This window comes from Mixophyes fleayi, chromosome 4 (assembly GCF_038048845.1).
Source record: "Mixophyes fleayi isolate aMixFle1 chromosome 4, aMixFle1.hap1, whole genome shotgun sequence".
Classification (NCBI taxonomy): domain Eukaryota; kingdom Metazoa; phylum Chordata; class Amphibia; order Anura; family Limnodynastidae; genus Mixophyes; species Mixophyes fleayi.
This window is the reverse complement of record NC_134405.1, coordinates 292,351,807-292,423,895: the sequence shown is the minus strand read 5'-3', so window position 1 is coordinate 292,423,895 and position 72,089 is coordinate 292,351,807. Positions and strand designations below refer to the sequence as shown.

Here is a 72,089-nt window from a genome sequence, read left to right as displayed (position 1 = left end):
GCTACTTTGTGATGTCATGGTGTCTGTTGTAATCTTGTGAAACTTTTTTTAAATGATAGCTTGTCTTAGTATAACTACCAACTGGTCTTTAATATAGATTGCCTTAGTATAATTTTAATACAGATTGATCGATTTGTTTATTTAAAAATATCTAAGTGTTGCATTCATAAACATTTAATAAATAATCTGTATTGATAATGAAGAACTATTCACTTTACTTTTACCCTGAATTTCGTGTGGTGCATCCAGTAACATACATGAGATAAAGCAATTTAAATCTATAGCACATATCATAGGCAGTGAGGCAGTGACTATAGATTTACAAATACTCCCAATCAAATGAGATTAGACTGTCAATGAAATCTGAATAAAAACTAGGTTAATGACTGAAAAATGTATTTTTTTTAAATGAACAATTGAATTTATCTAACAGCTATTGTACTAATTGGTAATGAATATTAAAAATAATATTTACTGAATCAAGTATGAATACATTTTTGGCCAACCCCTGAAACACTGAAAAAATTAACACAGGATTGGGAGTCTTCGTATATCTACAGTCACTGTTACAACTGTCATAAAACAAGATACTAACGCAAGAAAAGGAGGCTCCGAGCCCTATAGTAGTCCTTGGCCTTTTCCTCCCCCATGACAATTTTTGTTCCTACGCCCCTGTCCAAGGGGCAGGAAAGTGCATCGCCAGGCTCCTTAGAAAAATTTGGGTAGGGGGGCCCAGGAATAGTGCTCTAGCCTCCCAAGCCCTTTGCTCTGTTCTCAAATGAGCTTAAAGCACATTATTCCCTGTTGTACTGACTAGTATTGTATATATCACATCTGTAGTAATCCACCCATTATCAGACTTAGAGAGTGCACACATGTTTACTTGACTCAAGAGCTGACACTCATTCACTTTGAGGGCTTTCTCTTCCCACTTGACTTCTCACTTGCACTGTATCTTTAAATGTACTTGGTTACCCTAAATTGTGCAGATTGAAGCAGAATGGAATTAACTATGCCCTTACATTACCTGCACAGTATTGTACTAATGCATTCTCCTATTCTGACTCACTCTTAACTTGTGCTCAGCTGTAACTATCAAGCAGGTGATCATAGCTTCTGGCTCACATGGATACTTGTCTTAACATACACTGGCTCTGTCATTATTCTATTTTATCTCTCGCTGGGCTTTTACCTTGGTCTCGAAAGCTTCTCTCATTCCAATCTCTTTTTCTCAGCACTGCTATGATCTTATCACTGCTTCTCAGCTTATCTTGACCCAGAACTTGAGTCTCTTTCAGAGGTTAGAACATATCATCCACATCGTGCATCACACACTCTTATCTCTCCGGGAGTGTTACACAATTTTTGTGTGCAGGCACAAAATTAGATGCATCAATGTGAGCTTTCAATATGCAAATAGGGACACTGACACATTATCCACCCAGCTCCTCCCATTAAATAAATATACGTGCTTCACACAGTTGCCACCATCTTGACAAGGTAGCTCATTTGCAGTCTTGTATATATGGACATAATCTCCCAAAAACATTACATAAGAAAATAAAAAATAACAACTGTACTGTTGGCTTGTATTTTTGCATTTTCGCCAATTAATTAATATGAAGAAAAATCCAACAAAGCTTTATTTGTGTCATGTGATGCCATGCTTGAGGTCAAGAAGAATGCACAGTGTGCTGAAGGAGGGGGCACAGTGTGCTGAAGGAGGGGGCACAGTGTGCTGAAGGAGGGGGCACAGTGTGCTGAAGGAGGGGGCACAGTGTGCTGAAGGAGGGGGCACAGTGTGCTGAAGGAGGGGGCACAGTGTGCTGAAGGAGGGGGCACAGTGTGCTGAAGGAGGGAGCACAGTGTGCTGAAGGAGGGAGCACAGTGTGCTGAAGGAGGGAGCACAGTGTGCTGAAGGAGGGAGCACAGTGATGAGGGGGCAACGGTGTGCTGAAGGAGGGGGCACAGTGTGCTGATGGCAGGGCAAATGTGTGAATTCTCTAGTGAGAAGGAATAATAGGAGCAGGAACAGGAATAGATAGAGAGGATTAAGGAGTAAGGGAGGAGCGAGAGAAGCAGGATGTGAAGCACATGGGACAGCAGGTACGGAATAAGAGAGTGGGATACCTGTAATGAAGATAAGGGCACATAGGAAATTAAACCAATAAAAGAAAGATGAAATGGAAAAAAATGGAAAATGGAAGATTTAAGGGAGACATGAGAGAGAGGTAGAGGGACACAGAGGAAAGGTAATTGGACACAGGAGAGGTGGGGATACAGGGTGGATAGCCTGGCATCATTTAATATGTTTTATACATTATGAAATAGTGTTAAAATGTATCTAAAATGAATTCCACTCTATCAAAACCCCTAAATTTCCGGGGGCCTAGGCGGACCCTGGGCGTTTATTACAAAATAAAAGCTCCATACCACTTCTAAATTTCCACTTCGACTACTGGTGTGAAGCCATCAATTCACACAGTTCATTTCTGCAGAATCTGCCTATAAGTCTGTCACTCATACAATCAAAAATAACAGAAAAATACAGTGCTGACCACTGAGACAAACACACCCACTACTTGATCCGTGATAATAAAAACAATTTATTGATAGAAACATATATCATAGCATAAAGCAAACACTGGCCAGTGTGTTAAAACAATGATTATGATCATACAATTTCACATCAAAATGCTGCAACACATTGATGGCACCTTAAGAGAACTACTAAATTAATGCGTGATCATAAAAAGAGCCCAAAAAAATATATATTGAAAAAAAGTTCAATGTCCCAATACTGTGGACAATAATCTCCAATATCCCAAGGGAACAATAGGAATAGTTGAATGGAACGGTGTGTCCACACCAACGTGAGCAAATATAAAGCGAATAAGGAATTCCCTCGCTATTCAGTATAAAGTCCCCTTCAATGAGTAAAACGTGTAGGCATAGAAAATGTACTGACCGTCAAATCCATACCATAAGATATTGCGAAAACATCACTTCTCTCACTGCTGATGCAGTTAACAAAAACAGACCTGGTCCGATGAGCTGTCCCTATTTAACTATCATTTTTCTGTGCGCCAGGTTTGGTGTTGTGTCACTCATACAATGCTGGGTCCGATAGAGAAGTACCTCACTCCTAACATGCCAACCAGCTGTAAAAGTGTTCAAGAGAACATGATGAATGGATTTAGTAATATTTCACTCAGTTCAGTGCTACATATTCTTTGATATATTTATATAAATTGTGACTTTGCTTTTTAAGAACACTGATTACCAATCTTATGTAAAAGAACCAGGATTGGTAATCATACTATTCTACAATGTGTCATAAAAGTGACTGAATTCAGAACAAACTAGCGGCTACCAACAAAAGGTAAGTGAAACACGCTATGGTAAAAGAGGCTACGATGAGGGGGAGGGAATCTATTATGAGACCTAAGGTGGGGGGGCAGTAAGACTACAATGAGACCTATAGAGGGCTGCAATGTGACATATTAGGAAGAGTCGACAATGTGACCTATGGGGGAGGCTACAATGAGACCGATGGGGGAGGCTACAATGAGACATATGGAAGGGAGGCTACAATGAGACCTATAAGGGGAACTGCCATGAGACCTATTTGGGGGGGCTGCCATGAGACCTATTTGGGGGGCTGCCATGAGACCTATAAGGGGGGAGTGCTGCAAAGAGACCTGCAATGAGAACATTAGAAATACAATACTGTTTCAAATAGAAATTTGCACTGCATGATCATTTCAACTGTAAAGCGCTTTATCTATATATTTTTTTTTTATCTTTAAGACATACTTTAAAAATTGTTATTTATCAAAAACAAGATTGTCAAGAAACACAGATTTGTCCGAATATGAAATGACATTGATATTTAATAGTTAATGGCATTTCTAACTGTCTGATAGCACAGAGAGGGAGTAAAACATGTGCTGTGTAAAGAGTATTAATAGAGTGTTGTGCAATTCTAAACAGTGAATAGAAACTGCAAGATGTTGCCAAACAGAAGTTAATGTAATAGGCAATGTAAAAAGTCAGTGCAAATGACAAAATTTCTATAACAAGCCAAAGTCAGTGAGGAAAGCAGGCAGCAATGACTAACAATCTGAGTGCAGGTGCAAACTTACCAACCAGAGTACCTATAACAATCTGAAGTTAGTGCAAATGGCAAACCAGAGTAACTGAGACCAACTGAATTCAGGACGGGAGACAAACCAGAATATCCTATAACAAGCAGAGGTCAGTGCAGGCGACATCCAAGAGTAAACATTAAACAAGCAGAGGTTGGTACAGATGGCAGAGTAATTGTAAACATTATTGAAGCATGAAGAGGATAGGAAGAATTGTGTATTGGAAGGCACTCAGCGATCTACTTGTTAAAAATAAAAAACTTGTACTTTATTAATATACTTAAAATAGACCTCCTAATTGAATAGCGAAATATTAAAGTGACTAAAGTGAATTAAAATAGCAAATTAAATTGCTATGCCCTGCTACTTGTTATCAATATATATAAAGCTAATCTATATATAATAGTCACTCCTCTTCTAATTATATATGACTACCTAAGATACCATTGCAACTGAAAATGTATGCTGTGTGTACTGAGGTTATCTTTATTGGAACCAATGGTCATATGATTATAGTTGACACAATTTATAAGGTAATGAGCTTATATATTGACTCAAACCTCTGGTGATGTAAGGAACATTTTATTATATAAGTATATTCTCATGTTTATATAAGCTCACACCAAGTTGAGTATTGATATATGTTATTATTAAGTAGTATTTCTGGGGCTAAAAGGAACTCTGACTAATGTTGATTAGTTTGTATAATCTAGTAATCCTTTGTCCCTGTAATATACTACTGAACTGCTAACAAACAGGCGCTTGATATGTCTGTAGTTCTCCTGCTAATATTGATAGTGCCGTTTGTGCAGTCCTGCATACACACACCAGTGGACTGCTACCAATCAAGCACCTGATATATCTGTTAGTTCACCTCCTAAATAGCGGTAGTGCCGTTTGGCAATCATACACACACACATACATTTAGATTAATAAATGACCCATACAAGGGTGAGTGATAGTTAGGTTAATACAGGTAGCAAGGAGTGAATATTTGCAGCAGCAGGGTAAACGCCAACGCGCGTTTCGCTACATGCTTTTTCAAGGCATGTAGGCAACCTTGCCTTGAAAAAGCATGTAGCGAAACGCGCGTTGGCGTTTACCCTGCTGCTGCAAATATTCACTCCTTGCTACCTGTATTAACCTAACTATCACTCACCCTTGTATGGGTCATTTATTAATCTAAATGTATGTGTGTGTGTATGATTGCTAGAGATGGGCGGGTCCGGTTCTCCGAGAACCGAACCCACCCGAACTTTGGGTATCCGAGTACCGAGCTGAGCAGCTCGGTACTCTCCCGCCCATTCCGAATCCAAATCGAGGCCGAACGTCATTGTGACGTCGTCGGATCTCGGGACTCGGTTCTCGCGATACTTCAACTTTATAAATACACGCCTCCACAGCAATCCATCGCCATTTGACAGAGGGAGAGAGCAGGGTGTAGTCATAGGCTAATTAGAGCAGGGACAGAGAATACCATATTGTTCTTGCAATTGCTCTAACCAAAATCGCTAGTGCAGAGAGGAGGATAGAGGTTTATTATTTTTTCTTCATATTTGGCACTCCCCAGCGCTTTTGGGGTGTCCCCCATAATTGTGCATTAATATTTCTGGCTGTCAAAAGTCATATCTGTCAGCAGTATCTACTCAATAATTTTTAGCACTCCTCAGTGTTTTTGGGGTGTCCTCCCTAATTGTGCATTAATATTTCTGGCTGTCAAAAGTCATATCTGTCAGCAGTATCTACTCAATAATTTGTAGCACTCCTCAGTGTTTTTGGGGTGTCCTCCCTAATTGTGCATTAATATTTCTGGCTGTCAAAAGTCATATCTGTCAGCAGTATCTACTCAATAATTTTTAGCACTCCTCAGTGTTTTTGGGGTGTCCTCCCTAATTGTGCATTAATATTTCTGGCTGTCAAAAGTCATATCTGTCAGCAGTATCTACTCAATAATTTGTAGCACTCCTCAGTGTTTTTGGGGTGTCCTCCCTAATTGTGCATTAATATTTCTGGCTGTCAAAAGTCATATCTGTCAGCAGTATCTACTCAATAATTTTTAGCACTCCTCAGTGTTTTTGGGGTGTCCTCCCTAATTGTGCATTAATATTTCTGGCTGTCAAAAGTCATATCTGTCAGCAGTATCTACTCAATAATTTGTAGCACTCCTCAGTGTTTTTGGGGTGTCCTCCCTAATTGTGCATTAATATTTCTGGCTGTCAAAAGTCATATCTGTCAGCAGTATCTACTCAATAATTTGTAGCACTCCTCAGTGTTTTTGGGGTGTCCTCCCTAATTGTGCATTAATATTTCTGGCTGTCAAAAGTCATATCTGTCAGCAGTATCTACTCAATAATTTGTAGCACTCCTCAGTGTTTTTGGGGTGTCCTCCCTAATTGTGCATTAATATTTCTGGCTGTCAAAAGTCATATCTGTCAGCAGTATCTACTCAATAATTTGTAGCACTCCTCAGTGTTTTTGGGGTGTCCTCCCTAATTGTGCATTAATATTTCTGGCTGTCAAAAGTCATATCTGTCAGCAGTATCTACTCAATAATTTGTAGCACTCCTCAGTGTTTTTGGGGTGTCCTCCCTAATTGTGCATTAATATTTCTGGCTGTCAAAAGTCATATCTGTCAGCAGTATCTACTCAATAATTTGTAGCACTCCTCAGTGTTTTTGGGGTGTCCTCCCTAATTGTGCATTAATATTTCTGGCTGTCAAAAGTCATATCTGTCAGCAGTATCTACTCAATAATTTGTAGCACTCCTCAGTGTTTTTGGGGTGTCCTCCCTAATTGTGCATTAATATTTCTGGCTGTCAAAAGTCATATCTGTCAGCAGTATCTACTCAATAATTTGTAGCACTCCTCAGTGTTTTTGGGGTGTCCTCCCTAATTGTGCATTAATATTTCTGGCTGTCAAAAGTCATATCTGTCAGCAGTATCTACTCAATAATTTGTAGCACTCCTCAGTGTTTTTGGGGTGTCCTCCCTAATTGTGCATTAATATTTCTGGCTGTCAAAAGTCATATCTGTCAGCAGTATCTACTCAATAATTTTTAGCACTCCTCAGTGGTTTGCGCTCAGAATGGATTCAAAGCAGTCCACATATGATCTAAATGAGCAACCAGGTTCTGTCACCAGTCCTGATGTTAGTGTTCCCAGTACGTCATCTGGCCAAGGCGATGTCAAACAACAGAGTGTTTTCAAATTAGTGCAAAAAACAAAAACCAAAAAAAAATTTACTGTATTGAAGCGAAAAAGAAGTGTAACTGAGCAAAAGTTAAGTGACGATAAAAATAAAATTGCAAGCATGCCATTCTACACACGCAGTGGCAAAGAGAGAATGAGGCCTTCACCTTTGGCTATTAGTGGCAGATCCCAAAAAGTTACCCAGGCTACAATTGGTGCACAACTACTGTTACGCGTCAAAGCTGAGCTGCAAGATACCAGTGAGGCATTACAGGAGAATATTTGCTCTGATTCACAAATGACAACAATCCCTGTGGAGAGTCCATCCAACAGTGGGATGTCTAATCGTGAGCATTCTGCTGATGTGTGCCTTAATAGCCCGAGTGTAGCCGGTGATACCCAAATTGAGGATGCCACTTTGGAATTAGAAGAGGATGAGGGGGAGATTTGTGTAGGCGACGAGGGCGCTAATGAGGATGTTGATGAGGATGAGGTTGTTTGTGTAAGTCCTGCACCAGTGGCAGCAGTTCTGGCACGTGACAAGAAAAAGGCCATTGTCATGCCTGGGCATAAAACAAAAAAATCCACTTCTTATGTGTGGAATTATTTCTACCCAAATCCAGACAACAATTGTATAGCCATTTGTAGTGTATGTGAAGCCACAGTCAGTCGAGGGAGGGACCTTAACCATCTTGGAACCTCGTCTATGTTACGCCATTTAACGAGAGTTCATGGCAAAGTGTTGGGAAAAGCTGAAAGTTCTTCCCAAAAGAATACAAGCACTCCCTCATCAGCTAAGACCCTCCGCTCACCGACATACCGACGGCTACAAAATACACCCACCACACCATCCTCATCAATATCCTCAGTAGCGCTCGGAGTTAGCCCGGCATCCCACTTAAGGCTGGATGACTCCGGCACTATTATTGATTCCTCTGAAGAAAGCGTTAGTCCTGCTGCTGCTGTTGCTGCTGCTGGGGGTGAATCGTCATCCCAGAGGCAGGTGAATAAAATGAGCAGTCCTACATTTCAGCAATTAACTGTGAAACAATCATTTGCGAGGGGAAGCAAATATGACAGCAGTCACCCAGTCGCCAAGCGAATCACAGACGCCATGGCTGCAATGTTAGTGTTAGATCTGCGTCCAATCTCCACAATAAACGCAGCTGGTTTTTCACAGTTAATTGAGGTTTTGTGTCCGCGTTACAGAATTCCATCGCGACACCATTTCTCCCGTAAAGCTATTCCACAACTATACCAAAAAGTGTGTAAAAATGTAGAGATTGCGCTGAAAAATGCCATTCTGCCCACTGTTCACTTAACCACAGATATGTGGACAAGTGGAAGTGGCCAAACCAAAGACTATATGACTGTGACAGCCCACTGGGTTGGTCATTCACCTTCACCAGCAGGAACAGCAGCAGCATGTACACCACTACGTAACATTTGTCACAGGCAGGCCACTCTTTGTATCACCGGCTTCACTAACAGGCATACGGCTGACAATTTGTTACGCAAACTGAGAGATGTGATTGATGCATGGCTTATACCACTCGGACTCTCCCCAGGGTATGTCATTTCAGATAACGCCAACAATATAGTGCGAGCATTACAGCTGGGTGATTTCCAACATATTCCCTGTTTTGCTCACACCATCAACTTGGTGGTGCAGAGCTTCCTACGAAATAACCGTGAGGTGCAGGAGATGCTTTCGGTGGCCCGTAAAATTTCAGGCCATTTCAGGCATTCAGCCACAGCATGTAGGAGATTACAGCAGCTCCAAGAGCAGTTTAACTTGCCCTGCCACCAACTTAAGCAAGAGGTGGTAACTCGGTGGAATTCCACCCTGTACATGCTTCAGAGGATGGAGGAACAGCGCAAAGCCATCCAAGCATATTGCACAAGTCATGACATTGGGAAAGGAGGGGGGATGTATTTCACTCTTGCACAGTGGGGAATCCTTTCAGTGCTGTGCAAGGTGCTGAAACCATTTGAAGTTGTGACATGTGAGGTCAGTGCAGACTCTGCTAGTTTGAGCCAAGTCATTCCTTTAATTAGACTATTGGAAAAGCAGCTTGAGAAAATGAAGGAGGAGCTGAAAGCAAGCAATTCAGCAAAGTATGTTGGCCTTGTCGATCAAGTACTTAATTCGCTTCACAATGATCCTCGAGTTATTAAGATCTTGAACTCGGATCAGTACGTTTTGGCCACTGTGCTTGATCCAAGGTTTAAAACCTACATTGAGTCTTTACTTGTAAATGAGCGAGATGTGAACTTTTGCAAGGAGCTATTGCTCAGCAAGTTGGCCGCTGAACTGGGCCTCGGCTTGACGACGTGTCCTCCTTCACTTTCTCAAGCTGTTGCTCGTAAAAAATTAAATTTCCAAAAAAGAAGCAGGGAAGACACAGGGGGCAGACGAGAACAATTTAACATCTGGGCTGGTTTGAAGGATTTTTCAAAAAAAAGTGTCACTTTGCCCATAAGTCCATCCAATATGAGTATAAACATGCAAAGGATGGTGGAGGATTACTTTCAAGAGGTAGTTGATATGGAAATGTCAGACAGTCCCTTTCCTTACTGGGAAGAAAAGCAAGCCATTTGGAAACCCATGTACAAACTTGCTTTGCAATACCTAAGCTGCCCACCCTCCAGTGTGTACTCTGAACGAGTGTTCAGCACAGCAGGGAACTTAGTCAGTGATCGCCGTAGAAGGTTACTTCCCAAAAATGTGGAGAAAATGATGTTTATAAAAATGAACTACATCTTCCACGAGGAAGGCCTTCACCATCCAAGACATCCAAGCACTGACTGTTCTCTAATGGCGGATTCAAGCGGCGATGAATTGATAGTCTGTGATGATGACGTACACACTGATGAGGGTGAGGATGAAGCTGAAGATGATGCCGATAACATCTTTTTAAAACTTTCTATGTAAGTGTAGGGTGCAATCTACCCCCAAAGAGGAAAGGGACTTGTGGCATTTCCATATCACATACCATCTTGAAAGGCTGCTGTTAGGGCAATTTATCCTTAAGGGTAGGGTGTCATAGACAGAGTGACCCTAAACTGGCTTTGTCCATTTTTCATAATATTGTACAGTCTATAATGGCTGAATTTTTTAGTATTTTATACAAGTGGAGGGGGGCCTAGAGAGACAGAAACCAAACTGGCTTTCTCCATGTCAATTAATATTGTACAGTCTATAATGGCTGAATTTTTTGGTATTTTATACAAGTGGAGGGGGGCCTAGAGAGACAGAGTGACCCCAAACTGTCTTTCTCCATGTCAATTAATATTGTACAGTCTATAATGGCTGAATTTTTTAGTATTTTATACAAGTGGAGGGGGGCCTAGAGAGACAGAAACCAAACTGGCTTTCTCCATGTCAATTAATATTGTACAGTCTATAATGGCTGAATTTTTTGCTATTTTATACAAGTGGAGGGGGGCCTTGAGAGACAGAAAGCAAACTGGCTTTTTCCATTTCTTTACATATTTAACTATAAGTGTAGGGTGTAATATACATTCAAAGACGATGGCTGCATTGCCAATATGCATAGATGGAGAGGAAGACAATCTGTTTTGTGTGTAGAATAGGCCTACCAACGAAGAATTAAACAGTTTTTTTGGATGATTTATTACCTCAACAATTAGATTACTTGTCTCTAAAACAGTTGGAGCACTAAATTGGGTTAATTTAGGCCCAAAAACATGGATTTTCCCAAAAAATAGCAAAACAAAACCAAACAAAACCAAAACCAAAACCAAAACACGCAATGGCGGTTTTGCAAAACCAAAACCAAAACCAAAACACGACGGTAATCCAGATCCAAAACCGAATCCAAAACCAAAACACGGGGGTCAGTGACCATCTCTAATGATTGCCAAACGGCACTACCGCTATTTAGGAGGTGAACTAACAGATATATCAGGTGCTTGATTGGTAGCAGTCCACTGGTGTGTGTATGCAGGACTGCACAAACGGCACTATCAATATTAGCAGGAGAACTACAGACATATCAAGCGCCTGTTTGTTAGCAGTTCAGTAGTATATTACAGGGACAAAGGATTACTAGATTATACAAACTAATCAACATTAGTCAGAGTTCCTTTTAGCCCCAGAAATACTACTTAATAATAACATATATCAATACTCAACTTGGTGTGAGCTTATATAAACATGAGAATATACTTATATAATAAAATGTTCCTTACATCACCAGAGGTTTGAGTCAATATATAAGCTCATTACCTTATAAATTGTGTCAACTATAATCATATGACCATTGGTTCCAATAAAGATAACCTCAGTACACACAGCATACATTTTCAGTTGCAATGGTATCTTAGGTAGTCATATATAATTAGAAGAGGAGTGACTATTATATATAGATTAGCTTTATATATATTGATAACAAGTAGCAGGGCATAGCAATTTAATTTGCTATTTTAATTCACTTTAGTCACTTTAATATTTCGCTATTCAATTAGGAGGTCTATTTTAAGTATATTAATAAAGTACAAGTTTTTTATTTTTAACAAGTAGATCGCTGAGTGCCTTCCAATACACAATTCTTCCTATCCTCTTCATGCTTCAATAATAGCTATTTGTGTAATAGTGCACCACCCAGTAAACTATTCTAACATTTGTAATTATATTTTGATACTGGAATAGCGATACCTAGTGCAGTGGTACCCTCCTTGTAGTAATTGTAAACATTGCAGGGTCAAAACACAAGAAGACTAGTGTAATACACAGCACAAATACTAGGGTAGCAAACACTATAAATGGCAATGAGTGAATGGCACTGAGAGCCTAATAAACCCACCAGAACCAATACAAAAAGCCAATTAGTCCAGTTCTCACAATGCTAACGAATCTCCAGCACCTGGGTCAGAGTGTTTGAAGGAAGCCATATGCACAGTCTAAGCATACTGGGATGCAGTGAACCTCCTGTATCTATCACTGTTTCTGTATCGGCTTCTGTCCACAATCCTGACAGACGCACATTAAACCATGCAAAAAAATGCTTCACAAATGAAAACGTGACACATATTAAAAAATTAATATATATTATCCAATCTTACAAGCTGGTTTGCCTATGCTCTTTTAACCACAAGGGGTAATACTACCTTTTTATATTTATGGTTGTTATATTTGCAATTTTGTCAACTCTACTGGATTACTCAGATTCACCACATTACAGTACACGACACTAAATTACACCACACTACAGTTTATTTTTATCAGTATAGGTAATTAACCTGAGTGAATTATGATCAGAGCCAGTGCTACTATTAGGCGAACCTAGTAGGTTCTGGAGTTCCGATGTTTATGGGCCGCCTAAAACACTAGGGGCCAGATTTACTAAGCTGCGGGTTTGAAAAAGTGGGGATGTTGCCTATAGCAACCAATCAGATTCTAGCTATCATTTTGTAGAAGGTACTAAATAAATGAAAGCTAGAATCTGATTGGTTGCTATAGGCAACATCCCCACAGCTTAGTAAATCTAGCCCTAGGAGCCTGATTCATCAAGGCAAGCATCTGCCACTTTTCGTATGCAAAACCGCTCTGCTCTTGCCCAGAACGCAGCCCTTTCTGCTGCGTACGCAAAGAAAACATATGACTCCTACGATTTTGGGGCGTGAACGGGGTGTGAAAGGGGCGTTTTGCCATCATCAATGTACAGTAGGGGGCATGCCAAACTCAAGCACACACAGCCATGTCCGGATCCAGTTCTGAGCGTCTCAAAGTTACTTGTATTTCAACCATATCTCTTGCTTCAGCTAAAGGGCTAGTGCAAGATCTGATCAGTAGTGATGACAGTCTAGTATGCATGATATAACATGTGTTTGCAATCCCCAGCAACTGTAAAAATGTATTTTAGGCTCGGTAGACATTAAAAACATCCTATTATATGTATTTCATAGGGGTAAAAACTTTTTTAAAAAAAAAAAAAAACTGTTTTATCATTAATGCCTATATTGATAACAGGTAACATTAATTCAATATTTATTTTATTTTCCTGTGTGTTCTTTTGCTAATTAATGATCTACATAGGTATTGAATGTATCCTGCAGCGTCTTGTGTAGTAAAGCACAGCAGACCTGCATCCAATTCCAACAGCGCACGTATCTTGAGATCCGTGCCATGATGAATTCACAAGTATGAAAAGACTAAATATGCGTGTTTAATACTAAACACAGGTTGCGCTCAGAATGCTTGCCTTGATGAAAAGGCCCTAAGGGTCTATTTATTAAAGTCCCTAAGCCCTGTTTTTAAATCTAAATGGGCCTATTTTAGCCTATTGTAGCAGACAGCGCGGAAGCAGGGGTGCTCGTACCATGTGGACAATATAGAGGGGGGGGGAGGCAGGTCAGGTAGAGAATATTTTTTTTTTTACATATAAGTGTTTGGTGTACTTATTAACAGAGCAGTAAATAAAAACGAAATAACATAATAAAATATTGGTCTGTCCCTATTTAGTGCATTGCTCATTTGTGACCCTTTACCTGGTACATGTAGTGTTATATTTTTGTCTCTACTGAGGCATTCCCTAACTGTAGTTATAGAATTGTTCACAGATGCATGTTAATATAATATAAAGATATTAATACCAACAAATTTTTATTGGTCTCTTTAATTTTCTGTTTAACCAAAACTCCAATTATTGAGCAAACCATTGTTAAAGGAGATGAACCATCCAATATTTAAGTTTAAAAAAGGTAATAAAGAATCATTTGTAATTCCTAACATTAAATTTGTATTATTAAAAATACTGTATAGAACATGAATATAGCAACATATCTTGTTCAGTAACATAATACACTATTTCTCTTCTCCTGTTTTAGAGCTTGGCTCTTCTGTGAATTCAACACTGACATCTTCCTCTGCCACCCCTGGTGCATACACTGCTTCTTGATGGGGTAATAGTACCAGAAGTGGATTGCATGGTGGCTATACTGCTTTAATTTGGAGACAATCAGCAAGTGTGCAGCAAATCTTGGTGTATTTGGAAGCTGCATTTTGGACATTTGAGTTGAGCTCCGACTGATGCTCTGAAAGCATTTAATGCCATGGTCATCTGTGTTAAATTCTTATCTATGCTCTCCAATTCATTTGTCAGTCTTGTGTGAACAGTGGTGTTTGGTATTTTACTACCATTTTCAATTGTTGATTAATTTGGGTCAACTGCTGACTTTTGTCTGCATTGTGTTTGTGTGTTTCAAAAGAGCAGCTGCCATGTCAATTAAAGGGTAATGTGGAGGAGGAGGATTGAACACATTGGCAGGCTGCTTACATGGCTGGCTTTCTGCAGGCACAGGTGGGGCAGTGTCAATGTCCACAAAATTCATTGATCAAGGTGTCTTCCTCTATCTCTGCATTTGCATTCACACATTTTTCTGCAGGTTCCTGCTTTACAGCATGATTTTCAAGAGGTGGGATGGCCCTGTAAAATGAAAACATAGATGTAAGTCTGAACAATTTAAGCACAACAAATATCAGCATTTTCAATTTATAAAAGGGATGTGCACCGGCGACTTTTGGTGTCTCGTGTTTTGTGTTTTGGATTTGGATTTTCGTGATGTTTTGGGTTTGGATTTGTTTTGCAAAACACCTGCCGAAAGGTGTTGGTTCGGATTTAAGGTTTTGGATTCGGATTTTTTTTGAAAAAAGCATAAAAAGTTAAAAAATCAAGTTTTTGGGCTTATTTTCACTCCTACACTATTATTAACCTCAATAACAATCAATAACAATCATTTCCACTAATTTACAGTGTATTCTGAACACCTCACAATATTGTTATTAGTCCAAAACGTTGCAACGAGGTATCTTTTTGGACTGCGTAGTGGAGTGGTCCCCACAATATAATAAGAAAACCATCAACTGGTCTTAATCGCACCAAAAAATGTACCTGGACTGCGTAGAGGAGTGGTCACCACAATATAAATTAAAAACCCTGAACTTGTATGATTCGCACCAATAAATGTATCTGGACTGCGTAGAGGAGTGGTCACCACAATATAATAAGAAAACCATCAACTGGTCTTAATCGCACCAAAAAATGTACCTGTACTGCGTAGAGAAGTGGTCACCACAATATAAATTAAAAACCCTGAACTTTTATGATTCGCACCAATAAATGTACCTGGACTGCGTAGAGGAGTGGGTCACCACAATATAATTTAAAAACCCTGAACTTGTATGATTCGCACCAATAAATGTATCTGGACTGCGTAGAGGAGTGGTCACCACAATATAATTAATATAAAACTCTCCACAGCTCTGAATTCACCCAAAAAAAATTCTGGACTGCATAGTGGGGTGGCCCCGGTACTAAATTTGATACCGGGGCCACAATATAATAAATACACCCTCAACTGGTCAGAATTCCACCAAACAAGTGTCTGGACTGCGTAATGGGGTGGCCCCGGTACTAAATTTGATACCGGGGCCACAATATAATAAATACACCCTCAACTGGTCAGAATTCCACCAAACAAGTATCTGGACTGCGTAGTGGGGTGGCCCCGGTACTAAATTTGATACCGGGGCCACAATACCTCCTCCAAGTTCCAAGTGTAGTGTTTATAACATATTAACACTACACTAATTCTAGCACGTCAATACCTCTTGTTTTAAATAATGACAGGGCATTTAACTTTTGATTACATTTTTTGAATTTGTTGACATTTTCTTTTACTTTTTGAACATGGCAAACGACTGTTGAATGGTCACATAATGCCAAAAAAAAGTTGCAAGATGGAATTGTCCTTGGGTCCTCCCACCCACCCTTATGTTGTTGAAATAGGACATGCACACTTTAACAAACCAATCATTTCAGCGACAGGGCCTACCAAACAACTGTGGCTGAAATGATTGGTTTGTTTGGGCCCCCACACCAAAAAAACAATTCATCTCTCCCTGTACAAACTAAACAGGCTCTACTGAGGAAAGATGTCGTCCTCATCCTCAACCTCTGATTCCTCTCCCCCTACAGTGTGTACTTCCTCCTCCTCACACATTATCAATTCGTCCCCGCTGGACTCCACAACCACAGGTCCCTCTGTACTATCTGGAGGGCAGTGCTGTACTTCATTGAGGAATTGATTATTCATTTTTATAAACATCATTTTTTCAACGTTGTGAGGAAGCAACCTCCTTCGCCGCTCACTGACCAGGTTCCCCGCTGCACTAAAAACTCTTTCCGAGTACACACTGGAGGGGGGACAACTCAGGTAAAATAGAGCCAGTTTGTACAGGGGCTTCCAAACTGCCTTTTTTTCCTGCCAGTTACATTATGAACTGTCTGACATGTCTATTTGGATGGTGTCAGCAAAATAATCCTCCACCATTTTTTCAATTGTGACAGCATCCAATGCAGCGACAGTAGACATGTCTGCAATGGTTGGCAGGTCCTTCAGTCCGGACCAGATGTTATCAGCATCCCCGCCAGCGGCTCTTTTAGGAAAACTGAGCTTTTTCCTCGCAGCCATAGATGTGGAAGAAAATGAGGGTGGAGCTGTTGGCATGTCACGGTCCTCTTCAGAGGACAATCTCCTGACCAGAAGGTCTTTGCACCGCTGTAGACTTGTGTCCGCCGGAAACAGAGACACAACATATGCTTTAAACCGAGGATCGAGCACGGTGGCCAGAATGTATTCCTCTGACTTTAAAAAAGTGATCATCCTCTGATCCTGGCAAAGCGTACGAAGGGCTACATCCACAAGAGCTACATGCTTGGTGTAATCGCAATGGTTTACCAGCTCCTCCCTCACTTTCTCCAGCTGCTTCTGCAACAGCCTGATCAGGGGAATGACCTGACTCAAGCTGGCAGTGTCGGAACTGACTTCTCGTGTGGCAAGTTCAAACGGCTGGAGAACCTTGGACAACACGGAAATCAGTCTCCACTGCGCTTGACTCAGGCGCATCCCCACTCCTTTGCCTATGTCGTAGGTGGCTGTGTAGGCCTGAATGGCCTTTTGCTGCTCCTCCATCCTCTGCAGCATATAGAGGGTGGAGTTCCAGCGCGTCACAACCTCTTGTTTGAGGTGATGGCAGGGCAGGTTCATGCTTTTTTGATGTGCCTCTAGTCTACGGTAGGCACTGGCTGAATGCCGAAAGTGTCCAGCAATTTTGCGCGCCACCGCAAGCATCTCCTGCACACCCCTGTCACTCTTGAGGTAATGCTGCACCACCAAATTAATGGTGTGGGCAAAACATGGGACGTGCTGGAAATTGCCCATATTTAATGCCCGCACAATATTACTGGCATTGTCTGACACCACAAATCCCCATGAGAGTCTAAGTGGGGTAAGTCACTGGGAGATAATTTCCCTCAGTTTCTCTAATATGTTGTCAGCGTTGTGCCTCTTATTAAAGCCTGTAATACACAATGTTGCCTGCCTTTGCACGAGCAGCCATTTTGTAGATGCTGCTACTGATGCAGCTGTTGCTGTTGCTGTGGAAGGGGATGCATCTACCCAGTGGGCTGTCACAGTCATATAGTCCTTCGTTTGCCCAGAACCACTTGTCCACATGTCCGTGGTTAAGTGGACAGTGGGTACAACCGCATTTTTTAGAGCACTGAGGACACTTGATCATACTTCTCTGTACATTTTTGGTATCGCCTGCCTAGTGAAGTGGAATCTCGACAGGATTTGGTACCGGGGACACAATACCTCCATCAACCCTCTAAATCCCACTCCACTGATGGCGGACACCGGGGGCACGTCTAACACCAACATTGCAGTTACAGCCGCAGTTATACGCTTTGCAATAGGGTGACTACTATCGTATTTTGTGGTCATGGCAAACGACTGTTGGACGGTCAATTGTTTTGTGAAAGACTTAGCGGTCTTACGACTTCCCCTCTGGGAAGATGACCGACTAACAGCAGCAACGGCAGCAGTGGCAGTAGTAGGCGTACCGCTGCAGGATTCCTCGGATGAATCCCGTATTGGAGAGGACTCAGTCTGGCTGCTGACTTGGGCTGCAGGACTGAATCTGATGGAGATCGTGGAGGAAGTTGACGAGGAGGGTGTTGCTGGTGTGTATCCAACTGGACCACGGGATTTAGGTGTCCCTGTACCGATGACGGTCCTAGCCCCAGTTCCTGAACTAACCACTGAACTATGAAGATTATTCAGGTGACGTATAAGGGAGGATGTCCCTAGGTGTGCAAGATCCTTACCCCTGCTTATTTGAGCTTTACATAAGCTACATATGGCCATACATTGGTTGTCCGGATTTGGATAAAAATAACTCCAGACCGAAGAGGTGCATTTTTTGGTCTTATGACCAGGCATGACGATGGGCTTTTTCATCCCATGGACATCAGCTGTTTCCCCCCCTGTTGCCTCATTTTCAATAACCACATCACCATCCTCATCATCAAGTTCCTCCACAGCGCCAGCTACATCATCAATAGCCTCCTCCCGAGCCACCTCTTCCCGTACAGTGATGGGAAGGTCAGGCTTGACAACCACCAACACCCTTGGACTCGCCTTGGGGATTTGTGATAAATTCTCTTTAGAAGGCAGAGTTGTTTGCTGTTTTGTTGCTGACAGCATAACTCTCTTCAATTTTTTGTAGGGGGGGGAGGAGGAAGAGGGCTAAGATCCTTGGGTGAAGATGGACCACTAGTCATGAACACGGGCCAGGGCCTAAGCCGTTCCTTGCCACTACGTGTTGAGAACTTGGGCTTTTTGGATTTTACATGCCCTGTACTAGGAGATTGGGCATCGGGCTTGGAAGACGACGTTGATGGCATTTCATCGTCTATGTCATGACTAGTGGCAGCAGCTTCAGCATTAGGAGGAAGTGGGTCTTGATCTTTCCCTACTTTATCCTCCAAATTTTTTCTCTCCATTATATGTAGCACAAGATACTGCAGAATGTGTGAACTTGGTAATATTGCAGTACCAATGGGCTTATACTGCAGGATTGGTTTTGCAAATTTTGTTGTAATTAAAAAAATTTATAATTATTTTTTTGTATTTTTTTTTATAACTTTTTTCTAATTTTTTAAACACTTGGGAATATTGGGGAAATAACTATGCCCTTAGAAGCACAGAGCACAGGACACAGGACCACTGGACTGAACAGGACACAGCACACAGGACCCAACAGCACCACTGAACTCAAAATTGACAGAGCACAGCACACAGCACCACTGAACTGATACTGCAGAACACAGCACAGCACAGCACAGCACAGCACGAGATCTACCAGGACAGAGGACCACCTAACACACCCTCCCTCTACCCTGATCAATGCCCGAGTGAAGATGGCGACGACTAGCGGGGAATTTATAGGATCCGAGTATCGCAAGATCCGACAGCTGGATTATGTCTCAGAGCCTCGGTTTCAGGTTTTCATTTGGCGTCAATACCCGGATCTGTCTCGGATTCGTCTCGGATCGGCAACGTTCGGGTGGGCTCGGATTCAGGAAATCCGAGTGCGCTCATCTCTAATTTATAATAACAATATTATTCATTTATATAGCGCTTTTCTCCCAATATGATGAGGAGCTGTGACAAATTCTGGCATGTGAGATCATAGAGGGTATTGATGTACTATGACCTACTACCGGCACACCAACAGACTGGTGAGTATACCTATGCATAGAAAACAAATTGTAATGGCCTATTGTGATTTCATGTAATGGCCTATTTTGCAGTAGACCGCAAGCCATAGAGAAGCACACCACCAGTATTACTAAGGCAACGGCACCTGATTTTCAATAGTTAAAAGATACATTCTATCATACCCCTAGTGGTTATATGTGCTTCATTACATTTGAGCTGGTCAAAATTCTGTGGATGCAACAAATGTCAAATGTATGAATTGTTTTAGGTGGTGTCATTGGGCACCCCCCTGCCTCACTGGAGCTTACAGTCTAAATTCCCTACTATGCATAGACAGTGGGCCTGATTCAAATTAGAGCACGGAACATGAGCGTAATTCCGACCATATTCAAATCCAAGCTGATCTCAAGATGCATTTCGAATTGAGTCTCGGTGTAACTACGCTCTGCCTAAACGGTACTTCCTGTATATTAACTGACTGAACAGAATGCAGAATAATATACAAACATATGTGCATTATAAGGTTACATAAGAACGCATTAAAAACATTATATTATAAAATAAATTAACAACTCTAAACAAAAATTAATAAACTCCAAACATATAGGGGCCATGGTGGGAATTGAGACCTTTACCCAGTGCTGCAAGGTAGCATTGCTAGCTACTGAGAAAATCAGGTTTGAACAGAATTGAGATTGTTTTGTTTTAGGTGAATTCACCTGTTACCACCTCATTGAAGTGTTGCTGTGCTAAGGGTGGGGGCCCCTGTCTGAAGAACCTGTTGATTAAACCATGGGATAATTTATTTATGAGTGAAGATAATTAGCTATGTTTATTGTGTGAAGTAAACATGTCAGGCACTTGGTATATTTCACTGCTTACGTTTGTCAGTCTGTTTGCATTGGATTGGACACATTGAGCATGCCCTGTTATTGCATTTAAAATAAATAATTAAAACACATTAATGCCTTTTATGATGTGACATGGCAGGATATGTCTCGGCTCCGCCTCATATGTGGTGCATTGCATCAGCAGGGGAGATCCGCCTCCTGTGGCTGCAGCAGCCCTTTATTCCCCGCCCATTTTCTTTTTGATGTGTAAGAACTTTGCCCTGCAGTGTGACGACACAGTCTTCTTTAAGGGCCCCATTCAATGTCTGAAGGGCCCTCAGGGGAATACAATGATAGAGGCCCACCAAAGTGGTCAGCCACTAGAGAGGCATAACCAAACCACTAGAGGGGGTGTGGCAAGCCCACGAAGGACAGCTAGCACCATAATGTAGTATAGAAAGAATGCAGTGTGTATATAAAGAGTGCACAGTTTTGACATGCTGCTTAGATTAGGCAGAACAGTCAGCAAAAATCAGGATTGTCCCACTAGAATCAGAACATTTGACAGACTATCCTGCTCTCTCCTACCTGTTCTTGTCACTTTCACCACCTGTGGCTGTTGGTTTCGTTAGTTGTGGCTTGTCTGGATGCTGGAATGTTGTGGGCCCTATTTGGAAAAAAATGGGTACATTTAGAAAATTTCAACCAGCCCCAGCTTTAATCAATAGGATCCACAATTAATACTTAAGCTATCCTCCAGCCCCAACATTAAAATAATAGTATTCCCATTTGATAAATAAACCTATTTCCCTCCCTCCAAACAGTGTGATGAAGCGGGGAGCAAAAGCAGCATGGAGGGAGCAGTTTGATCATAAGAGGGCACAACATGGTGATGAAGGGGCACAGTAATGTGTGAGTGATGGCACAGGGAGCTTGTGGCAATGTAGTATGTGTGTGTGACAGTACAGGGGCCTTGTGACAATGTAATGTGTGTGTGATGGCAAAGGGGACTTGTGGCAATGTAATGTGTGTGTGATGGCAAAGGGGACTTGTGGCAATGTAGTATGTGTGTGTGTGATGGCAAAGGGGACTTGTGGCAATGTAGTATATGTGTGTGTGTGTGATGGCACCAATGAAACCAGCAATAAATTAATAGCATTGACGTATAATAAATATACCTATTTCCCGCGACAGTCACTGCCATTGAATAATTCATATTCACATTTAATAATTAGACCTCGTGCTGCTCAAACTCAGCCCCACATTCAATTAATAGCCCCCAAACATCCCATCTTAAATTAATTGTCCCACCATCATCCCACAAACAAAATAGCACTCATTAATTAGCCACCACATACCTCACACACTATATTACCACAAGCCCCCTGTACCATCACACACACACTACATTGCCACAATCCCCCTGTGCCATCACACACACACACACTACATTGCCACAATCCCCCTGTGCCATCACACACACACACACACACACTACATTGCCACAGGCCCCCTGTGACATCACACACACTACATTTCCACAAGCTCCCTGTGACACCACACGCACACACTACATTGCCACAAGCCCCCTTTGCCATCACACACATACTACATTGCCACAAGGCCCCTGTGCCATCACACACACATACTACATTGCCACAAGCCCCCTGTGCCATCACACAAACATTACTGTGCCCCTTTATCACTATGTTGTGCCCCCTTATGATCACACTGCTCCCTCCATGCTGCTTTTGCTCCCCGCTTCATCACACTGTGCCATGCTGCTTTTGCTCCCCACTTCTCCTGTCCCTCCTTCATCACCCTGTGCCATGTTGCTTTTGCTCCCCCTTCATCACACTGTGTCATCCTGCTTCCCCCATCACACTGTGCTATCCTGATTCCCCCCTTCATCACTCTGTGCCATCCTGCCCCCCCTTCATCACCCTGTGCCATGTTGCTTTTGCTCCCCCTTCATCACACTGTGCCATCCTGCTCCCCCCTATCACACTGTGCTATCCTGCTCCCCCCTTCATCACTCTGTGCCATTTTGCTTCCCCCCTTCATCACTCTGTCCCATCCTGCCCCCCCCCCTTCATCACTCAGTGCCATCTACTCCCCCCCCCCCTCCCTTCATCACTATGTGCCATCTTGCTGTGCTGCTCCTCACTGAATGTTGGGCATGGTGTGATGACGCTCCCCAACATCTGCTCATAACAGTTTACAAGTACTCAGTTTACATCATTTGAAAAGTCTATATTTCTCCCTTGACAACTCTCAATAAGCATAAATTTCAAATGTACTCTCATCCCTCTCCTTTTACCTAGCTGTTCAGACTCCTATCAAAGTTCATGTTAAAATCTTGCGGGTTTCAAAGCCGAAATGGCAATAATTAGTTTTTCAAACAGTGTTGCTTTCGCACCAAACCAACAACGGTTTTGGAGTTTGAAACAGCCGCCCAGGTTTTAGAAACAACCCCCAGGTGATTTCATCAGACGTGCAAGTCAGGTTTTCACATGTACAAATTATTTATAGACTTGTCAAACCAATCACATTTCATGCCATTCATTAACTCCATAAGATTATTATTCTATCAATCTATTAATTGAATTAATATATTTTGTCGAAGTCGTATAATTGGATGAACGAAAGTATATTGGTTAATATTGTTTTGTTGTTACACCTGGCATACTGCGATCGCACGGTAAAATACGCACACACTCGCGCTACAACATTTAGTTATTTATATATTTCATATATAAAATGATTCCGATCCACAGTGATTTATGAGCAGATAGTATTTAGTTTATTATTAGTTTATATATTATGATTATATGTACACTTTAGTGTTATTTAAGGTTCAGGTTATAGGAAATGTGTCATGTCTGATATCATTTTATTCCCCTATTCATCAGCAGTTGTCCAGTTCTTTCGCCGTAAAGATCGCATATTGCATACTCTAGTTATTGATGTTAGAGAATAAATAGTCAGAGTGATATCAAACTGTAAAATGCTAATGGACTAGTTGTAACTGATTTCTGGGCGGGAGAATGATCTGGAATGTTGAGGGGGTTGTTTGAACTAGCCTATGACCTGTTTACCCTGGACCCCACTGAAGTCTGGACCTATAGAAACAAGCCACATCATCTACATTGTTCTCTCTGTAACACTGAATGTATATAATCATAGCTGTGCTCCCACTAGCTTGTCTTCTCTGACCACAGTATTCAAGGGTGAACTACTGTCCACCGGTACCCGTGGGAGCGCAGCGAAGCGCATGCAAGCGCAGCGGTATGTATGTATCTTTTGGTATTGGTTGTGCTGTACTGTATTATATTATAATCATGTATTGAACTGTTAAAACTTTGCATCTGCTAAAATAAATTACTTTGTGCATTGGAAACACAATACAATCGCCTATGCAATGCTTATTTGAAAAAACGATAGAATTACTTTAATAATTTATAATTAGAAATAAACTATGATGATAATGATACATTATACCTGTTTACTTTATAAAAATTATTTCAGGGAGATTGTGGAAGTAACACCTAGGTGGCTGAAGGGAGCATGTCCTGCTCAGCACCACCACGTGGAACTTATAGTAATGTATGTTTATGTATGGTGGCACGCCACTAGAGTCAGAAACACAATCTACAATGATGCCTATTATACAAAACCCATTCTTTACTGTGTCACAAAACTTCTAATCGTGTAATTTTTTTTATTATTGTTGCATATAAAAAAGTGATCCATTTTCTGAACAGCTAAAAAGTTAACAATGCCGCTGTTGTAGCAAATCTAAAAGTGAGAAGACCCAGAGAAAAAAGATAAAACACAGTTTGCATTTTTATGAGAGTACAGGGAAATGTGGCTGGTGCAGTGTGTCTGCAAACTGACTGCAAAAATGCCTTTAATTAATGTAGCTTAGCGCTTTCCAATTGAGGGCAAACACGGTAATAAACAGTACTGGGTAAAACAGACAAAGAGGTAAGAGCAGGGCCTGATTAAGGGTTCTGGCCGCCCTAGGCTAATACGGCCGCAGCGCCCCCCCCCCCCCTCCTCCGAATATATAGGTGTATAGGAACACTCCTGAATATGAATGTTCAGGTGTATTCTCCAGCATTCAAATTTAGACAGATTGTGCCATTGTCTCTTACCTGTTCTTGCTCTTCTCTCTTGCAACTTTGTTATCCTCTCGCTGGCTTCTGGAAAGTTGGCGTCCTGTTTTGAAAATGCAAAAATGTATTATGATGCAAACCCTGAATGATTAGGCCCTTTAGTTAAAACAAAACACTCCATTATGGCCAGCTAAAAGTACCCCATTGGACCGGCATATATAAGCAATATCTGAATATTTGTTGTCAATCAAATACAAACCTCTACCAGCCCCATCTCACTAATATTTAGTATTCTAGTGATTGCTGAGATCACCCATGTGACCACCACACAATCATGAGATTCTGCCCCCAAAAGCTGCTGTATTTTTTAAATACCCCCTGCAGCCATTTTCCTTAACCACAACCCCCCCACAGCCATTTTCCTTAACCCCTGCTGCAGCCATTTTCCTTACCTCCACTCTGCTAGCTAGCTATCACCCCCCGTCACATCAAAACTCCCCCAGTCACATATATCAGCCCCCCTCCTCTGCCCTCCTTCATACATATCAACCTCTCTCCCTCCCTATAGATTTTCATGGCAGCCCCCCCTCCCACCCTATAGATTTGTATGACAGTCCCCCTCTCCCTCCCTATACATATGCATGACAGTCCCCCCTCTCCCTCCCTATAGATATGCAGGGTAGTCCCCCCCCTCCCTATAGATATGCAGGGTAGTTCCCCCCCTCTCTATAGATATGCAGTGTAGTTCCCCCCCTCCCTATAGATATGCAGGGTAGTTCCCCCCCTCCCTATAGATATGCAGGGTAGTTCCCCCCCTTCCTATAGATATGCAGGGCAGTTACCCCTCCCTATAGATATGCAGGGCAGTTCCCCCCCTCCTTATAGATATGCAGGGCAGTTCCCCCCTCCCTATAGATATGCAGGGCAGTTCCCCCCCTCCTTATAAATATGCAGGGCAGTTCCCCCCCTCCCTATAGATATGCAGGGCAGTTCCCTCCCTCCCTATAGATATGCAGGGCAGTTCCCCCCCTCCCTATAGATATGCAGGGCAGTTCCCCCCCCCTCCCTATAGATATGCAGGGCAGTTCCCCCCCCCTCCCTATAGATATGCAGGGCAGTTCCCCCCCCCCTCCCTATAGATATGCAGGGCAGTTCCCCCCCCTCCCTATAGATATGCAGGGCAGTTCCCCCCCTATAGATATGCAGGGCAGTTCCCCCCCTCCCTATAGATATGCAGGGCAGTTCCCCCCCCTCCCTATAGATATGCAGGGCAGTTCCCCCCCTCCCTATAGATATGCAGGGCAGTTCCCCCCCCTCCCTATAGATGTGCAGGGCAGTTCCCCCCCCCCCTCCCTTTAGATATGCAGGGCAGTTCCCCCCCCCCTCCCTATAGATATGCAGGGCAGTTCCCCCCCCTCCCTATAGATATGCAGGGCAGTTCCCCCCCCTCCCTATAGATATGCAGGGCAGTTCCCCCCCCCTCCCTATAGATATGCAGGGCAGTTCCCCCCCCTCCCTATAGATATGCAGGGCAGTTCCCCCCCCTTCCTATAGATATGCAGGGCAGTTTCCCCCCCTTCCTATAGATATGCAGGGCAGTTCCCCCCCTCCCTATAGATATGCAGGGTAGTTCCCCCCCTCCCTATAGATATGCAGGGCAGTTCCCCCCCCTCCCTATAGATATGCAGGGCAGTTCCCCCCTTCAATTACCTGTAGTTGTGCCAGCGTCGCTCCTCTCCTCAGATCAGCAGATAGGAAGTGAAGACGTCCTGCTTCCTGTCTGCTGCACAGCAACAGGCAGCCTGGCGATTGGCTGTGTGTTGCTAACCACTGACCACCATTGCTTTTGATTGTCGAGCCCTCCACCCCCCCCCTCCCCCACCCTGAAAAAAACCCACAGGGCAGCGCCCCCCGGGACCCAGCACCCCAGGCTGCAGCCTGGTCAGCCTAGTGGTTGATCAGGCCCTGGGTAAGAGGGCCCTGCTCGCAAGTTTACAATCTATAGGTCAATGGGAGTCGGATAGATGAGGTCAAATCTACATTCTGCATATTGGTCCAGCCAGATTGCAAAGGTAAAAAGTGATTCATATGTTATGCGATTCAGTCACACAGCAATGTTAGTCTGGAGTCAGAGGGTTGATGTTTTGGAAGAACTGTGTAAAGGGTGGTAATAAGATAACCTAGTGAGGTTAAGAGGCTGGTTGAGGAATAATATAAGCTTGCCTGAAGAGGTGGGTTTTCTGAGAATGCTTGAAGGTTTGTAGTCCAGAGGAAAGTCTTATTGTGTGAGGAAAGGAATTCCACAGAGTGAGTGCAGCTCGAAAAAAAAGTCCTGTAAGTGGGAGTGGGAGGATGTAATGAGAGTAGGCGAGAGACACAGACCTTATGCAGAATGGAGTTGCTGAGTTGGGAATTATTTTGAGACAAGCGAGGAGATGTATATTGGTGCAGTTTTGTTGATGGCCTTGTTTGTTAGTTGAAGAATTTTATATTGAATTCTATCAAAAACAGGCAACCAATGTAGAGACTGACAAAGTAGCTTAGCAGAGGGAAAACGATTTGCAAGGAAAATCAGTGTAGCCAATATGTGATAAATAGATCATAGGATTTTAAGTATGTTTAGGAGAAGACCAGTAAGGAGAGAATTACAATTGTCAATGCAGGAGATGATGAGTGCATAAATTTAATTTTCTGCAGTGTCTTATATAAGATATGTGCATATTCTGGAAATGTTTTTTAGAGGTATATAACCTGATCTAGATATAAAGTCGATGTTAGGAACAAAGGATAGTTGCGAGTCAAGGATCACACCTAGGCAGCGAGCTTGCAGGCTGGGATTTATGGTCATGTTATCAACAGAGATAGAAATGTCAGATAGGTAACTTCTGTTGGTGGGTGGGAATATTATTAATTCTGTTTTTGAAAGATTGAGTTTGAGCTGGGGAGAGGATATCCAAGATGAAATGGCAGAAAGACAGTCAGGAATGCGGGCAACATAGATGGCGAGAGATCATAAGAGGATAGATAAATTTGTGTATCATCCGCATAGAGATAATACTGAAATCCAAAGGAGCCTACTAGTTTTCCAAGAGAAGTGGTATAGAGAGAACAGCAGAGGACCTATCACTGAGCCTTGTGGCACTTGAACTGATAAAGGAAGGAGCAGAGCTGAATCCAGAGAAATGAACACTGAAAGAGCGATTAGAAAGGTAGGATGAGAACCAGAATAGGACAGTATCTTGAAGACCTAGGGATTGTAACGTTTGCATGAGAAGAGAGTGGTGAACAGTGTTGAATGCAGCAGAGAGATCCAGGAGACTTAGAAGCAAGTAATGGCCTTTGTTTTTAGCAGTGATCATATCACTGACAACCGTAATTAAAGCAGTCTCTGTGGAGTGTTGAGAGTGAAAGCCTAACTGAAAAGGATTCAATAGGTTGTTTGCAGAAAGAAAGTGTGTGAGGCGAGTGTAGTCAAATCTCTCTAGAAACTTGAAGTGGCATGGGAGCTGAAAGATGGGACGGCAATTTGAGAGAGATTTGGTTCAGAATTTTTTTTTTTCAGAATAGGAGTAATCACTGCATGCTTGTATAATGATGAGGAGATATCAGTAGTGAGAGAGAGATTACAGATTTTAGTCTACTAATTTATGATGGTATAGGATCAAGATGACAGGAGGTAGAGTACGAAGATAAGAAGAAAGTGGATATTTCATCTTCATTTGTTAGATCAAATAAAGAGAGGGTATCAGAGGATGATGGGTATCAGAGGAGCTGATTGCCTTTGGAGGGAGATGATACCATTTAAAGTTGGATCGTATCAATCTTGTCCTTGAAATAGGAAGCAAGATCTTGGGCATTGATAGTAGTCTGAGGGTTTGGGGTGGGAGGGTTGAAAAGAGATTTTACTGTGTTAAACATGCTTTTACGGATTGAAGCCTGAGCATAGATGAGAGATTAGTAGTATGTTTGTTTTGCAGTGTCCAGAGCATTTCAATAGGAGTGGTAGAAGCATATATGAAGAAATAATTAGAGGTCCGAGATTTACATCAGTGACGTTCTGCTTTACGGGAAAGTTTTTGAAGGTTTCGTGTTACCTGAGTTTGCCACCGTTGACATCGAATTCAACGTGAAGTATGAATATTCGCTGGAGCCACTTGAACAAGGGCTGTTGCTAGGTTATGATGAAAATGAGCTATGCCATATCGGGGGAGGAGAATGTAGATATTGGGGAGAGAAGAAGGAGTTGGAGAGAGGTGGATTATTGTTGAAGATTAATAGATTTAAGATTTCTGCAGGTATGAGAAGGCTTGGTAGAGTTTGACAACAGAGAAGTTAAAGTACTGGGGGCGAGCGTGTAGCTGATAAGGTGATGACCCGAAAGGGTGAAAAGTGTGTTAAGGAAATCAGAAACTGAGCATAGTCCAGAGAAACAAGATCAAGGCAAAGGCTATGATGAGCAGAGGATTTAATCCACTGGGAGAGGTCGAGCGAGAAGGTCAGAGAGAGTAGTTTGGAAGCAACATTGGAAAGTGGATTATGAATGCCGAAACCACCCATGATGATGGTGGATATGTCAGAAGATAAGTGAGGGAGCCATGCAGAGGAATCATCAAAAAAAGTTGGTGCGGCCCAATGGGGTGATAGATCACAGCAATACACATAGAAAATGCGTTAAAAATCTGAACAGCATGTACTTCAAAAGATGTAAACGTAAGTGGGGCATTAGGTAGAACTGTGAATGTGCACTATGGGGAGAGAAGGACTCCAATCCCACCTCCTTGTCTGCCTCTAGGTTTGGGTGAAATGGAGGCCACCATGTGAAACGGCTGCAGAGCAGGCAGTGTCTGATTGTGCAAACTATGTTTCAGCTATTGCCAGAATTTCAGTTTGTTTGAGAAGAAGAGATCGTGCATGGAGGTAAGTTTATTACAAACAGAATGTGTATTCCAAAGGGCACATTTAATGGACTTTGGAATAGAAGGATGACAGGTGATGCATATCAGGTTTACATGATTTTGGTAGTGTTCTGATATATGTGTATTGGAGGAGTGTAAGGGACCTGGATTAGGTGATATATCTCCAACTAATAGAAGCAGAGAGGGAGAAAGATAGGTAAGAGGATTGTAAAGTGTGTGACCTTTCATTTTCTGGTGAGAGGTAGGAGGCAGTTCCAGTTAGGGAAATTAAATAGGACAAAAGTTCATGAGTGTTAACTTAGGTGTGTGGAGTAATGAAGGGGCAATGTAGACTAATGTTTGTGCTGCAGTAAGAGTGAAGGATGATACAGTCCTGAAGATAATGCCATAAAAGGAAAGTTGTAAAATAAATTTGTTAAACATTGTGATTTAAGAGTAAAAGCCACAAAGTTAAGGGAGTTTAAAGAAATACCTATTTGCAGTGGTCTGTGTAGACAGCGAAGGAATGCAGAGATAGGCTGCAGCAGGTGCAGTTTATTCCTGGAGGTATTAGATTTCTTGCCTTTCTTGACATAAAATGAGTACACGCAAACCAGCAGTCCGAGAATCATAGCCAGTCCACCAATTCATATATATATATATATATATATATATATATACACAAGTTAACCCGTGCATGATACTCATGCATTCTAGTCAAATCAAGCTACTTAAGGTGTTAAAAAGGTTCTTGTCATGCATTTGGGCCATAGCCCAGGCTTCAACCACCAACCACTCCCCACTGTCACCCCCGGCAACCACCAACCACTCCCAACTGTCACTTCTCCTTTAAGAAATATATATATATATTTTTTAAATCTTTATAAACACTTTTAACAATTAACAAATTAAATTAACAAATTAAGAACATCTTAGTATACCAAATTTCAGCCCTTTCTGAATTTTTTTTTCCACACACACTAAGAATTTAGTAGGTCAGTGTATAACTCCGCCCAGCAGGTGGCGCTGCAGCTTGGTTTTATATTTTCCACACACACACACAGACAGACTAACACACGCCACTAGACATTTATATTATAGACAAGTTAACCCGTGCATGATACTCATGCATTCTAGTCAAATCAAGCTACTTAAGGTCTTAAAAAGGTTCTTGTCATGCATTTGGACCTAGCCCAGGCCTCCTCAGGGGAAGAGCGTTACTTCCCGACGCAAGCGGCCTTTTTAATGTGTGTTCATGAGGTAAAATTACCTCACGAAAATGAGTTTGACCCCTCAACTCGTAAATTTAGCCTTTACTACCCCTCCCACGGGGAGAAGGGGGGATGATGGAAGTTAACTGACTTGACTATTCTAATTTTTTTGTCAAATAATGTCAGTATACCAAATTTCAGGTCAATTGGATGAGCCCTTTCTGAGAAAATATTTTTTCCACACACACACACACACACACACACTAACGCACGCCTCTACACATGTGTGTTCATGAGGTAAAATTTCCTCACGAAAATGAGTTTGAGCCCTACCAAATTTCAGCCCTTTTTGAATTTTTTTCCCCACACACACTAAGAATTTAGTAGGTCAGTGTATAACTCTGCCCAGCAGGTGGCGCTGCAACTTGGTTGTTTTTTTTTTTACACACACACACACACACAGACAGACAGACGCCACTAAGCATTTATATATTATATATATACACAACAAAGGGATGGGGTGCCACAATAATGCAGTATAGTTAAGGACACCGTCTTAAACAGCTATGTTATACGTACCAATAAAAGGATGTTTTCACACATTTCAAGCATTCCTTTCAGCTTATTTCAAATCCTCATAACCAGTCCAAAGATGTGGTAACCAAAAATAGTGTGGACTGATGTCACTTAAAACGGTGACACTCGCATTGATAGTATTAAGGTGGCAATTAGAGATGTTTACTGACCCCCCTGTGCCATGGTTTTGGTTTTGGATCTGGATTAACTTCATGTTTTGGTTTTGGTTTTGACTAAACCGCTCTCATGTGTTTTGGTTTTGGACCCCTATTTTTTTTCTTAAATCCCTATTTCTTTTGCTAAAATCACATAATGTGGTTCTTTTTTTGTTCCTACATTATTATTAACCTCAATAATATTAATTTCCAGTCAATTTTTGTTAAGTGACAAGAACACTGCTACCCCTACTGTTTCTGTATGAGCAATGGCACTGGAGCCTGGAGAGTCACAAGAACACTGCTACCCCTGTTTCTGTATGAGCAATGGCACAACCATTCTGCTTTTCTAAGCATATGAAGGGGCGTACACACAGGGGCAGTGCTTTCAGTTCAAGTCTGATAATTTGTAAGAATTAGCATAATTATCACAGTGTAAGTGAAGTCCTAAAGCTACATAATGTTTATTAGATTTGAGTACTCTGTATGTACAAATCATTTAAATAAAAGATCATTTGTGAAAAGATCTTTTGATTACAATTCATAGAAAGGTTATAATTGCTACTATTTTAACAAGATCTCAAATACCAGATGCAACCATGTATTATAAAGTATTTATTGTATACTATTATACATAGTAATATATTCCTGTACTAAATGTTAATAAGTGTCAATAATATTTGCATTGTATGTGCTAAAAATAACAAAATCAAGATGTATTCTATCAATTAAGCATTCTTATAAAAATGGAAACTTTTGTTTTAAATATATAGAAAACAAGTGTCATGAAAGTAATGCAAAGTAACAAAGCTCCCACACGTCACACTGCAGTTTGATAGTTATTTGAATGCCCCGCCCCCTCACAAAAGCGGAGTTCCAACAGCTGCTGATTCGGATTGTCTCTTTCTCTTAGTAGTTGTTTAGATCAGGTTATATTATTTGCTGTTTATTGCTTAACTGAGCAAGAAACAGTCAATGTTTAATAGGAATAATACAGATTAAGAAGTAAACACAGCCTGTATGCAAAGGGCAGCTGGTGGTTCCTTCCTCCCCCCTCTCTCGCCCCCTCCCATCTGATTACTGCTGAAAGACAAAGAGAAGTATAGATATGCAGCTTCCTTAACCTCCACACTAATTTAATAATACAACGTCTCAAAATGCCTGAAGTGCTGATGGAAATAGACGAGGTAAGATGCAGACTCCAGTGTTGCTATTTGCAATTGTTTACAGTTTACCTTTTAGTTTCAGACAAATAGATTAACTTAGTTAAATTCATCTATGAGTATCCTTATATTAGATTTTGTTTGACATAGATTTATCCCCAAGATTGCTGTGTGATGTTTAAAGTAAGGGTGAGTTAACAATGCTTCAGAATAAAATTTTAAAATATGCAGTGACAACAAGAAATCTAAGTGCATACATTAAACAAGTGCAATATAAAGTGTGTGTACATAGAATATTAGTATGTTATGTTTGTTGCACCATAAAAAAAAACATTAGAAAAGATGTGATTGGATGAATACGATTCCATTACTAGCTATTTATCTATCATGACCTTCAAGAATCTTCTTGTGGGGATTTTATGACATATGTATGTGTTTATATTTTGAGGTTTCCTGTAACTTTTTAAATTTAAATGACCTTTGTGTTAAATTGTGAAATGCTGTATTTATAGTTCTAAACGTTTTATGTGAAACCGCATTCATTATATATATTTTTGCTTTTGTTTTCATTATGGTCCATTTGTCAGTGGAAGAGATTTTGTTTTGTTATTAGACTTCCACTGTATAGTTGTCAAATGAGTTGATGTGAGAAAACTAACATGTCAAAAATGTTTATAGTATTAACTACACCCTACCAGGCTTGGCTAACCTGTGGCACTCCAGGGGTTGTGAAACTACAAGTCCCAAAATCCTTCCAGGAATAAGCTGCTATATGTTGGCAAAGCATACTGGGGCTTGTAGTTTCCCAACACCTGGAGTGCCACAGGTTAGCCAAGCCTGCTTTTAAACCAAGTTTGGGTTCATTAAGTATAATTATATATTTACTTCCTGCTTTCACTATTTTGATATTTATAAACAAAAAGTCCCACATTGTGCTGAAGACATATAGGTACAGTAGATTGTGTAAACAGAGGAGTTTGTTTTTTAAATTGCATGTGATAACATTAGTTCATTTAAGTAGTTTTCTACAAGATATCAAACATATAGGGTGCGATTCAGTTGGCCGTGGAACTCCGTAGTGTGTGGTGTAAGTAATCTATAATTTCTAACTATATTAGCAGGGCCTGATTATCCAATATGCTGACGAGGCTGCAGCCTAAGGTGCAACATTTTTGAGGGTGGAAATTTATGACAGGGAAAGGTATAAACTGAAATTCATTTTACATTACAAGAAAATAGTTGTTTTCCAAACTAAAAAGAAAATATGGAAGAAAAATGTAAGGTTTTAATCTTGATGTATTCCCTTGGTGAAGGCTAAAGAAATGAGTTATCCTTGGATGGGCGTTTGAGAATTATTGAGTCGAATGGATGGCGACAGGAACTGGGGAGGTGGGTGAGATGAAGGAAGCCAGATTTTAAATTAAGTACGAGTTCGTCCCTACCTACTGGGTATTAGCTTGGTATGGAAGGTGAGGGGGCACTGTGAGCGTATTAGTCTAGGGTGGTCTGAACCCTTAAACAGGCTCTGACTATTAGGGCTCATTTAGATGAGTCTTTTATCAGCAGTGACTTAGAATTTGCCCTAGTGGTTTCCAAACAGAAAGAGACTTGTGCAAACTGCTTTGAGTATTGCGCAGGTATGGATTTAATTGATGCCGTTACTTGCACCTCTCTGCTGTTCAGTTGACCAGCAATAGAAACCGATCTGGCCCAAACTAAAGAAAGTCAAGGATGCTCAATTTTTGGGCATTTGGGATTCATATCAAGTTTACAATACTGATTATTTGGGGTTACAGATACTGGGATCAATGATCCTGATGCTCAAGGTAACTGTTTGATTGCATTTTCCACTGTTCTGATAGACATCTGACAGTCCATGATCAGATATTGCTTGGGATCGCCTGTCCTTTTGAGAGCGCACACAGCGTTTTGTGAATAACCTAACTGCCAGTCCAGAAGATTGCGTGCGATGAAGGGGCCACAAAGGCATTCATTAGTATATGACAAGTTGTTGCCTGACCCAAACATGATTCATACAAGCATTTATCAATGACTTTAGCTTGAAGGAAATCTTTTATAATCATGGTATATATATTAGGATGGGTCAGTTCCGGCTAAAAGATCTATGGTTGGATTTTCCACCATATTTGTCATATTTTCAAATGGTATCGGATGCATTAATGAAAAGAGCTGATTTATACATGGCTATAGAAAACCACACCCTAGGTAGAATAGGGTCTTCTACATTCAAGCTTTTGCATCCTTCCCATAAACGCTAGGGACAATCAGTGATGTGAAGGTAACAGTAAATAGTTCCAGCGAAGAGAACCCAATTAGTTGCTACTTAGGCGCCTGGGTATCACTCAGGGCCTGATCAACCATTAGGCTGATCTAGCTGCAGCCTGAGGCGCTGGGTCCCTAGTGGGGTGCAGCGTCAACACAATAAACAAGGATTTTAAAAAAATGTCCTACCTAAACTGTTGGCGCTGCCTTCTCTGTGATCAGCCATCCCTGGTCTCAAGGGGGTGGTCCCGGCTGTCAGTGTAGCTAATTACAATGTAGTAGGCAGCTAACAGCAAATCTAAAGCTGTTAGCTGCCTTGTCAGTGCAGCTGCGGTGCTAAACTTAGTGTGGTCATGTGAGATGACCACACTTGCTGCACTGACTAGGCAGCTAACAGCATTGGATGTGCTGCCTGTCAAGAAGACAGAAGTGCTGGAGAGAAGAGGAGCAGAATACTTCAAGGTAGGTTCTATTTGTTAAATATCAAGGGGGGTGATTTACTGGAAACTGCTTGATGGTTGTGGGGAGGGGGGGGGTTAAGGAAGTAGCTAGGGGGGGTTAAGGAAGTGACTGAGGGGGGGTGGGGGGTAAACCGGTATATTAGCCTAGGGCGGCTGTGACCCTTTAGCAGGCCCTCGTAGCACTAGATAGGCAGCTGTCTTAAAGTGAACATACCCTTGAAAGCTGTTGTTCTAACTCCCAATACTAACCTCAATAGTTGCATTCAACAGTAATCGGCCCAAGAGGAAATATTAAATTCTGGGCTATAGAAAGAGGCATATGAATGGGGCTAGTAAATCTTGAAATGAAAACTGCAGTTTGCTTATATGTCCTAACAATTAATCATTTAGGATCTGTTTTTTTTCTGAAAACAAAAACCATGTAAATTTCATAAAATTTGATACACTTATCTTATTTTTAGCTGATTGCAGAATGTGATGATTATCCTGTGCTGACATATGTGAGATGGCAGGGAACAAAATCTGCATATTTTATATATATGATTCAATAATTATGGAGTTAAAATTCTACAATGTTTTTGGGTGACTCACTTTGTCAGTAAAGCAAATGTAATAGGATAAATGGGTAGTTCAGCGCTCCCTAGAGTAAAGTGTAGATAGTAGCAGCCTCTTGGGATCAGGGAAATGGGGAAGGGAGAGGCAATGGGGGTGGGATGGGGGGAGGGCGGTAGGATGAAAGGGTAGCTCAGCCCTTGATTGAGTATACAGAAGTATTAGTAAATCCCTGGGCACATGTAAGACAGCATAAAAATAAACATTTATTGAAGTACATAAAGGTACAGAGAGTTGCAACTCAGTGAAGTAACTTGCATAGTTACAATATAGCAGATAATTCCCAACCTCTGCTTTTCAATAGTGCAGTCTATCAATTGATGTAATAGCGCTGAGGTGTTATTGTCCAGGATGTAAATGTCCACAGTTAAACAGTCCTGTGAACGAATAACATAGAAAACGATTCCTCAAATAGTCACTGTTTCCAGGGCTGTAAAGAATCAGTCCACTAGTGTGCTGGTAAACAGTAGTAAATCTCGTAGCGGATCCTTAATCAAGAGATAAGGCAGATATAACCATCGGATAAAGCCAGAAGTGGAGTCTGGTATTCGGACTTACCCTTTAGTAGAACAGGGCTACAGCAAAGCTGCCAACATCATCCGTTTGCCTGGTCGCTCCCGTCTGTAGAGGCTAGTTGCCGTGGGGACGCTTCAGCGTCCTGCTGCCGGGGCGGAAGTCTCTGTCTTCCAAGAGTGATAGTGCGCATGCGCTTGACGTGTTGCCGCTGGTCAAGCGGTTTTAAAGTGGAGATCCCTGAGGAAGCCGCCAGGGCGAAACGCGTTGGTTTGTGGTTCAAACCCACTGCACACTCTTACTGGACTATTGCAACATCTATATATCCTTACACTGTGGACTTTAAAACCGCTTGACCAGCGGCAACACGTCAAGCGCATGCGCACTATCACTCTTGGAAGACCGAGACTTCCGCCCGGCAGCAGGACGCTGAAGCGTCCCCACGGCAACTAGCCTCTACAGACGGGAGCGACCAGGCAAACGGATAATGTTGGCAGCTTTGCTGTAGCCCTGTTCTACTAAAGGGTAAGTCCGAATATCAGACTCCACTTCTGGCTTTATCCGATGGTTATATCTGCCTTATCTCTTGATTAAGGATCCGCTACGAGATTTACTACTGTTTACCAGCACACTAGTGGACTGATTCTTTACAGCCCTGGAAACAGTGACTATTTGAGGAATCGTTTTCTATGTTATTCGTTCACAGGACTGTTTAACTGTGGACATTTACATCCTGGACAATAACACCTCAGCGCTATTACATCAATTGATGGACTGCACTTTTGAATAGCAGAGGTTGGGAATTATCTGCTATATTGTAACTGTATGCAAGTCACTTCACTGAGTTGCAACTCTCTGTACCTTTATGTACTTCAATAAATGTTTATTTTTATGCTGTCTTACATGCGCCCAGGGATCTACTAATACTTCTGTATAAAGAAAATGTAATACCTGTCTTGAAATAAAATTAAAAAAAATATAATGATTGCACTTGATCACAATTGTGCTTATTCTTCTGGTGTTTAAATCAAATTGTATGCTTTTATTCACTTATACTTTGTTTGGCCAGTGACCAGTTTGGGTGTTTTAGATCAAATTGGCATGACATTGCTGTGTATGTGGGCACACAATAATCACCTCTGCCAAATGTGTGTATATTATTATTAATAGAGATGCTCAGGCTTAGTTCCCAGAGAACCAAACACACCCAAAATTGGCAGATCGCTCAGCTCGGTACTTTCGCGCGCCCTTGGAATTGAAAATGAGGCAAAACGTCATTGTTACGTCGCTGGATCTCACGAGCTTTGGATTCTATAAGTACTTCCCTCCACAGCAATCCAGCACCATTATACAGAGGGACACAGAAGGGGTAGCACAGTTCTTGGCAGTCTCTAGTGCAGTTGGGTAGTGTCATAGGTAGAAAAGAAAGAGGAGGGGTAGCAGTGTTCTTCAAAGTCTCCAGTGACATTCAGGAGAGCTCCATTGCAAATTGTCATTGCTGAACTACAAATAATAGGTCTGGCAGGCTTGTTCTTCTAAATCTGCAGTCTTTGTTTAAAAGTGTATGAAAATAATATTGTGACCTGTGAGGTGGTCAATATTGACTGCAAATGATTTGAAATTAGTTTTATTGAGGTTAATAATAATGTAGGGGGAAAAAAGCAAAAATATCTGATTTTAGAGAAAAAAATCGTGAATTTAGAAAAAAAATCGGGATCCAAACCCAAAACACGCAAGGGCGGTTTTACCAAAACACGATGTTAATCCAGATCCAAAACCAGAACATGGGAGTCAGTGAACATCTCTCATTATTAATGAAATCTGAAAATCAGGTCAGCCAATTACCTCATTATCATGTCTGTGTTGTAAACTGCAAACCATTTTTCATTGAGCATTTGTGATCAGATTATTTGTCAGAGTGGCTAAACAACCGTATCTACCTATGATCTAAGACTAAATGTCATATTGTATATGTTTAATATACAGGAGCATAGTTATAGTTTTGTCCATTTTGGCTCAATTTAACAGCTCCCGAAGCAGGATATACACGGCGGTTTAAGCTACAATGAATCCTCCACTGTATTTCAGTGGTAGCGTCACACTTCGCACCTGCAAGCGGATCCCTGCACACTTACCTGCTCTGCGCCGGCATCCTCTTTGGCACCGAGCGCTGTGTCTCCCTGGTGCGTCTTGGTTTCAGGTCTGCACATGTGCAGACCCGATTCCTGCTTTATTACCTGTCACTCTGCCCTGATTGGCTTATTCACTTCCACAGTGTATTTTAGGCACCTGACACGGCAGTCAGGTGCCTGTTCTTTGTGTTCATTCCTCTATGGTGCAAGACGTGGCTCCTGTGCTCCTCTCAACTCATTTTTCCAGTGATTCTACACATGTGCTGTTTAGTGTCACCTCCTCGTGCTCAGTCTGTTGTCCAGCGATACCCTCTCTACAGTCAGGGTCATCTTAACAACATTATGGGCCCCAGGCAAAGCAGTGCACCGGGGCCCCTAGATATAAATATAGATATAGATATATAGATGTATACAGATATAGATATAGATATAGATATATAGAGATAGATAGATAGATGTACTTGCTCAGTGACCCTTGAAGGTTTTTTTTGCAGGTTTTTTTCTTTGGCAGGATTATCTATTCTCATTAAGAGCCATGCCTATGGGGCCCCATTGCCCGTGGGGCCCCCGGGCACCTGCCCATCATGCCCAATGGAAAAGATGGCCCTGTCTACAGTACATTCTTACTATTGGCTCTACTTGCTACTACAGTGACTCATACCTTTGCTGTTTGCTGTGTTCTTACGCTGCCTGTCACCTGCGTTTAAGTCTCTTAGCGGACCTTGTTTAGTACTCACCTAGAGGGCCGCGAACTGCGGGCCAGTGGCCGCAAAATCCTTACCTCCTTGTAGGGGTCCCTGGCAAAGACAACCTGCCTCGTTAGATTCCGCACCTTTAGGTAACAATAGTGTCAATCTAGACAGGTCTGGGGGATCCAAAGTTCTCTGCCGTACTTTGTGACATGTAGTGGGTTTAGATAAATACAAACAGTAAATTTTATATGTTGTGCGACAAGTATTCATTTATGCTGTTCATATAGTTTAGACGTGCTCCATCTCCAAAAAGTCTGTAGAAAGATTAGCTGTAAACTGGTTTTGCACGCTGCGGCAAGATTGATTTTTCTTGCAAATCGTTATTCCTCTGTTGAATCACTCTGTATGTCTCTACACTGGTTGCCTGTTTTCTACCGAATCCAATATAAAATACTTTTACTAACCTACAAGGCTTATCAACAAAGCTGCACCAACATACATCTCCTCTCTTGTCACAAAATATCTCCCAAATCGGCAACTCCGTTCTGCACAAGATCTGCGTCTCTCATCCACACTCATTACATCCTCCCATTCCCGGTTACAGGACTTTTTTCGGGCTGTACCCACTCTATGGAATTCTCTCCCTTGCACAATAAAACTCTTCTCTGGTCTACAAACTTTCAAGCGTTCTCTGAAAACCCACCTCTTCAGACAAGCTTATAATATTCCTCAACCACCCTCTTAACCTCACTACATTACCCTATTACCACCCGTTAAACAATTTCACACAAGACAACTACCCCTTGACCAACATTGTTGTGTAACAGGATCATTTAGCTTATGAGTCACTTTTACCTTTGCAGTCTGGCTGGGCCAAAATGCAAAATGTAGACTTAACATGTGTCAAACTCCCATTGTCCCATAGATTGTAAGCTTGCGAGCAGGGCCTTCCCACCTCTTTGTCTGTTTTACCCAGTTTGTTTATTAGTTTACTATGTTTATCCCCAATTGTAAAGCGCTACGGAATATGTTAGCGCTATATAAATAAATGATGATGATGAAACTGGCTGTATAGTAACAGTCACAGATAGCTATAGCTAATGACTTAAGGAGTCTATTTAATACCCTTAACAGTATGGTGCGAAATAGTCTAACAATGTTACACTGCAATCTGGCTGTCCATCTTCATGCCTGAAATGTGTGTTCAAATTTCAGATCACTGTATGTATGAGCAGCTTTATTCAAATGATTAGTGGTGGAACAAGTCCTGAGAAGACCCAAGTCGTGTGGTACAATATGGGCCATATTAAATGAAGCAGTACGTTGGCAAGAGGCTTTCTGCAGAAATACATTGTAGTTCTGGCGATATGTACTTTCTGTATCTGGGAAATAGAACATGAATTTAGATGTTTTTCTGAAATATTACAATGACTATAAAATACCAATTGAAAATTAAACTTTAACCTATTTTAAGCAGGGTGTGTTTTCTATTGTATTTTGAAGTTGATCGTTTTTCAGAATATTAGTCCTTTGAAATGTAATTCTATTTCAGACAGTGTTTTCATTTATCTGTTGGCAATCCTGTTTTCTAACTTATGTATTGTCACAACCACTCTGTTCTTGAGCTAAACATTTGATGAGATTATCAATTTGTTTACAGAATATTCCTCCAGGGAAACCTCAGAGCTTCTTCCTTTATCTTAATACTCCTTGGTGCCCATCTCGGATAATAGGAGATGAGCCGCTTTATCTGTAGGACAAGTCATTCTTTCAGCTAATGGAAATAGAATTGTGCAATTTCCTTAATATAGGCTGCACAATAGCTTGCACCAACCAACAAGAGGGCATAATGTAATTGTATTTGCTCTCTTCTATATAATTCAACGACTTTCATGCTGTCCCAGATGACTGGCTATTTTTCCTTAGCGAAAGGGTTGTGCTGACTGAAATGGTGATGATATGCGGTATATGCCTTCAAATCCACAGCACAGAGGTATGTCATGTTTGTCTATGTGGTTCTGCATGTAGCTAAAATTAATTTAAATTGGTTATTAAAATATTCAGCTGTTCCTTGAATTTGTAGACAAATCCCCAGTGATTTAAGTAATAGGCATAACCTATATAATGCTTTCACTTCTATACTATTACATGATTTACAACAGCTTTATTTTGTTAGAAGTCGTTTTCTTTGTGGAAAAACTTTGAAAATAAATGACCATAGATAGGTAACATGCTAAATCTCAGGGGCCTATTTACCAAATACATTTTCCATTAAAATCCCATGAAAACTGCTGTTTTCGGCTGATAGACGCATTTTTAAGTATCCTCTTAATTTATGACTAGTGCATCGCAGCAGATATCTCCGGTATCTGCTGCTGTCCCTGTCACTTCAAATGCAAAAGAAGTCCAAATAGAAACCATTTAGCAAGTTGCCTGATGACTAACGTCGACTTTAACCTATGGGGAGAGCACTGCAGTAGAGTCACTTTCAGATCCCTCACTGCACCTTACCTTCTCTCCCCTCCGTTCACTATTGCAAAAGTGGCCACTTTGCAATAGTGACCATGAAGGACATAGCACAGGTCTTCGCAGAAACAGCAGTTTTTTTTACTGCTGTTTCTAGTGACGAATTTTAATAGTCAAGATACTTCAATCCTTATCTTAGCGATAAGGATTTAAATTGTGTTTAAATGCGGTTGATAATAAATATATCCCTCAGTCTCTTATGTATTGAGTTGCTTAATTTATGATGGTCTTTATGTTCTATGCCCATTGTTGGGCTTGCTGTTCATTACCACTAGGGTTGATTTTAATTAGAGATGCTCAGGCTCGGTTTTCTGAAAACCGAGCCCACCCGAACATAGTGGATCCGAGTAGGATCACGAGCCGGCTAGTTGATTTTGCGCTTCCTCAGATCTGAATCGAGGCAGAACCTCATTATTGCGTTGTCGGATCTCGCTGGTTTTGGATTTCATAAGTACCTCTCTCCCCAGGAGATCCAGTGCCATTGCTCACATAGAAACAGGAGGGGTAGCAGCGTTCTTGTCACTTGACAAAAATTGACTGGAAATGATTGGAAATTAATGTTATTGAGGTATGGATAAAAAAAGAGCCAAATTATGTAATTTTAGCAAAAATAAATAAATAGGGATTTTAGAAAAAAAATCAGTTTACAAAACACAAGTGGAGTTTTGCCAAAACACAAAGTTAATCCAGATCCAAAAGACGGGGCTCAGTGAACATCTCTGATTGTAATACACAGTAGACTAGCAGGTGCATCATTGCATAATGAACAGACATTTCCTGTATGTTTAACTCAAGCATAAGCTATTATCTTTTAAACGGTTCCATACGCAAATTTATCTTTCAAAAATTGATAACTAAAGTAAACATAGAAAATGGCTTGGCAAAATAAAGCTATGTTATAGAAAAATAAAATAGAAGTTGTAAATAAATAAAATTTGTAAATCAGATGGGAAAGAATAAATCTAAAAATAAATCAACACATAATAAACATTCTAAAAAATAACAGCGCGGTTCTGGACCAGGACGTCCTGTCATATAGAGGAATCATAGGCTCTGGTTGTGGTTTATGCTCGCTGTAAAAGCCTATTGCACGTTACATACATGCGGAATTGCGGACGCCTACGTCACGTGTGAGTAATTTTGGTGCTAATAAAGTTTATTGAACAAAGTGATGTCACACTTGTTTACTGGGCTCCGCAGACAGACTGCAGGATAACGTTATAGCCACTTCACACATTCTATATGGGCGGTCATGGAGTTCGAAGGATACCAACACAGAGGCTTAGGTGACCTCGTGTTATCTCGTCTCCGATTGGTCAATACCGACCGTTCTGTTCGCCCCGCACCAATCGGATGATTCACCCCGCCCAGCCGCAGCACGACCAGTGCTGGCTGTCAAGGCAAGTTAGTGTACACTGCAGGGCGGAGAGAAGCGGTAGCTGTGTGCAGAGATGGAGGGGAGACGACCCGAGTATAAGATTCGATTCCGGCCGGGCTGGGTGGAAGTGGTGCAGGTGAGGACCGGACAGAGGCTGCAGTGAGCGGGGCTTTTTAGCTTCTGGTCCAGGCCTCTGTTCTTCCTGTGCTTTAGTCATACACTCTGCAGTGATGTTATGAGTTTCCTCCACGTATGCAGTGGATGGTTAGTCACAAATAAGTTTGTCATTCAGCGCTGAAGAAAAGGTTTGTGCAGTATTTTGCTGAATTGCATATGTCGCTATCGTTGTGCTTGAAAACAAAGATTGTGGCATGTTTGTGTTGTACAGACTGGGGTGTCCCTAAAGTCGTGTGCATGTGTGTATATTATATATATATATATATATATATATATATACATACATTTATTTTTTTATTTGGGTGTCACTAAAGCACTGTGTGTGTGTGTATTGCAGTGTTGTGTTGCAGGTGAACATGCTCCAGTATCTTGTCTGCAAATCAAGCTAGAGCTTCAGATTTTGTATGAAAAATGAATGAGGCCCGTTTTTATAATAAAATTTTTTTTATACACTCTTTATATTATATTTTTTACACATTAATATTTATTTTGTTCGGTTTCATAATATAATTATTAAAAATATACCAAAAGAGTGTCTGGGTCAATGGGGGAGTATGTAGTGTTGCAAGTATGCATGTAGATTGAATGCTGGTGGTATTAAATAAAGAAGAAAAATAGGTAATGCCATAAAATGGCTTACCCAGATTTCTTTAATGGTCCAAGCAGGCTCGCCTTGCTTCTGCTGCTTTCACGGTTTAAACAGGTAGCAGTGTTGTCAATGCCTGTGGTCCTTGAACTTCCAATATATGTGAATAAGAAGTTTAAGGAGGTGGGATATTTGACAACACACAGAAGAAAAAGCCATGTCTCAGAACAGTGAGCAGAGTGTCACTTATAATTAGACATCAGGGAAGCAGCTGAATTAGGAAAAACACAGGACTCCAGGTAAGTTGTATTCAGTATTATTGTTTAAAAATATGGTGGCACACTGGTTACCATTGCTTTATCATAGCGCTGGGGCAATGGGCTTGATGCTGATCAGGGCACTACTTGTGTGTATGTTCTCTCCATGCTCTGGTATTGGTAGGTTACTTGGCTTCTGATAAAATGGTCCCTAGCACATGCCTGTGTGTGTTTCTGTGGAAGTGAACTCAGACTGCAAGTTCAAATCTTGTAGGGATTAATGTAAATTATTCAATATTCTTTTGAAGTGCTGGGTACTATGGTGGCACTATACAAATAAACAATAATGATAAATATAAATAAAAAAATGCATGTATCGCCTTCATGACCAGACTAAATTTCACATTTTTCAGTGCCCTTAAATTAGGTATAACATAATTTTTTTTTTCCTTCGACCACAAGTGAATCTTATATTTTTCCTGGACAGTGGACTTTATTAAGGTATATTTATTTTTTATTGGCATTCATATAGGAGAAACTTTGTGTGATAATCACACATCTTAGCGTGACTGCATGACGCTCAAAATGCACAAGTGTCACACACAATGTGTGACATGGTCTAGGTATGAAAGTGGAAGGTGATTTGATGAATAAAAAATATTTTTCAAAGTGTTTTTATTTTATATTTAGAATACATTTAAAAAACTTTCTTTTTAACTCAACACTTTGAGGAGATTCTACACTGTTTCACTAACTATCCATGTTATTTGATTTTAATAGCAGCTTGCTGAAAATATGTATGTTGATATTATATCCAGGTTAGAGTAGATATAATATTAGTGGCAGGGAGAGACTGTTATGAAACACTACACTGCTGTTGGGATACCTGGTGAAGTCATCGTGATGTCACCAGGTTACTTGGCATTTGCCCATTTCTGAATGTGGAAGTGTGTACAGTTTCACTTTGATAAGCTTCCTGCCCCTTCAGGGTCTACTTAGACTGCCACTTACTGCTGTGGTCTAGCACTACCTATGTAATTTGCTTAGCCAGTTGTATGACAGTTGCTAAATTTCACCCAAAATGTACTTTTTAAAAGACAATAATTTACATATCAAACTTTCTTATTTTCAGGCTTATAGGGTAAGTTCTGGTGGTAGTAAACGGACAGATCAATGTATAATATGCACGACTACTCCTGTGCCTCTGTTGAGGCCCTGTCATTATAGTTGTGTTGCGTTTCCAGATACACGCCAGACACAAATGTGTATATGTGTTGGGCTCTACAGGCTCATGCTGGGCACAAGTAGGTAGCTAAAAGGAGGAAGTGTCAAAGACTAGCTTTAAGGGTGCCAAGTACAAGAACACAACAGTTATAACTATAAGCCAGGCCGCTCCCTTGAGATGATATCTAACCTTCAAATATAATACATAGACAAGAAGAGGCGATTCTAAGGGTTATATAGGAATAAAGGGGGGCAAAATTCTGATATAAATTGCCTGATATAAATTATAACAAAAATCATTTATTTAAATTTCAAAAATACTAGTCATATAATAAAAGTAATTTATATAAACACAACAGTGTGCACACCAATAGGAGGAATCTACTTTTTGGTTAATAAATATATCTAGCAGGCACAAAACACCAGTGTAGAAGCATACTTAAGATATATAAATAACTATAAAGAGACTCTTACATTATGAGAGAGATTCATATATGAGGAAATAGAGACCCATAGATAATGCACCATAGGCTCCAATTTATTCAATAGTTAAGCATGTTGTGGTTACATAAATTCCTGGCAGCTTCTACAGCACATACTCATAGGTGTCAGATTCACAAATATTTATTGCAGAACAACATTCAGCATTCTGTCGTTTCCCAGCGCAGGTTACTTAGAGACTTCCCCAGCAAGAGTGTAGTCTGAATGCACTTGTAAGATATTGGGTAGGCAGATTCACAGTGTAATTGGTCTCAGACATGTAAACTTTAGACTGTCTCTCTTAGTACTATTAAGAGTACAGTAGCTGACACAGCAGATTTTGTAAACAAACTGAGGTTTCTAAAAATTCTTTGAAAGGCTCATTGTGCAGCCACTCTTATTTTTTTGATGATTCATGCTCCTGAATCAATCACAGATATATTGGCGTTGTCACATGTAGTGGGTAGGCCTGGCACAGATCTCTGAGGTATACTCAAACATGTTCAGCTGCATGTAAATCAGTTACACAGAATGAGCTCAAACATGCACAGATATGGCAGTCAACAGGCAGACTTGTGTCAAGCTGCTGTGCAGAGCCAGAAAGCTTCAAAGAGTCTTCTAAGGATACAGAATTAAAACAAATTAGCTGATAAGATGTGAGATATGGGGGGGGGGGTGAATACTTGTTTAAGTTATTGTATAACATACTGTGTATTATTGATCTAATTGTGTATCTGAAAAAACATATACACTTTGTGAAAGCAGATATTGTTAAACAGCTGTGTTGGAGCACAGTGCCTTTTCTTCCATTCGTCTGGGGTTCTTCAGAATTCTGAATGATTGGCTTGCAGTGTTCTAGTTACATATGCTCTGCAAAGCATATAAGTTTATTCCTGAATAGGGGCTTGGCTAGTGAGCACCCACATCTTAAATGCCTTTGTTTTGTTATTTTGAGCTCTTTATCAAACCTGCAGTGTATTGTTAAATATGCTATAAACATACATATTAAAAAAATAACTCCACCCAAATATGGTAATACATTTCTAGTGGAGTTCAAGCATTTATAATACATTTTAAAAAATCTGTTTCTAAGCAAGTTTAAAAAAACCATTTAGTTACCTTGACATGCCGGGCACCAAGATCCACCGGTATCCTACATACCACGCTTGTCATGTAAATGGGAAGTTGAGGGGGGAGGAGCATAAACAATCATATCACAGCGACAAAGTAGAATGATGATGGTCCATTACAGCCTTTGTGGACCCTGGTGGGTCCAGAGAATGGTGCATCTATGTTAAGAAGGATTTATTTTTTTCTCTTGCCTGTAGCTCGTGTAGCTGCATGCAAAAGCATTTGTTTAGTTTTGTATACAGTAGTTCTCAAGTTTATGTATCTCATGCCAATTCAAATGTATTGGCCTTAGTGCCCTTTGGAAAGTGGGTGCTTACAGGTTCTATTAATATAAACCAGCACATAAACTTCTTATTCACATATATTGAAAGAAAACTGGGGGTATATTTACCAAACTGTGGGTTTGAAGAAGTGGAGATGTTGCCTATAGCTAACAAATAGGTTCTAGCTGTCATTTTGTAGAATGTACTGAATAAATGACAGCTAGAATTTGGTTGCTATAGGTAACATCTCCACATTTTCAAACCCGCAGTTTAGTAAATATACCTCCTGGAGTTCAACTTGAACCTTTTTTGTGTTTTCTAAATGACACATTGTTTCCAAAAGAGATATTAAATAAATGGTGATAAATACTCTATATAAAATAATACTCTATATGTTATATATAAATACAGAAGTTGTATTAATGGTACAATCCAATGTGTATTATATAATCATATTAGCTATTGAGTTGTGTTTGTATCCTTGGTGAAATTCTGAATCTGGTGTTGTGATTGCATTGTAGGAGGATGTGACTGTTCCCAGCAGAAGGGCTCTGATAACTGGTGCAACTGGCCTCCTTGGTCGAGCTGTGTATAAAGAGTTCAAGGACAGCAACTGGCATGTATTGGGCTGCGGTTTCAGCCGTGCTAGGCCTCGGTTTGAGTTCCTTAATCTACTGGATGCATCTGCTGTGAAAACATTGATCCAAGACTTCAAGGTAACATACTAAAGCAGTTGTTGCAAAAAAATAATTCAAATCAAAAAACTATAGAACATCTCTTTTTAATGGCAGGTTTTTACAGACTAGGAAAGGCTTAACATAGACTTGAAGTAGAAATATATTCTATTAAAGGAGTTTCATATCCATTTTATTTAATCCTTTCACTTCATAACAATAGAAGTTTGGTGATGGCGCCTACCTCAGAGTTCACCATTCGCTATATTTAGCTTGTTTCTTGCACTTGCATATATCTGTGGCCTCTGCTGATCCCTGTCGGAACTGGTAGATGGAGATCAGACACCGTGGCTCTAGGTTGTCATGGAGATGCTGCATTGGATCGCTCATGTCTACAGACAGCCAAGCAGCGCCAAAGGGTATTGGCAGAGATCCCATGTATATGTTAATGATATCTTGCGAAATTCAGCAAACGTAAACTTAGAGATGAGGTGAAAAACCAGTTCAATGTCTTGGGGCTATACACCACACACGAGACAGTTAGAGAACTAGTCATGTGCACACTAAACCACAATGTGAATAATATAATATCGGTAAGCATTTTTTTAAATATACTGTCTGTTGCCAAATTGTATATGTTCTTTCATAATCGCCTCTTTATGGAACAACATGGAGTTGGAGGGGGAGACATTTTCATGTGATCTACCAGAGTCAACTGGAAGCCTAGATTGTGAGAATGAGGACAAAGGAGGTAAATTGTGTAAAATTAGCAGTTAAATATAGAAAGTGTACACTGGCGAAAGAGAATGCATATAATTAGGTAAAATGTTATTGAAAGTGAGGAGAGTGCGAGCAAGACAGTTTCCCACACACAAATAATATCTACCAGAACTGGGAGACCCGTCATTTATTAGCATCAAAAGTGCAAGTTCCAGGTTGGGGAAAAATGAAATTAAACCGTATAACTTGTTTACACTGTAAGGTTTTGATCAGTTTACATTGAGTTTAGGAGCTAGCATAAACTAGTGTACAGAAATCTAGATCTATGTTGGGTATACCTAATATCACTGGAGTGCTGTATTTTGGTAAGTTAAATTTCTTCATATTGGGGTTTTCTAAGCACTTACAATATGTTTGTCAGGGTCAAATTAATTTCAGCAAAAGAGCAAGCAATATAGAAACCAAACCAAACATTCACAGCAAAATTTCTGATGACACATGTACAGACTGGTGCTTATCAATACAGAGCAATGGTCCACATTTAAATTGTGCTCATGATATGCTAAGGGCACGCAATGGGTAAACAAGGGAAAATTTTCCACATCCAATGTCAAATCTATAAATAATTACATATAGTTGTGTTCTTTTATATAGGAAGATCCTCTCTTTTGGTCAGTATTTTAACTTCTACTTGAATACCAATGGGACTGCTTTGTTTTTGACTTTGCAGCTCCTTTCTATTATATATTGTCACATTTGAGCTTTTATGATTCTCTTATATCTATTAGTTCTAAAAAGTATGTTTGTGTATGTGGCGATATCTTGGATCCCTGCTAGGTGGTTGTCCCCTCAGTTTTTGTCACTTGGTTTCCTCTAGGTCTGGGACTTGGACTGGTTGGACAATAGTGAGCAAACATTGAGTACAGTATCCATTTAATACTTGTGAAGGGGCTTGTTAAGGCTGGTCAGTGATTTTAATCCCTCTTGGAAAGACCATGTTTATATCCTGGTCACAACAGACTTCCCCAAACAGTGTTTTAACAGATAGTTTGATAGATAAACACATGCACCAAAGTAGCCATGAACAGTGTTTCCACATGGTGACTAAAACCTCAAAACAACATAAATCCAAGGTCGGAGCGGTTTATTAACTTGGGATAAGTCCCAAGCACGCTTGACCTGTTACTAATGCAGTGTTCTCCCCAGCCCGATAGCATTAAGTAGTAGCTGGGTGGGGGCAGTGTGTTTGCAATAATAATAGAGAAAGGAGGTTATTATATTATTTAGATTATTTATAAAGACTCTGGAGGTTATTGCCCACTTGCTGGCTGGATTGGACACACTTATTTTATTTTATCTCTAATGAATTAATTTTTTCATACCTGGCAACTGAACCTCACTGTCTGCCTGCCTGGACTGGTCAGACTTGTGATCAGTAGTCTAACACACTCTGCTGGCTGCAGTGGTCACTCAGTGCTTATTATAATAGGACAAACCATTGTTTATCTTATTGTAATAGGACTGTGGCAAATAAAAACAGCCGAGTGGAGCGCCCAGGGAATAAGTCCTGGGGAGAGAACACTGTTAATGTTTCTAATCCCCACTTATTATTGCAGTATATCACTAATGTGCTGGCATCTAATGTAAGTATTTTATTTGCAGCCACATGTGATCGTTCATTGTGCAGCAGAGAGGAGACCAGATATTGTTGAGAATCAGCCAGATTCTGCCACCATGTTGAATGTGGGGGCCTCTGAGAATTTAGCAAAAGAAGCAGGTAATATGACTCGCTGCTTAGTGACTATAGTCTTTACACACTTTCCAGGTGATGAAACAAATTTCATTTCATGGTTGTTTGTATTTCCACCAGTAACTATAACTAATAAATTCAGGAGTTGTACAGCCTTCTTATCTGCTAGCTGAGCAGTGCCCAATACAAGATATTTCAATTCTGTGATGCATATAATGTTAATATCTGCATTGGATGGAGCAGATTCCTAGACAATTTAGGCCTCATACCTACTGTTTTCAAAATAAATGTTTGCTACTGTTTTTAACACTAGTGCAACCAATGTAAATGGGGATTACATTAGGACTCATTGTTTCCAATGCCACCTTAGCCACTTCCGTTCCAGAGCGTTGTGCGGCATATTTCGTGTCCTCCATTAACCTTCCTGAATGCAAGTGCTTGTTAAGTATCTTGTGTCAAACATGTTGACATTTGACATGCAGTGTTGCTGGTGTTTGAACTTCCCTTGTTCAAATGCTTGTGGGTACCCTGGCCTTAGCCAGTTGGTAAAAATGCTGGTATTGGCTTCTTCCTGTCAGTCAGGACATGCAAACTGTCCATTTTATGCCAGTGAGTCTGTCTTGTAAGCCTGAAGAATTTAAATCGCTGGGGTTTGCATTTCTGGAAAGATGTTACTACCACCATTTTGTTCATTTGAGGAGGAGGCAATAAAACTATTATATCTGTGGATTTCATGTAGGAGTGTATTAGATACATGTGTTCTCCGTAAGATGAGAAAGACATGCGTCATTTGAAGAGAGTCATGAATCTGTTTATCTCAATGAGTAGTCGGTGCACCTGTGTTTGTTAGCTTTTTTTTTTGCGTTTCACAGGAGTGATATTAATTGACTGGGCTCTTTTATTGCACTGAACAGATCACTAATCATTGGATTGCACATGCACATTCCGAATGTGGAGACATGCTGAAAACAATTCTAAAAGACGCCTCACACCATAGTGTAACATGCCTTAAATGTAATAACTCTCCCTAAATAAGTGCTATTATAATTAGTTATTGTTTTTTATTTCCCCCCTTCTATTCCAAAGCTGCATCGGGTGCATTCCTGATCTATATTAGTTCTGATTATGTTTTTGATGGAACAAATCCACCTTACAGAGAAGATTCCATACCGAATCCCCTGAACCTTTATGGTAAAACAAAACTAGAAGGAGAACGAGTAGTGCTACAGAACAATGACAGTGAGTAACTTAAAGCAAGTGATTTATTTTATACTACTAGCAACATCAATTTCTGTGTAATAATAGCTATTATGAGCAATCAATATGTGACGACATTAATAGGTGTTTTTTACAGCAGGCTTTCTGTTGTTTTGATGAAAAGGTGCTGCAGTACTCAGAGTTCCTGTGTTATACGGGGAGGTGGAAAAAATAGAGGAGAGTGCAATCACAATCATGTTTGACAAGGTGCAGTACAGCAGCAAATCAGCCAATATGGACCATTGGCAGCAGAGATTTCCAACATATGTCAAGGATGTTGCCAGTGTTTGTCTTCAGTTAAGTGAAAAAAAATTGCAGGTGAGAATTGGGGAAAAAAATTACATATTCTATAAATGTCTGCCTTGAAGAGTTTATCCCTACTATTTAGAGGCATCCAGTTATTTTGTTGTTTGATGGGGCTTTTGGTTTATCAAATTACAAGTACATGTAGCTTGCTCATTAAAATTTGTACTGTTGATTCAGTATTTTCTTTATAATAATGTAAGGTGTTCTTATGTCAATTTTTTTGAAGACCATAAACAAGCTTGTTTAACACATTAAAGTTTACTGCATAAACAGGTTCTTAATTGTAAGTAAATTATATATTTGAAGTTTGTGTGCAGTTGTAGTCTCGATCTAATGATGTTTGGATGTGGTAATTAGTTGAAACACGCTTTTTGGTCGACAAAAAAAAAAGAGTTCTAATCAGAGTTTCCTGTTTTCACTGTTTATTTTGTTTGAAGTTCTGTGTATATTAGTACTGGGTTTGTTTTACAGTGCAAGAAGAAACTGACTAATGTCTAGTGGGTCAAACTGCTTAGAGGTACTCTCGAGACATACAAATTTCACTTATTCTTCTTAGAAATACAAAATGAATCTCTTTTTGGCTATCCAGCACTGGTTCTGTGATGGTGAAAGCCCTGGGTGGGTTATGAATATGCTTGTCAATACCATCCCAACTATGTGGCTCAGGATCCAATGAACACACATATTTTCTTACAGGCAGATTTATCACTTATATCCAACAAAAGCCAAATTTTGCAGCATAATAAAGTCTTGTTTTCATGCCCCTCTTGCAATCCACACAGACAGCAGAACCCCTGAACATTTCGGGGACTAAATACAATTTGCTTTTCTCCAGTTAATTTTGTTGTAAGAACGATTGTTACTGCAAATGAAACGTAAACACATACTCCATTTCACTGCTGTGTATAAGTGCATTGTCACAGGTAATGCTTATTAATTATTAATACAATATAGGTCCCTCAGGAACTTCACTTTTATTTACCTCATGTACATATGCGTTAAAATAAAGCTCTCAAAGTGTTTTTAATCCTTATCCACAAAGCCTAGTAATCTCTCTGGGACACTGGCGCTCCAAAAATAATGAAAGCAAAATAGACTTATACACATACTTTCTATAAAGCAGTCACTTTGCATTAATTTTGGCATTGCTGGCAGTGTTAACTAATGCCCAGTAAAATATAATAGTCTCATGGATGTGCTCATTGTACAATACTGCAGGGAAACATTAAGAACACTGCTAATGCTCAAAAATGCTGACTTTCTGTTAACAAGCATTGTTTTTCAACACAATCCTTTAGAGCCTTAGCGATTGTACCCCCTTACCACAGCTGCACTGTTACAATCTATAAACTTGAGATTGGGGTGGTCAATGTTGGCAGAAAGTACTGGAGGACAGCCTATGATAAGTGCCTTATGGCAAAATTGAAATAGGCACAAGTGGGAGAAAGAGGTGTCCCAGCTTTAAATCTCCAGAATAGTTAATTTAATTAACTTCCTGTAAACTGGATTATTCTGATATTGTGATGCACTTTTGCGTATTGGACATGGTTTTCAGCATGATCGCTACACTATAAAACTTTGTCCATTATGATAATGGAAAATAAATGTTCCTCCGGTTCCTCTCTCCCAATGCCTGGTGTTGCCTTGCTCACCTCTTCAAACTCTCTCTCTCCACTGGTATCTTCCCCTTTGGTCTTCAAGCATGCTCTCTTCTCAAGAGATGCATCACCTGTTCATTCTCCCTCTCCCTCTCCCCTTTTCTTTGAAAACAAATCGTTTAAGAATTTTAAAAGCAGTCATCTGACCCACTTTCTCTCTTCCCACTTTCTTCTTGACCCTCTCTAGTCTGACTTCGGTCTCCTTCATTGTCGTCGTCCTCATCATTTTATTTATGTAACGCTTTACAATCTAAAACTGCCTTTGCTAAAGTAACAAACGACCTCCTCAAACTCAACATCTCCAAATCTGAGCTCCTCATCTTATGTGTCTTACCTCATCTATTTGTTACTTGCTTCTGTATCCGGCGCTATGGAATCTGTGGCGCCTTTTAAATAAAAATAATGTTTTGACCGTAGTGTGTATTCTGCAATTATTATTATTAATAATAATAATAATAATATCATTTATTTGTTAGGCGCCACAAGGTTTCCGCAGCGCCGTACATAATACAAACAGGAGACCATACAGGGTGACATACATAGTACAGAGCAATAAACACAAAGTACCAATACTTCAGAACTCCGGGCAGACATATGAGCGAAGATGGAGTAGAAGAACAGGTATGGAGACAGGAGGGGAGAGAGGCCCTGCTCATACGAGCTCACATCCTAAGGGAGGGTGGTCAAACAGGCACAGGAGGGAGCCATTAAAGTAAGGGCGAGAAAGGCGGGGCTGGTGGAGAGAGGGGAGAACGAGAGAAGGATGTTTGCGAAGGTGCAACAAGGTAAGGGTTAAGTGGATTGTTGGTAGGCTTTGAGGAACAGGTGAGTTTTGAGTGCCCGTTTGAAGGAGCACAGACTGGGTGAGAGACGGATGGAGCGAGGGAGGTCGTTCCAGTGGAGGGGAGCAGCTCGGGAGAAGTCTTGGATTCTGGAGTGGAAAGACGTGATCAGAGTGGAGGAGAGGCGACGGTCATTGGCCGAGCGCAGGGAGCGGGCAGGGGTGTGAATGGTGAGGAGGTTGGAGATATAGGGGGCAGTAGACTGGGAGAGGGCTTTGTAAGTGGTGGTGAGGAGCTTGAAAAGGATCCTGTAGAGGAAGGGGAGCCAGTGTAAGGCAAGGCAATGTAGCTATCTCATGTCCTCAAATTGGATGATTATTGTTGTTGCTCTGAAACAGTACTAAAGAAATCAAAGGATGATAATGTTGGTTTGGTTAATAGAGAAGGAGGGATTCTGGCATTTGGTGTCACGCTAGGCTAGGAAAACAGGCATCTCCTTTAATTCTTGGTGGACAGTACAATTTTCGTAGTGATTTATAAAGTAAACATACTTATTCTTACATCCTAGGATCCCTCTCTAAAAGGCATTTTCCATTGGTCAGGGAGTGAACAGATGACAAAGTATGAAATAGCTTGTGCTATGGCAGATGCATTCAACATTCCCTGCAGCCACCTGCGCCCAGTAAGTATTGCCACGTATAAATACAGAAAAGTGAATGAAAATTGTGCACTTTACAGAATAATCTAAAGTTACTGTAGATCTATCTGAATGGTGGAATCTATGTCTTTATAATTGTTCTCACAGCCAAATGAATAAATCCTCACTAAACTTGTACTAAGATTCCTTAGCAGCTTTCCTCCAGGGTCACATAAGTTGTTGTAGTAGAGAGGAGGTAGCTAATAAAAAATAAAGAATAATATTAATGACTCATGTGAAAGTACATTGGCTTCACCAAGACTGGAAGAGTAATGTTTAAAGGAATTTTAGTGGCTATGTACAAATATGACTAAAATCACATGCACCTTTTATAGGTTCTAATACATAGAAATAACCCTATTTACTTAATAATTAAATATATTGCAAATCATTAAGTGACAATTGGTCACTTTAATATTAATCAATGTATTTGATTATGGTGTAGCCAGTTAAGCCAGCTTTTGTCGTCTTTTTACATGTAATATGAGACTCAAACTACAGAAAGTATATAGAAACATGATGGTAAATAAATTGTATTTGTTTAGATCACAGATGAACCTGTTGGGGCAACTCCTCGTCCTTGGAATCCACAACTCGACTGTTCCAAGCTGGAGGAACTCGGCATTTGTCAGCGGACACCCTTCAGAATTGGCATTAGGGAATCCCTTTGGCCATTTTTAGTGGACAAAAAGTGGCGTCAAACAGTTTTCCATTAGAATACTGGGGGAGGGGGGTCTTCCTCTAGGTGAAACTGATATTTCTATTTTTTTTTTCTTAAAGAAATTTAGTTTTGTATTGGTGTTATAACAATTGCATTAATAAGCAAAACTGTCAGTTACAGTATAGTGTATGTTTGTGGTTTAAAAAAAAAAAGTAACTTTTATTGTTGCAAAAAAAAAAAATGAAGCTAAATATGTCAGCACACAGAATAACCAGACAGCTGGCATTTTGCAGTAAGTTGGTTATTGAGGGTAAATGGAAAGGTGGTTCTGCAACAAAACATGATATGGCATACACCAGGTATTCTACAGCTTCTGTTTATATTCTGCTAACCAGAATGAGATAGTCTAAGACCTTTGAGTAACTGGCTCAAATGCTGGGCAGATTGAACTCTGGGAATCACGGGGTGTGGCTTTATTACAGAGCCATGCTGGCAACAAGTTACAATAATGTCAAAGTACTAGATAGTTGGTGAACACATGTGTAAGTTAGTTGTGTACATCAAATAAAGATAAGCTAAAAGACATTCAGGAATTTGTGGCTTTTGTACCTTGCATACACGAGCTACACAAAATCAGCGTCTCCCCGAGTCCGATCTGCGGCATATGCAAAGTCCTAAAATATTTGCAGTATTCAGACAGCTCTTTATTTGTTATACTTGGCATTAAACAGTTAAGTCTCGTTGTGTTATGCTCTATTTTACTGTCATGTAGCTCATCTGTGGCAGCATTTATTAGAAATAAAACCGTCCGTAATGAAAACTGAAAAATCTTAGATGCCACTTATTCTGTGTTTTCCAAACTGTTCCTGTATCTTTTGTATTAACAATGTTACATGTCAAAATGAATGGCTTACGCATTGCGTTCTGCATAAGTACCTGGAAGGCTATTTTGACAGAAATGACGTGTACTATATGGCAAAATACCTTTTAGTTGTGTATAATGTCAGATGGTATATAGCCTGGTTTGCATTAAATCTTGTTTTGTTAGTTATTCATTCCTTCCATTTACAGAACACTGTACTTTTCTCCTGATTTAGTGAAACCTTCAGCACTGGTATTTTTTCTTTTTGTTGAGTACAAAATAAAATATATTTCTGAAAATGGGCTCTGTCAAATGTTTTATTGAAAGCATAAATATGTCCATTTTTCTCATGGATATAGGGAATTGGGGAACAGTAATCTGTAAAATATTATCACTGTACATTGTGTATAAATATGCATATTTCATTTAATAATGTTTGGTAATCCCTAGGAAACAAAACCCAGTTTTATATATTAAAAACATTTTGTTGTTTTTTAATCCCCTTTAAAGTTAACAGGGCATGTTTTTATGTGTATAGTTTACAGAAACTGCTAAGGGACGTAATAGATCCATTGGCACGCCATGTACTCTTCAGCCAGTAGCGTTAAGCTGCAGATTGGCAAAATAGAAGAACTGTGCAGCCAGTCGACATCTTGCTCTCACTAATAAGCCAGGTCCATCAACCACACATTTCAGAGCATCAGTATGAAAGATATAGGCATCTAATTTGTTGATTCACCGCATGCTGTGCATACATCAGACACACTTCTTGTAAGCATACCAAAGTGATTCAACTTTTTTATTACTACAAATTGAATACAGTCATGTGTACAAGGGGCAGCACAGTGGCCTAGTGGTTAGCACTTCTGCCTCAGCACTGGGATCATGAGTTCAATTGCCGACCATGGCCTTATCTGTGTGGAGTTTGTATGTTCTCCCTGCGCTTGCTTGGGTTTCCTCCGTGTGCTCCGGTTTCCTCCCACACTCCAAAAACATACAGGTAGGTTAATTGGCTGCTATCAAAATTGACACTAGTCTCTCCCTCTCTGTCTATGTGTATGTTAGGGAATTTAGACTGTAAGCTCCAATGGGGCAGGGACTGATGTGAATGAGTTCTCTGTACAGTGCTGCGGAATCAGTGGCGCTATATAAATTGATGATGATGTGTATTGCCAGAACACCAGATCTATCCTAGATAACTGACTATCATGAACGGGCAGAAAAAAAGTAAGAACTATGGGGTACCTTGACCTCTGTAGTAACATTCCCATCCCCACCCCTTTCATATTAACACATTTCTTGCATTCCCTGTAGTTGAATCATTACCCATCCCAGCACTACTCTGTACCAACACATTTCCTGCCATTGCAACAAATTTCCTGCATATTACTTGTCCTGTTGTGAGAGGTCTCCTTAATAGAGAAACTTACTAAGACTAAGCTCTCAGGAGAGAAATGGTGAAAGGAATCACCTTAAGAGATTGTTGATTGAGGCACTCCAGTCCCTTGGAAAATATTTATTTAAGAACAAACTTTATTGAAAATTTATTAAAAATTGATGTGCCAGATAACATCATAGTCGGCGAATATTAAAATAGAGAGGTGATGGAAAATAAAGATAAGTGATAGAAATAATTAAAAATACCCTTCCGGGAAGCCGGTGGTCACAAAATTGTGACCCTTATGATTTATTGGGAAAGATACCCATAATTATGGACATTGTATCAGTGAGATTCAAAATAAACCAATTTATTGGGATTCAATTATATTCCCTATGTTCATCGATACATAATATGTCACATATAGCCAGCAGGTGTGTCCACTCTAAATTAAGTAATTGTAGTGTAAGAATGCACTTGTAGGGTTTATAATTTATCAAAAACACTCAGGTATAGTAGTCTGACATAGACATACAAAGGAACTGAAGTAAATATATATGGTTCCAAAGACTCAGGATTGGTACTCTAATCTAGTACCCTCTCATACAGTGTGTAAGAGAGAGGGATTGACTAGGACATGACCACAGAGGATTCCTTTCTAACACATATCTGCTACATAGGAGATTAAGTCAGTTCTACCTATAATAATATTGCTGGTAAAGATCTGATTAGCGATATGAAGGAACCTCAAATCTCCTCTTTTTTGTCAGACAAAAATGCCCTGGTGTTAAAGCCCTAAACAAAGCGCACTGCTAGGTTCAAAATTGTAACATTAATAAGAGTGTGACACGATCGCGGCTAACTCCGCTGACCGGCTTCACACTTCCGGGTGTGTGGCGTCACACGTGACCCGACGTACGTTTCGCCGTAATCAGCTTAGTCATGGGAAATTACCCATCTAGGATAGAGCTATCCCTTTATACTATAGGCGTCCAATGATATTAGATAGATGTTGATTGATGGCTTTTCAAGCCAATTGTGTGTTAGATCACAAGGATCCCATTATACTGGGGACATATATATCCGTTTCTTCAAAGAAAGATAGTAGGTGACTGAGGGATAAGGCGATTATTGATAGGATTATGTACAAATACATTAGAAAGCCACTTCATTAAGCTACTTATATAAATAAGAGAATTATGAGATATGGATAAGGAGAAAGTGTGAGTGCCACGTGAGGGAAAATATATATTAAAATAATACAAATAGTAAAGGGACTAGGGTTATGGTGACAAATAAAGTGCAAGATAAGTTGACATATGGATAAATATGGAAAAGAAAACCCTAAGACTCTGAAAAGAGAGATAAATGTGTGCAAAATGAAACCCCAGAATATAAGGTAAGTAATCAGTGATTAAATTATAGTGTATTAATTTTCTATTTTGGTATCCATTCTTCATTTATTATTTCTTGCTTATTCACTTCTCTTTAATACATTAACTATTTTGTGACTTATAATTTAATATTTACTAATTATTATCTTTTGGTTAATTTTCATGTGTATTACTTATTTATTATACGTTTTATTCTTCGAATTATTATTTATTATCTATTATTTATTATTTTTATGAATGTTTTTTCATTATTATTTCATTATAGCCTTCTTATTTTTGAGTTGTTTGTTTTATATATAATTATATATCCCTTTATTGTTTATTATTTGCCTTTCTAATCTTTCACTATTTTCAATTTTTATTTTGTTTTTTATTTTTTGTTTTATTATCTTTTATTTGTTATTTTTTATTTATTTATTATTTGTTCTTTATTGGATGTTTATTATTTATTTTTATTTTTATATTACTTGTGCATATATTCTTATAATATTATGTGTATTTTCTTATATATATTACAAATATTATTAAAGTGAAATATTATGAATTCTAATGCGTGTGATATATGTAAATGTTATTATATTGACTCTTTCAAAATAAATAAACTAAATTAGAAAGTAAGTGTCTAATATTCTATTATTTATTTTTATATTGTTCATTAATTTTTTATTTATTATTTTTTATATTTTTTATTTTTTATTTCTTATTAGTATTTTTATAACTTTTAATATAGTTTTAATCTTTTATTGATTATGTAATTGCTTATTGTGACTAAATAATTATTAAATAATACATCTAAGAACATGTTATAAAGTTAGCTAGATATATCCAAACATGGACATGATTATCATATAGGTATAAATAGAGTGAAATGATAAAAAATATAAAAGACAATAAAAAACAAATCCACAAAAACAATAAGGGTAAAAATAAAGATATACATAATCCTATTCGCCCCTCTTTTTTAATATATAGTGAAGAGGAATATTCCCAGTATATTGTGATCATGCAACAGTATAGCTACACATATGTATATCCCCATTGCACATCTCTGGACTCATGTTTGTACAAAAATATAAAGAGTGGTTCTCATTCCTTTAAAGGAAGATGTTCTTTTCTCTTTGAGATCTCCAGAAAGTGTTTCTACAGAAAGCAAGAATAATTAATATTTTCATTAAGTCCATGCGGCATAATGGAGTGGAGTAAAAATATCCATCTGCTTTCTCTTTTCAGCAGTTCCTTCATAATGTCTCCTCTTATCCCTATGGATACTTTTTCTATGCCAAATGCACATAGATGTTCAGTTTTTCCTTCATGTACTTGTAAAAAATGGCGTGCTACCGTGGTGAGTGGTTTGAAACGTTGTTGGTCCAAATGAGCATGTCTGATATTTCCTACATGCTCTAAAATCCGTTGTTTTAGAGGTCGGCTGGTCATTCCTACATATGCCATGTCACAGGGACATTTTAGTACGTATATGACTTCTTTCGTGTTACAGTTAATAAAACTGTTGATATTATGTTGATGTCCATACCTGTCATATATTTGTGTGGTTTTGGCCATTATTGAGCATGCTTTGCATGACCCACACTTGTATGATCCTTTTATATTTGTTATTCTTTTTTTAGAAACAAAATGACTTTGTACAAGTTTATCTCTTAAGTTGGGTGCTCGCCTCCAACTAAAATTGGCCTTCTCACCCAATGATTTAGCCAGTAGTTCATCCGACATCAAAATCGGCCAATGTCGTTGTATGATCATCTGAATTTGCTTCCACTGTTGGCAAAAATCTCCAACAAAACGGATTTTATTGTCAGGCTTGGTCTTACTCCTAGGATATATAAGATCCGTTCTGTCTATAGTTCTTACAGAAGAAATGGCCTTTTTAATGGATCTCCTACTGTATCCCCGTTGTAACAATCTGACACTTAGTTCTTCTACACGTTTGTCATAATCCTCACGATTGGAGCAATTTCTTTTTAATCTGAGAAATTCTCCTTTAGGAATATTATTCACCATGGGTGGAAAATGTGAACTATCCCTGTGTAATACACTATTGGTCGCTGTCTTCTTCCTATATAGGTCAGTTTCCATCTGGCCATTAGTTGTTTTTCTAATGGTGATATCCAGAAAATTAATTTGATCTTTATTCATTTCATATGTAAGTCTCAAATTATTATCATTGCTGTTAAGAATATTGATAAATTGACCAAAAGATTCTTCATCTCCCTGCCACAGAATGAGTATGTCATCTATATACCGCATCCATATTATGATGTTATTCGTATATTGGGCTAGGTCCTCATTGAAGACAGTGTCTCTCTCCCATAACCCCAAATATAAATTAGCAAAAGTCGGGGCACAAGCTGCCCCCATCGCTGTGCCCCGTACTTGCAAGTAGAAGCGGTTTTCAAAGACAAAAAAAGTTCTTCGTTAATATGAATTTCAGGAGGTCCACAATGAACATTCCAAATTTGGTATTGTTATTTGATTGCAGGAAAAATTCTACTGCTTTAATACCAATTTCGTGTTTAATGCTGGTATATAACGATTCCACGTCACACGTTATTAACCATGTGTTCTCCTCTAAAGTAATTCCATCTAGTAGTTTGAGTATATCGGTGGTATCCCTAACGTATGAAGGTAAAGATGTTACATGCTCTCTCAAATGAGTGTCCACAAATATGCTAGCTTGTTCTGTAAGTCCGCCTATCCCTGATAGTATCGGCCTACCTGGCGGAGTTCTAGCATTTTTGTGGATCTTTGGTAGTAAATAAATGGTGGGTATTTTAGGATGGTCCACTTGTAGGAAGATATATTCTGATCTAGTAATAATTCCTTCATTGAATGCCTTCTGAATTAACTTGTCATATGAGGATTTAAATTCCTCCATCGGATTCTGAAACAGGGGTTTGTAGCAACTGGCATCCTTAAGTTGTTTGTGCATTTCAATTTTGTACATTGATATGGGCCAGATTACTACATTACCCCCCTTATCTGAAGGTTTGATAATCACTTCTTCCCATGTTTGTATATCCTTGAGGGCATCTCTCTCCTCTTTTGTTAGATTATCAATTCTATTGTGGCAGGGTTTGAGTTTCAATTGGTCCAGTTCCTTGGATACCATGTTTTCGAAAACTTTAATCTGTGGACATGAGACATCCTTGGGAAAGAACGTAGATTTCTTACGACAAATAGTCCTCCCATTGCTTTTTTCAGTATTGCTTGGTCTCTGTTCTAATATAAGTTCTTCTAACATATTCAGAACTGGTACATCTGTTTCATCCAGTTTTATATCAGGTACACTTTGACTATCTACATTGGTATCCTGTGTCAAAAAAGGGGGGATTGAGGCACCTTCACAAGGTTTTAGTGAGTTTTGTCCATCTGTAGTGCTATCAGATGTTGGGGAGGTTATTGTATTGGTTTAAAAAAACTTGGTAAGTTTCAACTTTCTGGTAAAAAGATTCAAATCCCTTTCCCAGGAGAAGCGATCAAATTCAGCAGTGGGGGAGAAAGAAAGACCTTTCCGTAATAACTTCATATGTGGCATAGTTAGAATTCGATTAGACAAATTGATAATCTGCAAATTGTGATCTCATCTATTTGCCCTTCCGTTGTCTCCTGTGCATGGGAAGTGTCTCTTTCCAAGTTCCTGGATGTTTGTCGCGTAGACCTCCTATTACTTCTCCTGACTCGTTTGTGTTCGTGCCTCCCTCCCCTTGGGGTCTTGGGGTTTCCCCTAAAAAAGGAGGAAATGGGGTAGATTTATATGATTTAGAAGAACCCTTTCCCCTATAATGAGATCTACTGTCACTCTCATTCCCAGAGGACTCCATTTCAGAGGATTCATAACTTCTAGTTCTGTTTTGCATGTTCTTCTGGTATGTAATCCTTTTCCATCTAAAAATGTTACCAGTTGCATAGTCTTTTTTATCACGTAAGTATTTGGATTTTTTTTCTCTCTATAATGTTTTTTTCAAAGATTTCCAAATCTTTTTTGTGTTTCTCATACATTTTCAAAAAGGAATCTGAGGTTTCATATTCTTTGAGTTTCAAACTCAAAATCCCTATATCCTTAGAGTAGGAATCTAGAACAATCAAATCATGTTTAAGTGTAATTTGCATGAGTTCCATAGAACATCTCAAAAGAACTTTCTCCCACTCTTGTTGTAATTCTGATGTCGCTAAGTCATATGTAGGATGTAATTTCGGTCTCAGACCTCTAGGGGTAATGGACTATTTCAAATAATTTTGTGTGGTGGTCATGTTCCACCAAGTTCTTGATTGTTTTTGCAGAAGAGTTTTTAATTTGTTGAGATCTTCTAGCCATGTGTTGCTAGTGTCAACCATATCAAAATCTCCCTCTTCTGGAAAGATAGATTGTAGGTTATCCTTCCATTTTTCACATCTAGAGTTGAGATCAGCTTGTAAATTAAAGGTAGCCATTATGAGAGAGTTGATAGGATGTATCTTATATACTGAGAGAGGAGGACCAAAAATTAGAAAAAGAATAAATAATAAGCCCTATCCAAAGAAAATGGGTTTTATTATCAAAAAAATACTGTATCCCAAAGTTATTTGATAAATACAATGCTTATATTAGCAATAGTGATTCATAGAGATGAGATCTGGTACATATTTCTATATTTCATATAGTTATATATGTATATGTATAATCTCTACCTGAGCTGAGAAAGTGGTGCTATATAAATTGATGATGATGTGTATTGCCAGAACACCAGATCTATCCTAGATAACTGACTATCATGAACGGGCAGAAAAAAAGTAAGAACTATGGGGTACCTTGACCTCTGTAGTAACATTCCCATCCCCACCCCTTTCATATTAACACATTTCTTGCATTCCCTGTAGTTGAATCATTACCCATCCCAGCACTACTCTGTACCAACACATTTCCTGCCACTGCAACAAATTTCCTGCATATTACTTGTCCTGTTGTGAGAGGTCTCCTAAATAGAGAAACTTACTAAGACTAAGCTCTGCAGTACAGTGGCATCTGGCAGTGAATTAGCGATTGCTCATTCATTCGGATTTGCTGACCTCACTGATGAGTGGCCGCTTACATCTGTAGACCGACAGGAAGAGCCGATACAGGGGAATCCAAGACACTGGACACGCATACTGCCATAATATTTCTGTCCCATGTTCTGTATCTTTCCTGCAGCTCAAGATAGGAGGGGGGGGGGGGGGCGTGTGAGTGCTCTTGCGGCCCATTGGTCATGCATTAGCGGGCAAGGCAAACTTAGACTAATGAATGCAAATGTCTAGTTACTATGCAGTTTTGCACCATGTTAATAAATGATTCCCCCTTATTTACATCAAATGGCTTTATAATTGTTGAGTTGGAATAGTAGTATCTAGGGCGTTGTCATAGGGTGCCCATCTCTTTACTTCATGTGACATCTTGTCACAATTATAAGTTATGTACTGGAGTTCAGTAGCATTTTTTGCTATAAATGTAAGAGAGCAAGGGGTATATTTACTACTGTGGGTTTGAAAAAGTGGAGATGTTGCCTATAGCAACTTATCAGATTCTAGCTGTCATTTTGTTGAATGTACTAAATAAATGCTAACTAGAATCTGATTGGTTGTTTTAGACAACATCTCCATTTTTTTCAAACCTGCAGTTTAGGAAATATACCCCCAAGTAATGGTAATATTTACTGCACTATGGACCTGATTCATGTTCTGACGTACGTCCATTTGTGTAGCGTATCTTGCATGAAATAGCTCAGCATAAGCTCAGAAACGGACATTATGCCAATGAATTGCATATAATTGCATTTATTTCCAAATGCAAATGATACGACCGCCTACGACTTGAGAAGCGTAACGGGGGAGAGAAGGGACGAACTAACATAGGCCATGTACAGTAAGGGCACACCGAGGGCGCTCAGATGTAGATGCGGCCGATCTGAAGTCCTGGGTGTCTTGTAAGTGTTTGGCATGTCAGGGGGCCCGGCCCGGGCCCTTGCGCTGCCGATTTTTTCTTTCTTTTTTTTTTTTTTTTGCAAAACAAATTTTTTTTTTTTTTCTTTTTTTTTTTTGTGGCAGGGGGGGGCCTCGGTCGTTGGTGGGGGGAGCAGGGTAGTTAAAAAAACCCAAAACAAAACATACTCACGTGATCGCGGCGCCGGTGTCCCTCCTCTCTGCTGCTCTGTGCTCCATTCAGACTGTCTGGAGCAATGGAGCACAGAGCAGCAGAGAAGACCATAAAGAAGGGAGAAGAAAATGTAAGTGAAGGAGTAAAATGGGGGGGGGGGCAGCATGACAGGGGTTAAAAAATGGGGGGCACAGAGGGGTTAAAAATGAGGGGGCAGCATGACAGAGGGGTTAAAAAATAAGGGAGCGCACAGAGGGGTTAAAAAACGGGGGTGGGGGGCAGCATGACAGAGGGGTTAAAAAAACCAAGGGGGGGCAGCATGACGGGTTAAAAATGGGGCAGCATGACGGGTTAAAAAATGAGGGGGGGGCACAGAGGGGTTAAAAATGGGGCAGCATGGCGAAGTGGGGTTAAAAAACGGGTCAGCATGGCACAGTGGGGTTAAAAAATGGTTGTCAGCATGGCACAGTGGGGTTAAAAAAGGGGGGGCGACATCACACTGGGGTTAAAAAAACGGGGGTGCATGGCACAGTGGGGTTAAAAAGGGGGGAGGCATGGCACAGTGGGATTGAAAAAGGGGAGCAGCATAGTATAGTGTGATGAAGGGGACTAAAGCAGCATGGAGGGCGCAGTGTGATCATAAGGCATGGCGATGATGAAGGGGCACATTATTGTAATATTGGAGCTGGAGGAAGGCCTAATTATTAATCGTGGATGGTATTGATTTAACGCCAGGGTTGTTTGGAATTATCTAAATGTAGCTATTTTTTTTCCAAATTGGGCCCCCAGCATTCCAGGATCCAGACAAGCCACAACTAAAGAAACATGCAGCCACAGGTGGTGAAAGTGAGAAGAACAGGTAGGAGAGAGCAGGACAGTATGTGAAATGTTGTGATTCTAGTAGGGACAATGTCAATTTTTGGTGAGTGTTGTGCCCAATGTAAGGTGCAGGCCAAGACTGAACTCTTTGTGTACACACTGCATTTTTTCTATTCTACACTGTGGTGCTAGATGTCCTGAAAGTCAGGAGTGCTTGGACATATGTGACGCTTGGGCGAATTGAGAGCCTAGTGATTTTGATGTGTTAGCCACGCCCCAATGTCACATTTGCCACGCCCCCAAATGCATGACCACACCTCCAAAAAATGTAGCGCCGCCGTAAGGCAGCGCAAATTTTTTAAGCATACTCCACTATAAGGGGGGCCCCATGAATTTGTTGTATCGGGGCCCTGAATTCCTCTTGGCAGCCCTGTTCATATAACATTATTTATAAGGATGGCAGAATAGGTGAAGGGTCCTTGTGGTTTTGATTCAAAGCAAGTGAAATGATGTACTGGTGTTTTTCTACATTCATGATGCTTATTTTTATCAATATATTTTCATGGCTTCACAATTGAATATGAAGGAAGTGGCAGTAAGCTCATTCCTAAGGTTTCTTGCTTTTTGATACTCAAGGAACCGAAATATAAGTATAACTTCCTGGGTTCTTTGTGATTTCCAAGCCAGTAAAAAGTATATATTATAATCTAATACAGCACACCCTAACAGTACACAAAGTACAAAAACCAGGTTTTTATACTTTTGTACTGATGTTCCTTATACAAAGTTATGTCCCATTCTGATGACAATTATGTGATATAAAACCCACACCTGTTTTGTCAATATACATCACAGAGCCCAATTTGATGAACATTATATAATTCAAGATAGCAATTTAGTAACCTGTATAAAATGCAGAGCCTCATCTAATGTTCAGTATGTACTGGAGACCAGTAACATGCAGGTCCCTATTTTGGTGACCAGTATACAATACAGAGCCTATTCCGTAGCACTTTACAATTGGGAACTAACACAGTAATAAAACAATACTGGGTAAAACAGACAGAGGTAAGAGGGCCCTGCTCACGAGCTTACAACCTGTTGGACAGTGGGAGTTTGATACATGAGGTTAATTGCTACATATTGCATATTGGTCCAACCAAATTGCAAAGTGCTATATGATCCGGTCACACAACAATGTTGGTCAGTGTTTCAGAGAGCTGTCTTGTGTGAACTGTGCAAAGGCTGAAAATGGTGTATTCAGGAGGTTGAACAAGACTAGAAGAAAGTCTTATTGTGCAAGGAAGAGCATTCCAAGAAGTGGGTGCAGCCTGACAAAAGACATATATCCATGAATGGGAGCAGGTGATATGTGGATGAGAGTGTTATATCTCATACTTGCCAACTCTCCCGGATTGTCCGGGAGACTCCCGCATTTTGCAAGAGTCTCCCGGACGAGTGTGGCAATCTCCCTGATAGGAAGGGGGAAAAATTTAGTTTAAACGCCGCGATTCACCCGGAATCGCAGCGTTTAGCCCCGCCCCCACTGTAAAATGACGCGATTTGCGTCATTCCGTCACGGGGGCGGGGCCAAAATGACGCGATTTCGCAGCCCCACCCCCTGCACGCCCACGTCCCAGCCGGCATCTCCCGGAAAAAGAAAAAAAAATGTTGGCAAGTATGTTATATCTGTACTATCGTTACCAAGGTTCAGCTTCTATAGCGCTTTCATCATCTATATAACAGTATAACCAGTACATGTCCGTCTGTCTATGAGAAATATAAAACATACAAAAAAATTCACATTTTCTAAAGGAGGGGGTCACTTATATCAGGGCTGTTTAGTAAAAGTTTGATTCAAATATTCAATACAATCATGCTTATGTGTATACAAGCCAAATTCACCCTCAGCCAGAGTCTCTTCTCCTTTAACCCTTCGTGCATCTGGAGGCATACTTTGTGCACCTTGCTTAGGTGACATGTAATTTAGGCAGAATTTAGGAGGGCAGATACTGCATGCAATGTATAGACACTTGAATCATGTGTCTATGTCAAGACTCCTGCTGCACAACCAGTAGCTTCTGTACAGTACAACTCAAAGGTTTTTCATAATCGGATATCCCCAGAGCAGGTGCTTTTAGTCAGACACTCTTTAATGTTAAAGAATGTTTGCTGTGACTCTCCAGTATGTGTGACAAGCTCAGGCCTTGAGGATGAGACTAACCCCTGCCATGGTAAAGCCCTCACACAGCCCTAAGAAGATACAAATCTGTTGCATTGTTCTGCGGCAGTTTTGTGTCTCTTATGGCCTGAATCCTGTCCGTTGTCAGGTGTCTCAGCCCCTAGGTGAGACAGTATCTCAAGTATTTTAACCCTTGTCTGGCATGGCTGTAATTTATTCTTTGCAACCTTGTGTCCTGTCTGAAATAAAGTAACAAGTGTTTTTAGTATGATGAAATACACAAATCAGAACACAGCAATACTACATTTACATACTACTTAGAACTACTTAGAACTGACCCATTGCTTTGGTTGGACAGATTAAAAACAGTCATATCAGGCTTGTACCAAAATACTGAGACTCTATGTATATTGTACCTCTTTATAAGAGAAAGGTACTGGACAGTAAAAATGTAAGAACGGAGGTTAAAACAGCAAGACATAATAAATAATTGATCCCCTAATATTCTGACTAATGTATGGATGACCATTTAATGACGTTATTTATGACTTACCGTCAACCAACTCCTCCATAGGTAATTCTGATTTAACCTAAAATATAATTCTTATTTTCCCTTAAATCCACAGGACCAATATTCATATAACTTCTGCTCAAATCTTCAAGAAAAACTACGCAAAAAAATATAGCTTCATTTAAAACGTGTTGTATTATTAACATTCTAATTGTAAAATTTAGGTATATATTATAAAATAGTATACAGTGTAACAATATTTTACACAATGTGTAGATTTTGGTGCAATACATTACATTCATTGCCTGTTATATAAATATACAAGTCATTGTGTGTATGTGTGAAGATACCGGGTTTATCTGGTCCAATGCTACCCACTTCACGCTGGCTGGCCACCCACGGGTGCCTTCCTATGCCAGGGAAGTCTACCCAGTACCTTCTAGGATTCGTATGGTCACTCAGGCAAATGCAGTTATAAAAATACAACAGTACATTTATTGTCATACAAACAACACTAGAATATTTTGTACACACAGTAAATAAATGGCAGGCAGATTTACCACATCATCTCTCCCTTAGCCCACTAGTTTAAGGAATTATAGTCACCTGGCTGTCCAGACTTCAAGACCCGTGGATCTCTCTCAGCTGCATATATAGACGATAGTTAGAGAACGACAACTCAAAACTCGGATCTTGCAGTCTTCATGAATGAAATCCCAGAATGAACACCCTTCCCCCCCTGGAGTTGTTCCTTATATCACAGGTCTAATTTCCACAGTCTTTCCCCTCCCTGGGCAAACCCCTGGGTCTATTCGACTTAACCATTGGTCAGTGCTGGGCTATGGGGGAGGGGGGGGGGGTTGGGCAGGGCAGTGAAGATGAGCTGTCCTTCCAGAGAACCTCCCCTGTTAGATGGCCTGTCTGGACTAGCCTGGTGAGAACAATGGACACTAATTAGTTTTCCAACTCCAGCACATGGCAACCTGATCCCTACCCACAATCCCCCTGGCTTCACTTTAAAGACAATGAATAGCAACCTTACTGCAAGTCATCAATATACATATTTACACTGAACTACAATGTCCCCTTAGCCACATGTTATTGGACAATGCAGTTGTAGTCTGGTGAGCTGGGGAACAAAAGCATGGGCTATAAAAAGTACTTGCTATAATCCACATTATGTGACAAATGAGAAACTGAATGGTCACACGGTTATCACACTCATTTCGTCACAGTATGTTTTGACTAACTATAGTCTCAAGTTCAGTGTGTGTGTCTGTGTGTAGGGGGAGGAGGGGGAGACCTGTGTGGGTGGGGGGAGGAGGGCAGGCAAGACTCCATCTCACATATATATGGTTACCATTTATTCTCCGATTATTTCATTTCGCTTCTCTCAGTCAAAGTCCAACAGCCATTATTCACTATCCACATTCCCTTCACATGGTAGCTTCTAGATCACCTCCATGTTGCCATATTAACAATATCAATTTATTCAGCAATATATATATATATATATATATATATATATATATATATATAAACACTATATAGCTATAAGATCACAACAATAAGAGAAACAAATAACAGAAATGTCCCATCATCACACTGTTGCCCCTTTCACTACATTGTTCCCCCTTCATCACATTGTTCCCCCTGCATCACAGTGTGCCCCTCATCACACTGCAATTCTGCATCACACTGTGCCCATCATAACTGTGCTCCTAATTGCACTGTGCCCTGCATCACACTATGCCCCCTCAATGCTGTGCCCCTCATTACACTGTGACCACCATTACACTTGCTCCCTCACTACACTGCCCACTCATTGCTATGCCCCTCATTAGACTGTCCCTCATCACACTGTCCCCATCATTACTGTGCCCCTCAATACACTGTCCCCCTCCATAAACACAATTGTTAACTTGCCTTCTTTCATCTTCTCAACTCCAGCCACTCTTGCAGCTCCTCACAGAAATGTGGTGCTACAGGGCTCCCGTAGTCTATGGGGAGGAGCCCTGTAGCACTGTCATTCCAGAAATGCAGTGCACGCAGCCTTTGCAGTCTGTGCATATACGGCCTCATTGCATATTGCTCACTGAAGCCACATCTCCCATTCATAGAATATTGTACTACAAGATCTAGTACAATATTCTATGAGTGCATGATGTGGCCGCAGTAAGTAGTATGCGATGAGGCACAGATTGCATAGGCTGCCTGCACCGTATTCCCATGGACCACCAGGCGGCCCAAAATACATTTTTAATGTCCGGTCTGAGGCATATACTCTCCTACCTCCTGGCCCAGCCCGCCCCTGATCCTTGCCAGTAAAATGTATGAAAAATTGAAATCTCAGTGATGCTGTGTCATCTGCTCTGTCAGTATACATCACAGAGCCCAATTTGATGACCATTGTACAATGGAAAACATGTCTGGTTTGCATGTATGGCTTAATGTGACTATATCTGTGGCCCCAAAAACATTTTCATGTTATTCATCTGCTTTATAATTTTTATGACACGTTATTACATTTTAATGGTAATTGTTTATTGTCATAAATAATAATGGATGTCCAGGAGACTCCCGAAATTCGGGTACGTCCCGGGAGAGCAGGCAAGTATCCCACATACGGCAACTTGCTGTCAAAATGATGCAATTCAAGGTGAATCGCATCATTTTGACGCGATTCACTGCGCCCCGGCCCTTCCCGCCCTCAAATCACTCCC

The 72,089-nt window shown here is 40.2% G+C and overlaps 1 protein-coding gene and 1 long non-coding RNA gene across 3 annotated transcripts; one reads left to right on the top strand and one right to left on the bottom strand.

The window, feature by feature from the left end:
• Positions 1-14,145: 14,145 nt before the first annotated feature.
• LOC142152821 (uncharacterized) lies at positions 14,146-36,890 on the bottom strand. Its single transcript, XR_012691402.1, has 3 exons — positions 36,791-36,890; positions 21,347-21,425; positions 14,146-14,788 (listed from the first exon to the last, which is right to left on the bottom strand). It is a non-coding gene; the product is annotated as an uncharacterized LOC142152821 (long non-coding RNA).
• MAT2B (methionine adenosyltransferase 2 non-catalytic beta subunit) lies at positions 32,634-57,257 on the top strand. 2 transcript variants are annotated; one of them, XM_075209832.1, is made up of 7 exons: positions 32,634-32,900; positions 48,113-48,307; positions 50,648-50,762; positions 51,822-51,974; positions 52,117-52,310; positions 55,307-55,420; positions 55,981-57,257. In XM_075209832.1, exons 1-7 carry the CDS (start codon positions 32,871-32,873, stop codon positions 56,149-56,151), a joined length of 972 nt encoding a protein of 323 aa, XP_075065933.1. In that variant the 5' UTR covers positions 32,634-32,870; the 3' UTR covers positions 56,152-57,257. The 2 variants fall into 2 exon arrangements, with proteins under 2 accessions (XP_075065933.1, XP_075065932.1); XM_075209831.1 differs by lacking the exon at positions 32,634-32,900 and adding an exon at positions 43,496-43,609.
• Positions 57,258-72,089: the final 14,832 nt, after the last annotated feature.

Coding starts and splice junctions, on each gene's coding strand:
- MAT2B (XM_075209831.1), top strand. CDS start 43,547: ATGGAGGGGAGACGACCCGAGTATAAGATTCGATTCCGGCCGGGCTGG. Junction 48,308..50,647: donor CATTGATCCAAGACTTCAAG/GTAACATACTAA, acceptor TTTTATTTGCAG/CCACATGTGATCGTTCATTG. Junction 55,421..55,980: donor CCTGCAGCCACCTGCGCCCA/GTAAGTATTGCC, acceptor GTATTTGTTTAG/ATCACAGATGAACCTGTTGG.